Below are 72,089 nucleotides of genomic sequence, written 5' to 3'. Positions count from 1 at the left end.
TTTCCCAAAAATATTATATTTGTTAGGCGTGGTAGAACAATCAGATTTAGTTATGTTTCTTTGTTGGGGCTATCTCGTCCCATTTATATTTTCCCTTACCGAGTCATGCGTCAATATGGTTTAAGGCAGACTATCCCCTTTTCTGATACGGTACCACCTAAGGTAGCGACCTTTTCACAAACACGGGTCCTAGCGTGGGCTAAGTATTATGATGGTCTCCCGCGTTGGGCCGTAGCTACAAATGGCTTTGTGGGTCTTTCTGAAAACTACAAGTTGTGGATGAGCTCCAATTATAAAGATGTGAGGACCGAGGCTCGAAATGGGGAGCTGGCTGAGCTTTTGATACCTCGTATTCGTGTTAAGTATGAGGGTCCTGATTCTGCCAAACCTCGTACCTATAGTATTAAGACTGTGAAAGCTCGTCCTGATCGAAAGCGAAAGGAAGTTCCTCCCCGTTCCAGTTTCAGGCCTAAAAAGATGCCTAACATGAAGGGGCCTGCTGTTGTTAAAAGAAATGTAAGCTCTCGCGGAGATCGTCGCCGGAACAATGTATGGGTTAGGAAGGCTCAGCCGCCTGTAGAAACAGTGGCTAGTCTAGTTGATGATAACAATCCTTCTCCCACCATTGTTTGTGCCCTTGAGGCTGAGCGGGCTATAACTGAGAATGTTTCTGAAGCCTTGGCATCTTTGGAAGTTAGTGTCCAAGAGCCGGTTCTTATGGAGATTGACATTGGGGCAGCGCAGAAGACTGTGGGGGTGGATCCTGCGAACATTGCCCTCTACAAGACTTTATTTGATGATCCGGAAGAACTAGAGTAGTGTAGTTCTTGCTAGGGTGTAGGTGCCCTTTATTTATTTCAGTTGTGTTTGTTTTTATTCCTAGCACTTTGTTTTCCTTCTTATTATTTTTTAATAAAGACGTATTTTTATTTTTCATTTTCATTTATTTTGTTTCTCCTCTTTTTTATGTATTTTATATGTCTAACACTTTTTGCACAAAGAATATTTGTTTTTTTTATTGGACCGAATCCTTGGTAAGGATTGCCTACGTATCTTGTCAGAATCAGGTCGCGCGTAGTTCTAGATTTTGAATAAGTTCTAGGATGCCAGATTTTAATAGATATGCCCTGCGGTGGTAGCATATTACTTAACCGGTCAAATGAGTGAAGTATTATCACTATTTCCGTCTGCCGTCTTTTTTTGCCATAGGTCGCGTAAAATTCGACTAATTTGTATAGCTATATTCTTGGTAAACCTATTTGGATACGTACTGTACCCCCCAAGTGTTCGTTATTTTTCCGTTGTGTGCAGATAAAATAACGAGCACTTTCGAAAAGAAAATTTTGGCAGGCAGAGAGTTTCAACGCCCAAGCTGGGGCGTCAGAAATTTCGGCGCCCAGCCCTGGGCGCTGAAAATTACTTGGGCGGTCAATTTTTGACGCTTTGCTTCACATGTTCTTGCATTTATTTCTTTTTTTGTGCCTTGATATTTTGCTCGTATTTAAAGACAATTTTGAGGCTATTTTGGAGGTTTTTTCGACTGTTAGCGTGAAATGCGTTTTTGTCCGGATTAATTTTTTCTATTCGTGACCCGAAACAGTTTTGAAAATGGGGTTAGGGTGCGGAAGTTATGAAGATCTTTGTGTAGGCTTTTGAGGTGGGTTGAAGTGCGTGTTGATGCCGGGGGCGGCGTTTATTTTTGTGAGTTTTTTTTTTTGAGCAACATTTGTATTGTTTGAATTTTGACTTCCTTTTGATTTCTTTGGGTTGCATGGGTTAGACCCTCATGTTGTGGCAATATGATAATGTGGTTCTTTTGGGGTTTGATGAATTTCGATGTCACGATTCAAGACCGAGTGGGCCTTGTTTATTAGGCCTAGAGTGGGCCGCCTCTTTGCAAGTACGTTTGGTGCTTAGTGTTAGAAATAAAGTTTTTAGGAGGAATATTACGCCTTTATTAATTCCGAAAGTAAGGAAAACACACTAAAATAAAAGAACTACTAAAGAACTACTAGGCGCTTTTTGCTAATGGTGCTCTATATGGCTCAAGCCTGGGGTTTAGTCTCATAAAACTTCGGTCATTCACCGGTACTCAACTTGAATTCCATTCCTTTTTCATTGACCCACTGATATGTCTTCACCCATCCGTTCTCGACCTCTTCTAGTGTTGATGCAGGAGAGATTAACCGGGTTGGATCGAAACCTTCATCTTGTAAAGCTAGGGTAGTCATCACAGTCTCGTTCTCCATAGGCCTCGATTCGTTAAACAATGTCCATAGAGCCTGGTTGTCCAATATTTCAGCTGTTTTAGTCTTGGTGAGGTGGGGTGCCTCATCCAAGGTGTGGCAGTCATGGAAAATTTCAAATCCGGGTTTTAGCAAGCCATCCTGAACGAAAGGTTCAGGGAAATCACAGCATGGGTGTTTTTCTCCTTCTCGAACGAACATCCCGTTAAGGGTCCTTTGATACGGGGGAAGGAGGGTGGTTTGTTTGGCTTTGTTAAGGCGTAGCCCAGACAGGCGGTCAGCAATATCTTCCTCCGTTGGTTCATAGCCTAAGCCAAAGGGAGTAGATTTGTTGGGAAAAGGATGGAATGTGTATTCCTTCTTCCTTATACCCAATGGGGTTCCTGGGAAATAACCTTGAGCTAACAGCATTCTAGGGATGACTCGGGATGCATGCGGGTCTAGGAATGCCGGATCATAATCTTCGATGAACTGGATTGCTTCTTCCATTTGAAACCCATAAAGGTCGTCTGCAGTTTCGGCCGTTCCAACCATAGTGCAACTGACGTCGAGAGGAGGGGCGCAGATTTCTAGTATTACCCCGTTATGGTTAAGTTTAACCATTTGGTGCAAGGTAGAAGCCACACCTCCTAAGTCATGGAGCAAAGGTCGCCCCAAGAGGAGGTTGAAAGTGGGCTTGATGTCGATTATTTGAAACTCCGTGGTGCGTGCCACAGGCTCGGTTTGTATGGTAAGGTTGATTTTTCCCAATACAGGCCTTCGGGAGGTTTGGAAGTCATCGTTTCCTAGCCCCAAGCAATGGGCGGTTCGCAATGGGCAGACATTAACCGCCGAACCATTATCTACGAGCGCTAGGGGGGTGTTTTGTCCTTTACATCCAACCACTAGGTAAAGGGCTTTATTGTGAGAACCCCCCTCTTTGGGTAAGTCTTTGTAAGTGAAAACTATGGCTTTTTCTCCGGCATCTCTCGTGACATGGCTAACCAACGAGTCAGGTGTTATATCTGTAGGTACTGAGATGAGGTCAAGTGAGCGAATAAGCTTTTCGCAATGTTCCTTTGAAGTACACATGAGATCCCAGATGGTAATCTCGGCCTTGGTTCTTTTTAATTGTTTCAGGAGAGGATTTTCAATTACTTCTGCGACGGTGGCGTGCCGTCCATACTCAGGAGTTTGCCTAACCGGGATGTCGTCCATAGGAGGTGGGTGAATATCCGGTTGGTATATTCTTCCGGATCGGGTGAGGTTGTCGACCTCGGGCTCCTGAGGGGTGGTGTCAATGAGAGCATACCCGGGCCAAGTTTCAGTGAAGAGGTCCTGGCCCGACACTTGAGATAGGTAAATATCTTCAGCATCATCATTCCACACACCGCACACTTCTCTCTCGATTCGATCCATAGGGACCACAGCGAGTGGTGCACCTTGAGGCGTAATATACACCGTGGGGTCGAAATTCTCTGGTTGGTCGAGAGAGATGTGACAAGAGCCGAGTGGGCTCTTGTTGTTGTTGGGTTTGCCAACGTTAGGGAGAGGTATCACTTCATCCTCTATCATGTCCTGGATCGTATGTTTTAGATTCCAGCAGTTTTCAGTATCATGCCCATTTCCTTGACGGAATTTGCAGTAAGTACCTTCGACCCAATATTTGCTTTTGACAGGAGGGTCACGGGTGGGGCCTATAGGTCTCAACTTTCCTTGATTGGTTAGTCTTTCAAAGGCTTGTACCAAAGCCGACCCGAGTGGGGCAAACTTTCGGTCTCGGACCCATCTTTCAGGGCTTCTTCGGGCGGGAGTCTCTTCTACAACATGGACTTCTTGGGCTTGGGATGTGTTACCCCGATTATCGGTGTTGTTCTTATATGTGGGTTTGCTTTGTATGGTTTTGGCGAGGTCGTCCTCGATCTTTATTCCCACATCATAAACTCTTTTGAAAGTGTCAAGTCCTAGGTACCTAAGGTGTTGTCTGTAAGCCGGGTCCAGGTTGTCAATCAATTTTTGGACCAATTCTTTTTCGGGAGGCCTATTGAGTAGCTGGGCCGCCTGGTCCCTCCATCTAGCAAAGTAGTTCGTGAAACCATCATTTTTCTTTTGGAAGAGAACTTCCAGCTCGCGCATGGTGACTTGGAAATCTATGTTCGACGAGTATTGCTTGATGAAGACATTGACAAAGTCTTCCCAAGTGGGGAAGAGCTTAGGGTCCTGGTGATAGTACCATTTGAGCGGCACAGGTTCCAAGGACAAAGGAAAGGCAGGTAAATACATGGACTTGTCCACGCCTTTCAAGTTCATGGCATTCACAAAGCTCAGTAGATGATCACGGGGGTTGTCCGTGGCCTTGAACTTTGGTAAGTCAGATGAACTGAACTTTTCTGGTAGTTTGCCAGGAAATGGTTCAGGATCGAGGGAGAAGTATTTGCTCCCCATGGTTTGCTGTAGGACCATTTTTTCAATCCTCTTCTCGTTATCGAGGTCATTTTTGGCTTGCGCATCCGCTAAAGCTTCATTTTCCATTTTCATTTGGCCCATAAGTTGGGTCATTTGGACCATCTGGTCTCGCAAATCTTCAATGGACATGTTTGAAGGTGCGAATCGAGGTTGGGGAAGCGGAGATCCTTGAAATGAGGGACGACGGACGGAGCTTGGAGTCACTAAACCTGATGTTGGTGATGTATCTTCGAGACGCACTAACCGTTGATTCCCTGATCGGCACCAAGTGGCAGGACCAGTCCTAGGCATAAGATAAGCTAAAGTTTAGGTTCCCAAATTTTCAAGCATTACTTAGTCTAGACTTCGACTCTCTCTATTGGTTCTTCACTCTTTCTTTTTGTTGGTTACACTTTTGGTCTTTTTTTTGGTCATTCTTTGGATTTTCGAAACACTTGCCCGTGTGACATTCATAGTTGTTAGCATGTTCGGCCTTGGTGCCGAGCATTGTGGTCGTAGGAGGCCTAACAACGACACAAAGAGTTATTAATTTTTTTCGAGTCGCTTTTGAAATCGAGTGCTTTTCTTACGCCCTCGTAACAATTCTTTTTATGAACATTTTTTTTGCGCTACGTATTTTCCTTTCGCACGGGCACCGAGGCTGCTGCGCCTGACAAGAAGGCCAAGCAGCAACTTCAGCGCCCAGCGAGGGGCGTGAGAAATTATGGCGCCCAGCCAGGGGCGTTGAAAATGCGTCCCTGGCTGGTTCTCGTTTTCTGTCTTCTGTTTATGCGACTTCGATTTGCGTGCTTGCCTAATAACGTCCTTTACGCGTAGCAGCGTTTGTGGGATTCGTTACAGGCCATCCCGAGCGTCGCTTATTTTTGTGGCGATCATTCGGGTTTGCGGAACACGTGTTTCGGTATAACTCTTTGGCAAATTAGTCTATGAATGTTTGGGCAATTTTTAAGGTCGTTGGTTTTCTAGGATAGTTTGTCACACACAATCACATATTTCGCTACACATAACTACATTACAAACATGGATTCGAAAATTAAATATGTCACGTAGTTTATGATAGGCTTCTATGGGTAGTTTATTTGTGCCTGGCTTGGTACCGCTTCTATCGTAGATCCAACACATGCCCCGGTCGAGGTAGTGTCTTCAACAGACGAATTTCGCCCAAGAGGCCAACCCGCAAGTGCAAGCCAAGGGGGCATTCAAGCGAGAGGGACCTAATGAGCGAGCGATTGGGTTCGGGATAGGTGTACTACCTGCACAAGTACCGAGTGGGAAACATGCGCGGCGTATGCACCCCCCTATTGGCGGAAAAAGGTATCCTTAGTCCCAACTCCCGAGGGAGCCGAGATTCGTTATGCGGTTCTGCCCGTTCACATTAATATGCTGATTTTCAGGTCGTCCCAACTTGATGGGGAAATAAACGCGGGGTAGGATCGTTTCACCCTTCGGCTATTTTGATTACCTACAAGCACAAGTATTAACTTCACTATCCCCAGTGGAGTCGCCACTGTGAGGGGGTCGAAAAAGCGCGAGGCTAATGCGTGACCTCGTCCCTCGTGGGTGTGACGATTCTTTTTATTCAATCAAGCTAGTGTAATTGGATTTCCTGTGAGTTTACACCCTATTGACTAGTAATATAGGAGTCGCCATTCAGTTTTTAACGACAATGAGAAAAACTGACAAAACCCGGTTATCGTGACATAAAGGGAGTGCAATTATGTTTGACCACGACGGCCGTAGGTTCCCTTGTGATCCCTGGTGTGGGGATCTCTCAACATACACCCGCAAGGTAGAGATTGAGGGTTCGGGGGACTGTAACTACCGAGAGGAGTACTCGCTCTTCGATAACTCCAGAGGCAGGATATCCTTACTAGCTCAGCATAAATAATTGAAGGGACATGCGTTAACTATTAAACTAATCTGAGTTGATTTTAGCAATATGCAACATATAATACTAGATCGATCGCGATTATCTGATTTAAATAGCATTAAGGGACCTAGCATGATAATCCAATTTCCCAAAAATATTATATTTGTTAGGCGTGGTAGAACAATCAGATTTAGTTAGTTTAACAGTTCATAAAAGGGGCAAGGAAAGCAATTAAATCATCGAAAAGGGACACATTACGACGCACCCTTGAGAGGTGCGTCACGGTTCTCAGAAAACTAACCACTTTGACTTTGCTATTTCTCCTTTTTATTTAAAGAATCTCAAATTATGGGACAGGATACGTTCTGTTCGATTTATGGATCGATTGCGACAGAACGCGTGAACAGTTTCGCAGCGTGAGGCTTAGGCTAAGGGTTGGAGTCAATACTCAGAATATAATTGTGTGTTGTGTGTGTGTCCTTTTCACGTCGAATTTGGGGCTGTATTTATAGGGAAGAGTTCGTGGAAAGATAGAATTGCAGAGTTCTAATCCACAAAGAATTAGGAAAAAACACGTACCCAGGTATTTTCAGCGCCTAGAGCCAGGCGTTGAAAATAGGGTCTGGGCTGTTTTCTTAGTCAGATTCGGATTCCTGAAATCCGTAGAGTTTGAGACTTAACCGAGTCTTTTAGTGCGTATCAATCTTGTGACGGGATGTGTCTGGGCCCGTTACGAACTCTAGGCTCGTTAGGATTTTAATTAATACGTAACTCTTATTTTCGAATCATATTAGGAATAGGATTCTCGCAGTTTTCTATCTCATTTAGGTTTTATGTTGGAATGCAACACCTAATTCTGACAGGTTTCTAGCCTTTATGATTTGCCACTTTTAGAAGCTACCTTTTACGGCAGTTACTATTTTTAACAGGTTTCCATAAATAGCATTTTTCTATAAATATCAGGTTTCGGGTGAAATGAAAAGGGGAATTGAGATTCGTTTATTTTATAGGAGATGCGTTGTCAAGTGGAGATTTATGCTTTCATCATCGAACCTTTCCCTTTCGGGAATGGGGACAAAAGTAGGTGTCTACACTATGGTTCGGGGGAAAGAAGATATAGATTTGCTTCCTTCTGACATCTTTCCCAGCATGAAATGGTTGAGGTATCTGAGGGAGCAGGGGCGTGACTTCGAGCGCTTCTTACTCCTGCCTCGAGGTTTTACTTTTAGATGCCCTCGTCCTCACCATTCTGTAGACCACTCTCTCTGGGTGAGGTCGCTGTCTACACACCTGCTTTTAGATTGGGTCTTAGGTTTCCTCTGCATCCTTTTGTGATGGACGTCTTGGAGGGATATGACATTGGTCTAGCTCAGCTGACCCCTAACTCTTGGGCGAACGTCTTTCGGTTCATTTCCAAGTGTGCATTGAGCGGCGTCACTCCTTCTTTTCCTGCTTTCATTAGGCTTGTAGATATTACCCCCTCCTCTCGTTTTCCCCAGGGGTGGTTCACCCTATATAACCGGCGGGGGTATAAAACGGTGGTGGGTAAGACCTCTAGCTGGGTTTGGTGGAGGAAGAAGTGGTATGTTATCCAAATGGAGGACCACTCCCTTTCAGGGCGTTTTTCCCGGTGGAATTGCCGTCCCCGTTATTTGTCTAGAGGTGACGCTTACCCTCGTCTTTTGTCAAGGGATTGGAGGCTCATAAAGCCTTTATTTCAAGCCGAAATGTATCGGCTGTCTTCAAAGAGTCACGCGTGGGTTCCCAATACTTGGCTTCCCCATGTGGGTCAATTTACCAACATGGTTTTTCTCGCGGCCGTCGGTCTCTGTCCTTATTTGAGTAGAGGTAGTTCTTATAGACTTTTTACCAAAACCTTTTTTTCTTTTATTTCACTAACCCTCTTAGTTCTGTGTAGATTCCGCCATGGATCTTCTGTCCCCTGAAGACAAGGGTTTGGTGGACGTGCCTACCTGGTTGTCCCAGGTGTATACAAATGATATTTTCAAGGTCATGGAGGCTAAGAAGAAGGACTCCTCGAAGAAGTGCGATGAGGGTGCCTCTGGTGACGCTGCCAAGGTATGTTCTGTTTATTTTTTGATATACTTCTGTATTTCTCTAAGGCCTATGTTCGGTGGTTCACCTGTTGCATTTTATAGGAGCCCACTTCGTCGGCTACGAAGAAACTTCCTGCGTCTTCGACGGTGGCTCCTAAGCTCAAGCGCCCCTTTTTCAAGAAACTGGGCATCGCTGATGTTGCGGCGAAGCCGTCACTGGTGAAGCCGTCCACCCCATTGGCTGGGGGAGAAGGAGTCCCTCTTCCTCAGGCGTCCAGCCTTCCCCCTGAGCACAAAGAAGCATCTCCCCATGTGGCCGCTGAGGAAGATTCCGCGGTCAAAGTGGCCGTGGACGAGGTGGTCGCCGACCAGGTTGCCGCCCCTGGCGCTGCTGCGAAGGTTGGAGGGGCTTCTTCGTCCTCATCCAGAGAGGAGGAAGGCATGGAGTCTCAAGGTCCTTCTGCCGGGGACGCCCCCATTCCTCCACCAGCTCCATCGATTGGTTAGTGGTTTAGTACTTAAGGTGTCATGATTGGTAGTTTTTTGGTACTACATTTGATATTTTGATGTTTGTTTAGTTGACATGTTCAAACGGATGCGGCGTGCTGAAGTGGCGAACATTCCCCCATCAGGTGGATATAGTTCGGAGGAAAAGGACAAAATCCTTCGGACGTCTACGCTGCAATTCATGAGGAGTATGTGAGCTCGCTTCCTGGAATTGATCTGGGGTATTTTGGGGCCATGCAGTCCCTCGTTTTTGATGTAATATATACTTTATTGTTTTCTTTCTCTCTCTCTATGTTTTTTTTTGTGGGACTAAGTCCATTTTTGGCTATGGCAGCTCTTCATCCGTTGTGCCGAGAGTCGGCATTATCGCTTTGACATGCATAAAGAGATGCTAAAGCATAAAGATTAGATTGAAAATCACGAGAGATATGCTGAGAAGAAAGCTAGGCTGATCAATCTTGACACGGATAAGAAGATGAAGTCTGAGGCAGAGGATTTGAAGAAGGCTGAGGAAGACGCCCATGATTATGAGAGAAAGCTGCTGGAGCATGAGGAGAGGTTGGCTGCGCTGAGAAAGGAGTATTCCTTAGTCTCGGAGCGAGTAACTAACTTCTCTTCCAAAGTGGACGCCTTAGAGAAAAAACTCAAGGCTACCCAGGATGAGATTGAGGAGAAGGGCCTAGATCCTGGGTAGCCTTCTCAGGAAAAAACTTCTCCTGAGAAGGCCTTCTCAGGAGAAGCCCTTCTCATCCTGGGTAGCCTTCTCAGGAGAAGCCCTTCTCGTCCATTGATTGATGGCCTCAATCTCATCCTGGGTAGCCTTCTCAGGAAAAAACTTCTCGTCCATCTAGGCCACTTCTCAGGCTATCAACCGATTAGTCTCTTTGAGACGCCTTCAAAGGAGAAGGTGTCATCTTAAGTATCTGCTCTTGTTTGAGCTTTGTTTTGCGCTTTCTATGTCTTTGTTAATACAGGCCACTTTTCAGGCCGTCATTTATTTTAGCCACTAGTGATGTCGCGCCTTAGGGTTTGTTTAATGTGGGGGTGTTTCACCCTTTAGTTTTTGAGTGACTTTATTGAGCCATTAGTTCATCAGGTAGGGAAATATTATCATAGAGATTATCATTTCACTAAGTAGCAAAACTAAATTGGCTGCTTTATAGGCAGGCATTACATGCCGTTTTGTAGGCTCTGGCACGATTGTTAGGCCGTTTAGTAGGCTCGAGTTACATAAGTTATACTAATCTAATGACATTCTATTTCTAGCCACTTTTCTCTATCTTGGCTGGTATATTCTCATTGGTGGCAGGTAGTTCCTCCTCAAGTTTTCTCTTGGTTCTCGCTTCGGCCAAATCTTTCATCCATGCTGACGGGTTGAGGGTTGTGAGGTAGCAGTCTCTTGCTTGCTGTTGGTCTCCATGTATAGTTCCTATTTCCCCATCATCACATACAAACTTCAGGAGCATGAGATAAGTGACAACTACTGCTTTAATCTTGTTCAGGGTGGGACGTCCCAAGATGACATTGTATGCTGTCAAGTCCTTGACAATTAAGAAGTTTACTCCCATCTTTCATCCATCTTTTCGATCCCCGATCCGAACCGGCAAGTTGATGACGCCTACAGGATGTATAATGCTTCCTCCAAAGCCGATGATGGGATAGTGTATGCTTTCAATGGTCTTTGGATCGTGGGCTAGGCGGCTGAGGCACTACATGCTCATTATGTCGGACGAGCTCCCAGTGTCTATCAGGATACGCTTGACTCTCATATTGGAGATTTTGATTTCGACCACCAGAGGATCATCATGTGGGGTGGCTACTCGTCCGCCATCCGACTGACATATCTCTATCCGAGGGAATGGGTCTACAGGTGACTTTCCTGACAGCATCACTTGTCCCAGGTGGCGGGCATAGTCTTTCTGTCCCCTCATGGTGGGTCCTCCAGCAGCTGGCCCCCCCAGAAATGACGGCTACAAATCCTCGTTCGCTATGGTTTCCCTCTGTAGATGAGACAGGTGACTTGTTCTTCTTGTATTGGCTCTTTCCCGAGCCGTGAGCATTTCTCTGTAAGTAATTTTTGAGATGTCCTTTGGAGGCTAGGCCGTCTAGGGCTCTCTTTAAGCTTCTACAGTTCTTAGTGTCATGCCCTATATCCTCGTGGAACTGGCAATATAGCTTAGGGTCTCGACTCTCAGCAGGTGACTTCATAGGAAAAGGCCGTTCAAGATCAAACCTAGTCCCAACGTCTTTCAGTATTGTGAGGAGATCTGTGTTATACTCGAAATATTCTCTTTCTTGCGGACGCTCTCTCTTGTGCCCAGGAGATTTGGTATCATGCTCTTTTGAAAGAGCCCAAGTGCCATTTACCCGTGGAGCCTTTCGGTCTATCTTATCCTTCTTTCCTGAGGAGTCTGTTGCTTCACCCATCTTTCCATCCTTGGACGCGCTGCATATTTCCGTTGCGTGAATGAATGCTTCAGCCTCATCTAGAACTTCGGCCATAGTCCGCACACTCTTCTTGACTAAGTCAAACTTGAAGGATCCTTTCTTCAGCCCCCTGATAAAATTATCGAAAGAGACGCCGTCGGGTAGGTCTGGGATCTGCCTGGCCTCTAGATTAAAACGTTTCACATAGCTTCTTAATGATTCATCTTTCCACTGTTGAATGCGCCCCAAAATGCATGCTCGTTTTCCTTTCTTCCTTGTGTGCCATGAACCTGGTGGAGAACAGGGTTTGCAGTTCGTTGAAGGAGGCAATTGATCCTGGGGGTATTCGTTCAAACCATTTGGACGCTACTCCTTTAAGGGTGGCAGGGAAGTATTTGCACCAAGTGGCTTCATTTGTTCCTTGAACATACATGTGGTGACGGTAAGCAACTAGGTGCATATCTGGGTCAGTAGTACCATCATAGGCTTCAATGGTAGGAGTCTTAAACTTGGGTTCTTTTGGGGTGTTCATTATCTCCTCAGAAAAAGGAGTACTCATGGGCCTTAGCGTCAGATTATTAAGCCCTTGTTGGATGTGGTAAGTTGGTTCACGGCGGCTGGAGAACATGCGGGGGCGCATGCTTACTCTGTTAGGCGTCATCTGGGTCTGTCCTCGAGCAGAGGGGTACAATAGAGGGTCTTCCATCACTGGGGTGGACCCAGTGTCTGACAGTTCAGATTCATCTTCATAGTGCTCTTGACGTCTCGAGGAGGGTCGCAAGACGGCCTGTGGGTTTCCCCTAGACGGCGGTCGCGTGGTTTGTTCCCTTCGAGGAAAAAAGGTTTGGAAGCCGCGGTCAATCTCTGAGCGCTCGGCCACAGGACTGATTCCACGGCTGGCTTGCGAACGAGAGCTTTCTCCGGCTCTCCACACATTGGATCTAAGGGGCATTCTGCTTATCCGATTGACGCCTAGACTGAGGGGCCTCTGCGGGGCCGTCCTTTCAGTGCCGTAGATCAGCATGTTTTTTCGAATTTCGTCCTGCAATGTGGTACTCATCTGCTGTCGAAAGGTTTGATTCATTTGCTGTTGAAATCCTGCTAAAATCTCGCGCAGCGATCCCACTGAAACTGGCAAGTCCAAATTCTCGTCCAGCACGGCATCTCGGACGCTAGGGCTTAGGTGGCCACCCGGCGGAGATGCTTCCAGGGTTGGTTCTTCCTCTACGATTACCTCAACTTCCTGCACCCGACGTGGTGTGTTTCCGGCATTTGCGACTCGATTGGCTTCTTCTATGTGACGCTGACTCCTTTCGCGAGGCCGTCTCTCTTCCCCTCCACTACACTCTACTTCGGACTGCGGTTCGGCCATGATACTATACCTCCCCATAGATGGCGCTAAATGTTGTGGGATCTTTTACGGTGATGACGTGTCACGCGTTCCTCGGAGGTATCAAGTATGAGCTGGCACGAACTTCTGGCAACCTGCAAAACAAGAATATTCCTGTAGGAATATTCCCTCCGATGCTTAAGTAAGTATAGGCTAGAGAGAGAAGTAATTTAGAGAGAAGGCAGAGCAAAGATGGTTTAAGGTAGGTGGGAATGAATTGATTACCCTTCTACCTAGGGATCTGCACTATTTATAGTGCTAGGGTTTCTTGGGAATTGGTCCCTCATAGCTGTATGATTGGATGCTTTGCAAGATCGGGACACGTGTCCGCTATATTGGAGACTTGGTTTAGGCCTGGTGGGCCTCTTGAGCGTTTGGGCTTTTTTGGGTATAGCGGATCAGGATCTTCCTGAGCAAGTGGGTCTCATGACCTACTTGTAATCCCCCGTAATTTTATACATTTTATTAATATATTTTAACGTATAGTTAATTATATTCAAATAGAATTTACGAATTTTAGAAATAAATATTTAAGTTACGAATATTTATTTTTATACGTTCTAAATATTTCAACGATTTATGAAATTAAAATAATTTTAAAATTTTTGTTGAAAAGAAATCGAATTACGAAAACCGTTTGAATTTGGAAAACAATCCTAATTGGTTTTGGGTTCAAACACTTAAACTTAATCCTAGTTCTAGCCCAAATTGGTAAAGCCCAAAATAATAAAACCTAAGTCTCTCCTCCCTTCCTATTCTATTTCACGTGAAATCAATTAGCAAAGCAAAGCTCTCCTCTCTCCTTCCCTCCTTCACGTGTAACCCTACTGGCTGTTGTACCAGCCACCGCCGTCGACCCAGCCACCGGACCACCGTCATCCCTCGTCGGTAAACTCCTCTCCTTCTCTTCCCTCTTATTCTTCTTCCTTTCCCTCTCTTTTGGTTTCTCTCATTAATCAATGGCCCTGTTATGATGTATATGTTGCTCGACAGCCACCTCACGCAACCACCACCACCACCGAGTCGATGCTGGTGCGCCACCCTTGTCGCGCCGCCTTGCTGCACGGTAGTCTCCCCTCCATTCTTTGTCCTTTCTCTTTCTCTTTCGGTATCTTTTCCTTACTCCCAAACCGTGCCTTGCTTGTGTTCACAGCCGCACCATCTCTCTGACACCACGCACCGCTGTGTGCCGACCACCCACGCCGCTGCCGCGCTGCCATTGCCGCCGGCTAGCAGTCCTTGTCTCCACTTTTGGTTATTTCTTCCCCTTCAATTTATTTAAATTACTATTTATGTTTTAATAAATTAATTAAAGTTTTCATGATTTAAATTTGTAGTTTTGATAATTTATATTTAAAATTTAGAATTTAAATTAAATGTTGATATTATAAACTAATTTATTTTCAGATTTGTTAATCTTGTTTAAGTTAGGGCTTTAATTATGTTTATTAATTTAATTCATGTTTCTTGAATTTAAATTATAAGGTTTATTATTTGATTATGAATTTCAAGAATTATATGTTTGCATAATTAAATTATTAATTTTCAGATTATACAAATGCATTGAAATATTGATTTTTAATTATTTAAAGTATGAATTTTAAGGTTTTTAATGATTTTAAATCGTGGTAGGATGTTTAGGAATTATTAAAGTTATTGTTTTTATGATTTCAAACATGTTAATTATGTTTTGGAGTAGTTTGAAATTAGTTTATGTTGCTGGAAAGTTAAAGTATGATGCTTTGAAGAGTTTCAACGAATTTCAATCATTAATTTAATAATTATGATGCTAGAAAATCGAATACTCAAGTTTTGATATTTGAGAAGGTTCTAAATATGTTTAGGATGTATTTAGAATGCTTTATTAGGGTTGCAAATGATTAGGAATTGATTGGGAATATTTGTTGGTTTTGTTAGGCGGAGATTGGGAATATTTGTTGGTTTTTGTTAGAATTCTCCTTAGGCGACTTGTGAAAGTGTTAAAGTGGCCTATCAGTTTGTCTACACAAGGTACGTACATACCTGTGTGCTTGGAATGTGTGTTATCTGTTGAAACCAAGTTGAAATTTGTTGATGAACTTGATTATGTTGGAATTTCATTTCATGTTTGATATTGTTGGATGGACATGTTGAACATATATATTTCGTTATGAGAATTATAACATGTTAGTATGGATGATTGTGAAGGAAATATGTCCTTCACCCAGGGTGCATTAAGTCTAATACCAAGGTTCAGATTAATTGCGAACAATTAATTCAGTGAGATCAAGTGATCGGAACAGCTAGCTGGAGCAATGCTTCCGATCAATGAGTTCTAATGGATATTGAACTCACAACTTATTCTTGACTGAACCTACAAGGTCACACCAATGACACGTAACAGATCACCGGATTAAATGAATCGGAAATTCATTTAATAGCTTTTCGGGATTTATGTTGGAAACGTATTATACGATACGACCTTGCATCGGAATCGTATATCGTATCGCGAATATTCGTAAGCTAGGCGAAATGAATAAATCGTATCGTACGACGGTGATTCGTCGTATACGAAACGATAAATAATATATCGGAAATATATTAAACGCGAATACGAAGAGCGGACCACTAGCCGAGTGCACGAAGCACTCGAGGCCCATGGGCGCGCGCTAGGCTAGCAAGCAAGGGCCAAGGCAACACGGCAGCGCTGGCCCATGGCCGAGCGGAGCTGCGTGTGTGCGCTCGGGCCTATGCAGCGACACAGCCACAGCAGCGAGGCCCATGGCCCAGCGCGCTGTGCTTGTCTCACGCGTGGCTTGCTAGCCGGCCTTGCCTCCGGGCTTGGTCGGTTAGTAAGGTTATGTAAATAACCTTATGACCTAATTTCCAAGTTACTGCAATCACAATTCAGATTACTCAAAACCCTAGAGACACAGAGAACCCTAACTCTTTCTGTGCCTCCAAAGTGAGTTCTTCCCAAAAAGCAAAGTATCTTGATTAATTGTCTAAGCTACGATTATCAAGACGGATCTGATCGTGTCGGTGAACCAAGTAGAGGAACGACAATTGGAGTTCTTTGTTCGTGTTCGTTGACGGATTATTGTGGAAAACACGCTTCGAATATAAGTATGCTTAATCTGTGCTTTATACATGTTTCCTGGCTTTGGGGATTGTTCCCCACATGTTATTATGTTTAACTGTATTCCCCTACAGATTGATGCAAACATGTTTGATTGGGAACACTAGATTATTTTGTATATATTGATTCCGATCGATTAATCGTTGTTCCCTTTTAGCTTTTCACTACTTTATGAGGGCCGAGGACCTTGTTTAGTAAGTTGAAACCTTATACCCATATAGAGGGGTTGATCATTATTAAAGGAAAGGTTGAATTATTTGGAATGAGTCTTGATTGATACCTTTGTGATCACTTACTTAATTCCAAGATAAAAACAGTTGTGAATAAATGTGGATTGTATGCCTTATGTGATTGTTGAGTCATAACAGGGTTTCAATTTGTAAATCATGTAAAGTGAAACTGAGTAGCAATAGCTTTAGACTGTGCACGTCTAAAGTGACGGACAAACAGAAGTTGGGGTTCATGGTGGTAGCCCATGGCCTTTATCTCGGACCGGATTGATCACCGTGTCCTATTTTTATTCAAACGTTCCTCGATATCGCAGGTCACTGAGGTTACGGAGTCGCGCCCGTACCTCGTCTTCCTTAGTGAAGCTTCTAGCTAGAAAACTCGGTCCATTGTCTATTTCAACCAAAATAATATTATTGTTATAAGTCTAGCCTAGTCTAGTAAAGTATGGTCGTCAAATTATCATGTTTTGTCTGCCCTTATGTATGTACATTAGTATCATGTTAGGATTGTTCGTTTAATAGTATGATGTTAGGATTATTATTGTTTTAGTATGTAGTACTCAGCTTTGCTGATTACGTGCTTTGTTTGTGTGTGTTGATCATGGGTATGCCTTATTGATCCTGTGATGACCCATCTTTGGTGAGCAGTCTCTAAGGATCAATAAGCGTTGCCCATCTACAGGTTTGAAGATGATGCATCATTGGGATCGGGATTGGAGAGTTTGTAGTTAATTTGATTTTCTAAGTTGGATTTGGTTTGTTTAAGTGGACTTTAAAACTTATTGAATTAGTAACATTAACTTTGTTTTTCGTTGATTGGTTTTTGGGATTTATTCTGTAATTGATTTTTTATAAACCTAAAGTTAGATTTATGTTTTCCGCTGCAAAATTCTGAATAAGCCGTTACGTTTTCACACGGGCGATAATGCCTTGTTAATTCTCTACGTTTTATATTAAAAAGTTATTTTAGAAAAGATAGAATTGTCGGGGTGTTACAGGTCTTGGACCTGGATGTGTATGCGCGTTTATGAGACGATTCGGGGTATGCCTGCTAGTGGGCCTTTGGGCCTTCTTTCTGGGCTATCATAGTACAACCAGGTGGCGCTCTCTAGCTAAGCCACATCAATAACCAAACAACCACTTATCACCTAAAACTTTGTGCGAAGGTAAGTGTTACAACTAATCTGGGACGGAGGGAGTATCAATTATGAAAATTCAAGCCATAAATAAACCTGCTCTTGATTGAATCAAAATAAAAACGTCGCATACAATCATGATCATAAAATATTATGCAAGAGGCTAAAACTGATACCATTGTAGGATAACATTGAAGGAAATATGTCCTTCACCCAAGGTGCATTAGTCCAATACCAAGGTTCATATTAATTACAAACAATTAATTCAGTGAGATCAAGTGATCGGAATAGCTGGCTGGAGCAATGCTTCCGATCAGTGAGTTCTAATCCTAATTAGGCTCACAACTTACTCTTGACCGAACCTATAAGGTTACACCATTGGCATGTTACATATCACCGGATTAAATGAATCGAAAATTCATTTAATAGCTTTTCGGGAAATTAGATCGGAAAACATAATTATAGGATTTAACATTGGATCGTGAAATTGTATATCGTGTTGCGTATATTTGTAAGTTAGGCGAAACGAATAATCGTATCGTACGACAATGGATCGTCAAGTACAAAACGATAAATAAATTGTCGAAGGATAATTTAATCGCAAACATGAAAGAAAACCCACGAGCCAAGCAAATGAGGCGCAAGGCCCATGGTCGCAGCACACATGATTGCAGCGCTGACCCATGGCCTTGGCTGCTTGGATGCGCGTACAAGAAGGCAGCAGCTGCTGCGTTGTGGCCCGCGGCCCATCAGCAAGCCAACTGTGTTTGCTCGCACTCCTCGTGGGCCTTGCTGGCCGGTTGAGCCTTGTCCTTGGATGGTTAGCTTGGTCCATTGGAAAGGTTATTTTAGTAACCTATTCTACATGTTTTCCTAACTAATGCAAACATAATATTCTCACCTAAGGCAAGAGAAACCCTAATTCCCTCTGTGCCTCCATCAGAGTGTTCATCCCAAAATCTAAACAATCTTGAGTGAGGTTTAAGCAATCAATCTCAACACGGATCTGAACGTGTCCCTGAACCAAGTAGAGGAACGACATTTGGAGTTCTTGTTCGTGTTCGTGATCCGTTGAACTAGGGAAAACACGCTACACACGTAAGTAATCCTTGATATGTACTTTATACATGCTTCTTGGCATTAGGGTTATTCCGCTATCATGTTATGTATTTAACTGTAAACCCCTACAGTGGTATCAGAGCTACATTTATTCAAAGTACTTATTAGCAAGTTATTATGTTTGTGATTATGTCGAAATTTTTAGAATTAATTCGTAACTTTTCCAATGTTTTTCTTAATAATTGGATGAATCGTTGAAAAGCTGTTGTATTCTTAAAGTGTCAAAATTTTGACTTTCCTGACCCTAATTTGATTGAAAACGGCGTTTTAAGATCAATCTTGTGAACAGAATCTCAAAAATCTGATTGAAAACAGGCCCCGAAGTGTGAGATTTTGGGTGATTTTGTTAATTAACGAATTAAAACATTAATTTCGGAAACTTTTTCAGTTATTTGCCCGACCTAATGAAATCAGAATTATTTGAATTTTTTCCATACTGTTGTTTTGTATATTATGAACATATGGTTATTTTTTGGTTCATAAATATTGAATATAATTCCTAATTTCATCTTTACCTAAATTAATGAATTTTAGATCGAACATTAATTTTATTAATTGTTTAGATCTGAAAATTTATTTCGGTGAGAAGGGGAATATGATTTCATGTTTAAATGGCATGTTTAAAAATTCACGGATTAAAATTTTGGTTGGATTCATTAATTTTAATCATTCACCTAAACCAAATTTGATAAAATCTGAAATTTAAATGTTTAGAACGATTTAAAGTTTTGGATGGGATTATCAAAATCATTCAAATTTTTGTTGATGTTCATCGTTCGTCAAATTTGAATATTTGTTAGCCAAGATTTATAAATTTCACGAATTGGATTGTTTGAAATTTAATAAAATCACCCACATTATTATTTTTCGTAATTAAAACGATTGGTTTTGTTAATATTATGAAAAATAATTTTCGTGCAATTTTCGTTTCGGATATAAAAAATTTAATTTTTTTTTAATACCGGACGAGCAAGCCACTTGCACGAAGCGAAGGCGCGCACACGAAGGCAGCAATGGGCGTCGGCCTTGTGTGCGGTGCCTGCTTGGTGCGAGATAGGGCGTGGTTGTGCGCAAGAGTTGGGCGAAGCCTTCGGGCGAGCTCGCGGTATGCCACACGCCAAGGCCAGCGACGCTGCACAAGCAAGCAAGGTCGCGTGCCAGCGCGCGCTGGACCAAGTGCACCAAGCAAGCGACGACAGCAGCAACAACAAGGGTGCGAGTGCATGTGCGCTGCAGGGCCTTCGTGCCTGCGCGTTGGGCCTTGTGCCTTCTCGTGGGTGAGTTGGTGCGTTGCACTACGCGTCCATGAGTTGGGTGCTTGCCTAGCCCACGATGCATCCGCTTGTGCAATTTTGCTTCGTTTTATTTCAAGGCCTAATTTTTGGGCTTTGGGCTTAATTTTGCACGAAGGGGCTAACGGTGGACTTTTTTATTATTTTATTTTGTTTGACTTGGGCCGGGCCGCGAGTTTAAATATTTAAAATTACAAGGTCCAAATTAAATATTGGTTTAAGTTGGAGTCGTTTAAATGAAATTATTTAAAATAATTAATTTTAATTATTTTCCTAAGCCACCTTTATTTTAATTAAATTAATTTTTTATTAGAATAATTCTAAGGACTAATAATTCGGAATTGATTAATCTTTTAGGACGCATTTACGTGAACATGATTTTTTATTAAATCATGTAAATACTTGAATATTTTACTTGGGCCATTCGTTTTAGGCCACGAATGAATGAATGCATAGATATTATTATTATGATTATGTACCGCAGGTATTGAAGGTGACTAGTATGGCCAATATAGGATAGTTAAATGCGGTTTGCGTACCGTTTTATCTTTGAATGTAACGTTTTAAATACGATCTGCGTACCAATGAATTTTTTATGTAATAATTAAATTATTAGGTTCAAGTACTTCTAGAATATTGAAAATTTTAAGTTAGTTAGCTTTTGAATGGAGTTCAAGACGATGCCAAGCTAACAAGGTGAAGGGAAGATTAGATGCTTCAAGACCAAGTTTTTGGGCCATCCTAGTTAACCAAATTATTTATGCTTTTATATATTGGTATATGTGTATTATGCATGAATGCGCTGTTTGTATTTTTGTTTAAGATTTAGTTCACTAAATAATCAAACCAACATAGAAACAACTAGGTCCAAAGTAATATTGAGTTTATAATTGCCTTCCGAATCAAGCACTTACAAAAGTCTAAGGACCTAAGATAGTAGGTTTCCGCCAAAGCGATGTGCTATTTTAGTATACTTAGATCGTAAGGTATCCCAAAGGAACACGTTGATTGTGGTTTCAACTCAAACAATATTGGTATATGTTGTGGGAATAGAATAAATTATGGCATTAGTTTATTAATCAAGAGTAATGTGGAATTACTAGCATAGGTTTTCTTACCTAAAATCTTAAAAGACTTAAGACAAGCCAAAGCATGCTTAAGGATTTAAGACTTTTAGGGTCTTGGATTCGTTTCATTCATTATGGACCTTGTTTTATTGCATGAATGAAATGTTTAATAGCTTTAATGATTGCATGAATGCTTTATTCAAGTTATTAAAGTATGATAAATATTTTCTTTGCTATTTCATTTTGTAAAAATAAATGCATATAATTGTAAATCTTCAACTTTATTGCGTTCGGATAATAGAACAACGATATTTCCTTGATCGATTGGTAACTAATTTTGAGAGAAATTCTCAAAGGAAAGGAGACTGAGAGCGTATCTTGGATGATATTTTTCTTATAGTGAACTTCATGGTTGTTTTCAAGCTAAAACTTGAATGGTAGACTAATTGGACCTCATATATTCAAAATACTGGGTAGTTTTGGAATAAGAAGTATTGAGCTAAAGGCTCATGTATCACCAATGGTTAACAACCAATTTTCTTTTGATTCAATAATGAACTAGACTCATCGGACGTGGTAATTCAAAGTGAATAAAAGAAAAGGGACTTTGTAGGCGCAACAAAGTAAGAAGATCAAGCAAAGAGTAAAATATTTAGGACTATAAGAAAATGTGCTAGAAAGGATAATAAACGGGAACAAAAGAAATGAATTCAAGATTCAATTTCTACCTAAAAGTTTGCGTTAAAGAGAAACGACTTAGCAAGTAAACTCCTATGGTATTGGATTACCGCTTGAGGTTCTAACTTTTGTTAAGAACTCAAATTCCGGGAGCTAAGTCTAGTTATTGACCTACAAGTGAGAAATGAAGCAAAGTTGTGCTACATTAATTGTAGGGTCATCTGTTTGTTTTAAAGTCCTTCTAAAGGTTGGAACTTAATGGCATTTTGTTCCATTAATCATCATAATCAATTTCTGTTTGGACAACAGAAAGACTCACATTCAAGGTAAACAAGAACATTCGTTGAGTGTTTATTTGAATGAAATGGTCATTTAAGGGTTGATTCATATGATTGATTAATAAACAAACAAATCTCTTAACATTGAAACTTCAGAAGGTTGAAATCAAATATTTTGATTTTTGTTCCACATATCTTTGGCAATGTCAAATGACCATATCAACAAGACAACATTCTAAGATTCCATTGCTTGGATTTTTGAAAGTTGACAAATTTAAGACACATGGGTCTTACTTGTTGAACAAGACATAGAAATGGACTATTGTTAAAAGGTTCTAGATAATTACGTTCATGGGCCTAAGATGGATTTTATGACTCACCTATTTCACAAGAATTTGAGAAAATATGGCTATATTTACTCAAAGTGAAATATGTGAAATGCTTCAATGCGATTCACATAAAAGGTATAAAATTAACTTGGCAAAATTTTTGGAAAATCTAGACTGGTTCAAGGTGATGTTTGCATGAGCCAAAAATGATTATCAAGATTGTTTATATGGCATTATAATAATCAAAGCTCCATAAGAATATAATATGTCAAAATGGGGAAATCGAATTTTATTCGATCAATGATAATCACGACTACTTTCCTATATAGTTTCTAAATGATACTCTCAAGTGACTATCACACTAAACAAAGTGTTAGGTTATGACAAATATAAAGCATATATATTTCATGCGGAAAAACCATTAAGCCAGGAATCCAAATTAATTGCCACATAACAATTAGCATAATTTAGGATACATACTTATGTAGCGTGCCCTCCCTAGCTGCTCCCGAACCGAACAAGAACAAGTTTAGGTCTACAAGTGTCGTCCCTCCGTAGATAGTCCGCAGCACGTTCGGATCCTCCTTATATTTAATTAACTAGAATTCAACCTAAGGTTTTAAGTTATTCGAATATAATTTGTGGCAAATTAACTTTAGTTTTAATCCTTAAAACTATATGAATACTTGAATTGATGTGTTTATAAATTGTGAATGCCATCACCTATTTATAGGGTAGGATTATCGGAACTAGAAGCCTACTAGGTTTCAATTAATCTAATCTTATTAGAATTAGATATTAATTAAAACTATTAAGTTAATGTTTAATTCAACAACTAACTCTAGTAGCTTTAGGAAATTAATCTTTAATCTAATCTTAATCGCTGAAGGATTCGATGCATGCACGAACTCAACGCACACACGCACGCATAACCCACAAGGGGCACTGGGCGCATGCGCGCGCTGAGCCCATGCTTTGGCGCGCCAGCCTGCTCGCCTCGCTGGGCCTGGCCTTGCGCTTTTCTTGGCTGGGCCTTGCGGTGCTTGCGGGCTGCTTGCTGCCACGCTGCGTGCGAGCTTTGCTAGGCGCAGGCCTGGCTGCGTGCTGGGCCTTGCGTCTAGCAAGCTCGTCCGATGTTTATTTCGTACGACGCGCTTCCGATTAATTTTCCGATTCCGGAATTCATTTCCGATTCGAACAACATTTAATATTTCCGATTCCGGAATTAATTTCCGTTTCGAACGAATATTTAATATTTCCGATTCCGGAATTATTTTCCGATTCCGATTATATTTCCGATTCCGGCAATATTTCCGATTCCGGCAATATTTCCGATTCCGGCAATATTTCCTTTTCCGATAATATTTTCCGATACGTACCATGTTTCCGTTTCCGGCAACATCTACGATTTGGATAATATTTATATTTCCGATACGATGCATATTTCCATATCCGGCAATATCATTGTTTCCGGAGTATTCATAATTTGCCTTTTTGACGATTTCAGCTCCCACTGGAACCGAGATCCGTCGATTCCGAATATCCATAAATGGAGTATGTAATTCACTTAAATACTTGATCCGTTTACGTACTATTTGTGTGACCCTACGGGTTCAGTCAAGAGTAACCTGTGGATTAATATTATTAATTCCACTTGAACTGAAGCGGTCTCTCGCTAGGCATACAGTTCACTTGATCTCACTGAATTATTAATTAATACTGAACCGCATTTATTAGACTTAGAATTGAATGCATACTTGGACCAAGGGCATTATTTCCTTCAGTCTCCCACTTGTCCTTAGGGACAAGTATGCATTTCCCAATTCCTTTGTCTCTTGATGCTTGCTCATGAACATAAGGTAAGAGTTGTCATCCTTATTATGTCCAGAGGTATTTCTCGGTTTTAGAGTTCAACTGATCAAATAAACAGATAATCATAGCCTATGATTCATCTGAGCACGGCCATGCATTTTACAATTTCTAGCTCTCCGAGTGGCCTTGTACAACTTTCAGCATCTCATCCCGATTTATTGGAGGACAATCCCAATCTTGTGATCTTGATATTAGACTTCGTTTGATAGGTGATTACCCGAGCGTTGCCGTTATAGCCTCCTTTTATGGTGCGACGGTTGACAACGTTAGAGTAACCAGTTCTCAAACAAGTAATATCAAATCACTCAGGTATTGAGGATTAGTGTCTAATAATTTCAATGAAATTTACTTATGATAGATTTTCATCTCTTACAGTAAAGTTTCATAGGTCTGTCCGATACTAGTCTTCCCAAAGTAAGTATCTATGCAAATGATTGCGACATTGCCATGTCCACATAGTTCAAGAAACAGAACTACTAGTCATCTTGCATTCTAGTTGTCTAGCGTTTTCTATGCGTCCATCTTTATAGAAAACTCTAACCAGGGACCATTTTCAACTTTTGACATTCAAGTTCACTTGATAGACATTTCTTAGTCACAGGACTGGTCTTGATAGTCTATCTTGAATATATCGTCAAATTGAAGGGACTCATCATTTAATAAACCACAAATTAAATGGAAAAATGAATTCCATTCATTTATATGAATGGTTAACCAATAATGTTTTACAAAGTATTAAACTCTAAAAAATTTAAAACATTAAATAAGGACATCAAAGCCATTCTCCAATATGCTTGATTCCCATAGCTGCAGTGTGCGAGTTGTGCTTTGCTTGCGGCAGAGGTTTAGTTAATGGATCTGAGATGTTGTCGTTAGTTCCAATCTTGATTATCTCGACTTCTTTTCATTCAACGAACTCTCATAGAAGGTGAAATCTACGAAGTACATGCTTGACTCTCTGGTGGTGTCTAGGCTCCTTTGCCTGTGCAATAGCTCCGTTATTATCACAATATAGAGCTATTGGTCCTTTAATGGAGGGGACTACACCAAGTTCACCTATGAACTTCCTTAGCCAAATAGCTTCCTTTGCTGCTTCATGTGCAGTAATGTACTCCGCTTCAGTTTTAGAATCCGCAATGGTGCTTTGCTTAGCACTTTTCCAGCTTACTGCACCTCCGTTGAGGCAGAAGACAAACCCAGACTGTGATCTGAAATCATCTTTGTCGGTTTGGAAACTTGCGTCCGTATAGCCTTTAACAATTAATTCATCATCTCCACCATAGATCAGGAAATCATCTTTGTGCCTTTTCAAGTACTTCAGAATATTCTTGGCAACAGTTCAATGTGTCTCTCCTGGATCTGACTGGTATCTGCTCGTAGCACTGAGTGCGTACGCAACATCCGGGCGTGTACATATCATAGTATACATTATTGAACCAATCAATGATGCATATGGAATCCCACTCATTCGTCTACGCTCATCTAGTGTTTTTGGGCACTGAGTCTTGCTTAGAGTCATTCCATGAGTCATGGGTAGATAGCCTCGCTTGGAGTCTGCCATCTTGAACCTTTCAAGCACCTTATTGATATAAGTGCTTTGACTGAGTCCAATCATCCTTTTAGATCTATCTCTGTAAATCTTGATGCCCAGTATGTACTGTGCTTCTCCTAGATCCTTCATCGAAAAACATTTCCCAAGCCAAATCTTGACAGAGTTCAACATAGGAATATCATTTCCGATAAGTAATATGTCGTCGACATATAATACTAGAAAAGAAATTTTGCTCCCACTGACTTTCTTTTATATACAAGATTCGTCTGCGTTCTTGATGAAACCAAAGTCACTGACTGCTTCATCAAAACGTATATTCCAGCTCCTAGATGCTTGCTTGAATCCGTAGATTGATTTCTTAAGCTTGCATACTTTCTTAGCATTATTTGGATCCTCAAAACCCTCAGGTTGTGTCATAAACACAGTTTCTGTTAAAACGCCGTTTAAGAAAGCGGTTTTGACATCCATCTTCCATATTTCGTAATCGTAATATGCAGCAATTGCTATCATTATCCGAATAGACTTTAGCATTGCAACTGGTGAAAAGGTTTCATCGTAATCTACACCGTGGACTTGCCTGTAACCTTTTTCAACCAATCTAGGTTTGAAAACTTCTAGTTTCCCATCCTTGTCCTTTTTCAGTTTGAAAACCCATTTTCTTCCTATGGCTTGGTAGCCATCTGGCAAATCGACCAAATCCCAAACTAGGTTTTCAGACATGGAGTCTAATTCAGATAGCATGGCTTCTTGCCATTGCTTGGAGCTGGGGCTCGTCATCATAGCTTGTTTTTAAGTCGCAGGTTCATTACTTTTAAGTAATAGAACTTCATAGCTCTCGTTCGTCAAAATACCTAAGTACCTTTCCCGTTGAGATCTATATCTTAGTGATCTACGCGGGGTTACATTTCTAGATGGTCCTTGATTCTCACCAGATACTTCTAAAGATCCTTGAGTTTCATCCTGAATGTCATCTTGAGAATTCTCTAGAGTTTGTTGTTTGACTCGAATTTCTTCGAGGTCTACTTTTCTCCCACTTGTCATTTTGGAAATGTGATCTCTTTCCAAAAAGATACCATCTCGAGCAACAAACACCTTGTTCTCAAATGTATTGTAGAAGTAATACCCCTTTGTTTCCTTTGGATAGCCGACAAGGACACATTTGTCAGATCTTGGTTGAAGTTTATCTGAAATTAATCGTTTGACATATACTTCACAACCCTAAATCTTAAGAAAATACACATTTGGAGGCTTTCCAAACCATAACTCATATGGACTCTTTGCGACAGCTTTAGACGGAGCTCTATTTATAGTGAGTGCAGCTATGTTTAGTGCATGTCCCCAAAATTCTATTGGAAGTTCGTCCTGACCCATCATTGATATAACCATGTCTAGCAAGGTTTTATTCCTCCGTTCTGATACACCATTCCATTGAGGTGTTCCAGGAAGAGTCAATTCTGATAGAATTCCACATTCTTTCAGATGGTCATCAAATTCATAAATCAGATATTCACCGCCTCTATCAGTCCGCAGTGCCTTAATCTTCTTGCCTAACTGATTCTCTACTTCACTCTTAAATTCCTTGAATTTTTCAAAGGATTCAGACTTATGCTTCATTAGGTAGACATAACCATATCTACTGAAGTCATCCGTGAAAGTGATAAAGTAGCTGAAACCACCTCTAGAATTTGTACTCATTGGTCCACATACATCTGTAAGGATTAAACCCAATAGTTAATTTTCTCTTTCTCCAACTTTAGAGAAACGTTGTTTTGTCATTTTGTCAAGTAAACATGATTCGCACTTACCATAATCCTCTAAGTCAAATGGTTCTAGAATTCCTTCTTTTTAAAGTCTTTCTATGCGTTTTATGTGTATATGGCCTAATCGACAATTCCACAGATAGGTGAGATCTGAATCATTCTTTTTGGCCTTTTTGGTATTTATGTTATAAACTTGTTTATCGTGATCTAATAAATAAAGTCCATTGACTAATCTAGCAGATCCATAAAACATCTCTTTAAAATAAAACGAGCAACTATTGTATTTTATTAAAAAGGAAAATCCCTTAGCATCTAAGCAAGAAACGGAAATGATGTTTTTAGTAATACTTGGAACATGGAAACATTCTTCCAGTTCCAAAACAAGGCCAGAGGACAACGACAAATAATAAGTTCTTACAGCTAATGCAGCAATCTGTGCTCCATTTCCCACTCGTAGGTCGACTTCACCCTTGCTTAACTTTCTACTTCTTCTTAGTCCCTGTGAATTGGAACATAAGTGTGAGACACAACCAGTATCTAATACCCAAGAAGTTGAATTAGCAAGTATACAGCCTATAACGAAAATACCTGAAGATGGAACGACTGTTCCATTCTTCTGATCTTCCTTAAGCTTCAAGCAATCCCTCTTCCAATTCCCCTTCTTCTTGCAGTAGAAGCATTCGGATTCAGAAGTGGGTTGGCTCATCTTCTTCTTTTCAGACTTGGTGCCGCCAGCTTGCTTAGTTGGGCTGGCCTTCTTGCCACCTTTCTTAGCATTCCTCTTCTTGCCAGATTTTTTGAACTTGCCCCCACGCACCATAAGCACATCTTGCTTATCACTTTTGAACTTCTTTTCAGCGGTCTTCAGCATACCGTGAAGCTCAGTGAGCATTTTGTCCAGACTATTCATACCATAGTTCTGCTTGAACTGATCATACCCGCTATGAAGAGAATGGAGGATGGTGTCTATAGCCATTTCCTGAGAGAATTGCTGATCCAACCGACTCATATTATCAATGAATCCAATCATTTTGAGAACATGTGGACTTACGGGCTCGCCTTTCTTAAGCTTGGTCTCAAGAATTTGCCTATGAGTCTCGAATCTTTCGACTCGAGCCAGATCTTGGAACATGTTTTTTTAATTCACTGATGATCGTGAAAGCTTCTGAGTTGACAAACGTTTTCTGTAGATCTGCACTCATGGTTGCAAGCATTAGACACTTTACATCCTTGTTGGAATCAATCCAACGATTGAGGGCTACCTGAGTGGCCCGGTCGCCTGCGGCTTCGGGCATCGCCTCTTCCAGGACATACTCCTTTTCTCCCTGCATAAGAACTATTTGCAAGTTCCTTTGCCAGTTAAGGAAGTTTTTCGCGTCCAACTTCTCCTTTTCGAGAATTGAGCGGATGTTGAATGAATTGTTGTTTGCCATAGTTAAAACTACAATTGTAAAAGAATAAACAAATAAATAACCATTCATTGTTCTCTTAATAAACTTAAATTCTAGCATACATGCATAATTTATCATTTATTAAGCATTTTATCCAAGTTATGTGTTCCGACAGGTGTGAATAAAATGATTCCAAGACCCTTAAATCATTGAAGAATTAAGCACATTATGTATTTAGAGTCAATTCTAAAATATTTTAGGTAAGCAAAGCCTTTGCTAATAGTCTAGAAACTACTCTTGGTTGATAGGTACGTCTAAGGATTTATTAGGTAAACCTATCTCATTTGCCACGACATAAAAAGACTCCTTACTTATATCGTTGAGTTTCACCAAAACTAACATGTACTAACAATTATTTGTGTACCTTACCCCTTTAGGATCAATAAGTAACACCTCGCTAAGGCGGGAAACTATTACTAAGATTGATGTAAAGGTTATCCAAGTAAGTGTTATTTTGGTATGGCACCTTTTAACTCAATTTTTATAGTCTGGAACTTAAGGCTCTTACTATGTTGGTTAGATTTTAAGTGAACTAAAATCCTTAATCATGCAACATAATCAAGCCATAATCTCATGCATATTTAAGACATATTTAAAAGCAATAACTTAAAATATGCATGAGATATAAATGTGATCTAGTATGGCCCGACTTCATCTTGAAGCTTCAACTTCAAACTCCGTCTTGAAAATGGATTGGAAACTCCGTCTTGAATTTCATCATGGGAGGCGCCATTTTCTTCAAATAGGATAAGCTATAATTTAAACTAATTACAACTATTTGATGGTACGAAGACCATATTTAAATTAAAAACTTTGGTGCATAAGACCAATTACATTCAAATTAATGGTACGCAAACCATATGCCCGAAGCCGCAGGCGACGGGGTCACTCAGGCAGCCCTCAATCGTTGGATTGATGCCAACAAGGATGTCAAATGTCTAATGCTTGCAACCATGAGTGCAGATCTACAGAAAACGTTCATCAACTCAGATGCTTTCACGATCATCAGTGAGTTAAAGAACATGTTCCAAGATCTAGCTCGAGTCGAAAGATTCGAGACTCGTAGGAAAATTCTAGAGACTAAGCTTAAGAAAGGCGAGCCCGTAAGTCCACATTGAGAATATGAGTCGGCTGGATCAGAAATTCTCTCAGGAAATGGCTGTAGACACCATCCTCCATTCTCTTCATAGCGGGTATGATCAGTTCAAGCTGAACTACAATATGAATAGTCTGGAAAAAACACTCACTGAGCTTCACGGTATGCTGAAGACCGCTGAAAAGACGCTCAAAAGTGATAAGCAAGATGTGCTTATGGTGCGTGGGGGCAAGTTCAAGAAATCTGGCAAGAAGAGGAATGCTAAGAAAGGTGGCAACAAGGCCAGCCATACTAAGCAACCTGGCGGCACCAAATCTGAAAAGAAGAAGGTGAGCCAACCCACTTCTGAATCTGAATGCTTCTACTGCAAGAAGAAGGGGCATTGGAATAGAGATTGCTTGAAGCTTAAGGAAGATCAGAAGAATGGAACAGTCGTTCCATCTTCAGGTATTTTCGTTATAGACTGTATACTTGCTAATTGAACTTCTTGGGTATTAGATACTACTTGTGGCTCACACTTATGTTCCAATTCACAGGGACTAAGAAGAAGTAGAAGGTTAAGCAAGGGTGAAGTCGACCTACGAGTGGGAAATGGAGCACGGATTGCTGCATTAGCTGTAGAAACTTATTATTTGGCGTTTCCCTCTGGGCTAGTTTTGGAACTGGAAGATTGTTTCCATGTTCCAAGTCTTATTAAAAACATCATTTCTGTTTCTTGCTTATATGCTAAGGGATTTTCCTTTTCAATTAAAGACAATAGTTGTTTGTTTTATTTTAAAGAGATGTTTTATGGATCTGCTAAATTAGTCAATGGACTTTATTTATTAGATCGCGACAAACAAGTTTATAAAATAAATACCAAAAAGGCCAAAAAGGACAAAAAGAATGATTCAGATCTCACCTATCTGTGGCATTGTCGATTAGGCCATATTAACTTGAAACGCATAGAAAGACTTAAAAAGGAAGGAATACTAGAACCATTTGACTTAGAGGATTATGGTAAGTGCGAATCATGTTTACTTGGCAAAATGACAAAGCAACCTTTCTCTAAAGTTGGAGAAAGAGCAAATTAACTATTGGGTTTAATTCATACAGATGCATGTGGAACAATCATGTTTACTTGGAAAAATGACAAAGCAACCTTTCACTGATGACTTCAGTAGATATGGTTATGTGTACCTAATAAAGCATAAGTCTGAATCCTTTGACAAATTCAAGGAATTTCAGAGTGAAGTAGAGAATCAATTAGGCAAGAAGATTAAGGCACTGCGGTCTGACAGAGGCGGTGAATATCTGAGCTATGAATTTGATGACCATCTGAAAGAATGTGGAATTCTATAAGAATGGACTCCTCCTGGAACAGCTTAATGGAACGGTGTGTCGGAACGGAGGAATAGAACTTTGCTAGACATGGTTAGATTAATGATGGGTCAGGACGAACTTTCAATAGAATTTTGGGGATATGCACTAAATACAGCTGCACTCACTATAAATAGAGCTCCGTCTAAAGCTGTTGAAAAGACTCCATATGAGTTATGATTTGGAAAGCCTCCAAAAGTGTCTTTTCTTAAGATTTGGGGATGTGAAGTATACGTCAAACGATTAATTTCAGACAAACTTCATCCAAAATCTGACAAATGTATCCTTGTGGGCTATCCAAAGGAAACAAAGGGGTATTACTTCTACAATACATCTGAGAACAAGGTGTTTGTTGCTCGAGATGGTATCTTTTTGGAAAGAGATCACATTTCCAAAATGACAAGTGGGAGAAAAGTAGACCTCGAAGAAATTCGAGTCGAACAACAAACTCTATAGAATGCTGATGAGGAAATTCAGGATGAAACTCAGAGATTTTTAGAAGTATCTGGTGAGAATCAAGGACCATCTAGAAATGTAACCACACGTAGATCGCAGAGATATAGATCTCAACCGGAAAGGTACTTAGGTATTTTGACGAACGAGAGCTATGAAGTTCTATTATCGGAAATGGAAATATTATCGGAATCGGAAAATAATTCCGGAAACGGAAATATTAAATATTCTTTCGAAACGGAAATTAATTCCGGAATCGGAAATATTAAATATTGTTCGTATTAGAAATGAATTCCGGAATCGGGATATTAATCGGAAGCGCGTAGTACGAATTAGCATCAGACGAGCTTGCTAGACGAAGGCCAAGCACGAAGCCAGGCCCACGTCCAGCAAGCATGGCGCACCGCACAAATAGCCTAAGGCCACGCCAGGCCCAACGCAAGGCAGGCCCAGCGCACGCCTTGGCTGCGGTAGCTTCGTGGGCTTCGTCGTTGCGTGGGCTCAGCGCGCGTGCGCATGGCGCTCCTCGTGGGCTGCTGTGAGTGCGTGTGTGTTTGTGCTCGCGTACGAAACCTAAATCTTGTAGGATTCGTTTAATGATTAAATTCCTATTCCTCAATGGATAAATTAATTAATAGAGTTTTAATTAAATTCCAGTTAACTAATTCGTTTCCTAATAGGATTCCAATACCTTTTCCATACCCCTATAAATAAGTGATTAATGCTCACAATTTATAACGAGTTTTCAAGTATTCAAAAAGAGAGAATTTTAAGCAAAAATTCAGTCACTTACTTGCCTCATATCAGCCGAAAATTATAGTACCTTACGGGTGATTCTAGTTAATCAAACTTAAGGAGGATCCGGACGTGCTGTGGACTTTCTACGGAGGGAAGACACTTGGAGTCCTAAAGACTTGTTCTTGTTCGGTTCGGGCACAGCTAGGGAGGGCACGCTACAAAGAGTATGCATCCTAAATTGTGCTAATTGTTATGTGGCAATTAATTTAAATTCCTGGCTTTAATGGTTTTTCCACATGATTTATATTCAGTTATATGGTTTTTCCGCAAGCATCGAGTGAAAAAGGAATTAGGAAATGCAAACTTGTCCCTAAGGACAAGTGGGAGACTGAAGGAAATAATGCCCTTGGTCCAAGTATGCATTTAATGGTAAGTCTAATAAATGTGGTTCAGTATTAATTATACAAGTTAATAATTCAGTGAGATCAAGTGAACTGTATGCCTAGCTAGAGGCCGCTTCAGTTCAAGTGGATTAATGATATTAATCCACAGCTTACTCTTGACTGAACCCGTAGGGTCACACAAATAATACGTAAACGGATCAAGTATTTAATGGCATTAAATACTCCATCTATGGATATTCCGAATCGACGGATCTTGGTTTCAGTGGGAGCTGAGATCGTCAAAGGCCAATAAATGAATACTCCGGAAACGATGATATTGCCGGAAACGGAAATATGAATCGTATCGGAAATATATATATTATCCAAGTCGTAGATGTTGCCGGAAACGGAAACATGGTACGTGACGGAAAATATTATCGAAAATGGAAATATTACCAGAATCTGAAATATTGCCGGAAACGGAAATATTGTCGGAATCGGAAATATTATCGGAATCGGAAAACAATTCCGGAAACGGAAATATTAAATATTCGTTCGAAACGAAAATTAATTCCGGAATCGGAAATGTTAAATATTGTTCGTATCGGAAATAAATTCCGGAATCGGGAAATTCATCGGAAGCGCGTCGTACGAATTAGCATTCGACGAGCTTGCTAGACGAAGGCCCAACGCGAAGCCAGGCCCACGTCCAGCAAGTATGGCGCGCCACACAAACAGCCCAAGGCCACGCCAGGCCCCGCGCGCGCCTTGGCTGCGGCAGCTTCGTGGGCTTCGTCGATGCGTGGGCTCACCGCGCGCGCGCATGGCGCCCCTCGTGGGCTGTTGTGCGTACGTGTGTGTTTGTGCTCGCGTACGAAACCTAAATCGTGTAGGATTCGTTTAATGATTAAATTCCTATTCCTAAATGGATAAATTAATTAATAGAGTTTTAATTAAATTCTAGTTAACTAATTCGTTTCCTAATAGGATCCCAATACCTTTTCCATACCCTATAAATAAGTGATTGATGCTCAAAATTTATAAGGAGTTTCAAGTATTCAAAAAGAGAGAATTTTAAGAAAAAATTCAGTCACTTACTTGCCTCATATCAGCCGAAAATTATAGTACCTTAAGGGCTATTCTAGTTAGTCAAACTTAAGGCGGATCCGGACGTGCTGTGGACTTTCTACGGAGGGAAGATACTTGGAGTCCTAAAGACTTGTTCTTGTTCAGTTCGGGCGCAACTAGGGAGGGCACGCTCCAAAGAGTATGCATCCTAAATTGTGCTAATTGTTATGTGGCAATTAATTTGAGTTCATGCCTTTAATGGTTTTTCCGCATGATTTATATTCAGTTATATGTATCATAACCTAACATTTTACAAGGCCGGATGTTTCGTTCGCACTCAAAGCAACGAGCAGGTATCAGTCAGAACCAGGTGAGGTGCATTAGACTGCTGCCAAGAATATCCTAAAGTACCAGAAAAGGACTAAGGATCAGTTTTGGGTCTATGGTGGTACAGGTGAGTTGGTTTTTAGAGGCTATACGGACGCATATATTGTGAATGAATGTATATTATGCATGAATGTTGTTTGTATTCTCGATTAGATTTAGTTCACTAAATAATCGAACCAACATAGAAATAACTAGGTCCAAAGTAATATTGACTTTAAAATTGTCTTCCAAATCAAGCACTTAGAAAAATCTAGGGATCTAAGGTAGTAGGTTTCCGCCAAAGCGAGGTGCTATTTTAGTTGACGTAGATGGTAAAGTATCCCAAAGGAACACATTGATTGTGGTTTTATTAACTCAAACAACAATGGCATATGTTGTGGCAAAGGGATAAATTATGGTATTAATTTATTAACCAAGAGTAATTTGGAGATTACTATCAATAGGTTTTGCTTATCTACAATCTTAAAAGACTTAATACATGCCAAAGCTACTTAAGGATTTAGGACTTTTAGGGTCATGGAATCGTTTCATTCATTTTGGACCATGTTTTTCTTTTGCATGAATGAAATGTTTAATAGCTTTAATGATTGCATGTTCGCATTTATCTCAAAGTTATTAAAGGTGATGAATGGTTATTTATTGTGAATTCTTTTCAAATGTAGAATGTCTAAAACAACAATCAAATCATCGGAAATTCTGGATGTCGAGTTAAACATGACTAACTTTCTTGAATGGGAAAGGAAACTTATCAAAGTTTTAAATGTTAACGACATGCGCTATGGCATCGAACAACCTTTTCCTAGCTATTATGCGTGGGGTATGACTTCAGAAAGGTACAGAAATTGGGCACATCACAAGTACCTTGTCTCGGAGTTTATCCTAATGTCTATTCCCAGAAAATTGGAGAGGGAGGTTCATTACCTATGAGCCTCATGCACTCCTAAGTCAACTAAGGGATAGATGTCGTGTGAGGTATCAACCCAAGGTCCAAACTGTTGCCAACAGGGTTGATACATTGGCTAATTCAATGAGCAATCTCAAACTCATTACCCCACATAGACCGTGCCTGGAGGTCGAGCTCCTAGAGGCACAAAAGCGCATTTACAAGGCTAAGATGGATAGAAACACACCAATTTGGTCTCATGTGAATATGATGACTAGATTATTCTTCACAATTGAGAGACTTGGTGGTTCCATCAAAGAGCCAATAGCTATTGCACTTGTGCTAAATTCTGTTCATAGGGATTATGAGGGGTTTAAGATGCACTATCTCTTTAATCAGAAAGAGAACACATTCAGTGAACTTGCGGAATTGCACGAGGAATTCGAGAGAATCCTTAAGTTCAAGCAAGACCCTTTGAATTTGAAGTGCACTAAATTCAAGAAAGTGTGCAAGGGGAAGAAAAGCAAGGCTGCATCTTCATCCACTCCCGGAGGGCAATTGGCGCCTTCCAAGAGAAAGATGAGGAAGAACACTTTTCCTTCTACATTGCAATGCTTCAATTGTAATGAAATTGATCATTATAAAAGAGATTGCCCCAAACTAAAGGAAGGAAAGAAGGACGGAAACGTTGCTTCACCTTCAGGTATGTATTTTATACATTGTATTAGATACTGGTTGTGGCTCACACTTATGTTCCAATTCGCAGGGACTAAGGAGAAGTAGAAAGCTTGATAAAGGCGAGATGGATCTACGCGTGGGAAATAGAGCATGCATTGCTGCATTAGCCGTAGGATCTTATTTTATATCTTTGCCTAGTGGTTTTGTTTTGGAACTAGAAAACTGTTACTATGTTCCTAGTATCACCAGAAACATTATTTCCGTTTCAAATTTGGATTCTAAAGGTTTTAGTTTTCAAACACAATAGTTGTTCTTTTTCTTTGAATGGAATGTTTTATGGTTCAGCACAACAAGAAAATACGAGCAAACACATTTATAACATAAATACCAAAAAGGCTAAAACTGGTGAGTCTGATCTCACATATCTGTGGCATTGTCGTTTGGGTCATATAAACACAAAACGGATGGAAAGACTTTAAATGAAGGGAATTCTAGAATCATTCGAGTTAGAGAAGATTGATCAATGCAAATCTTGTTTACTTGGCAAAATGACAAAGCGACCTTTCTCAAAGGTGGGAGAAAGAGCAAGAGAACTACTAGGGCTAATACATACAGACGTATGTGGGCCTATGAGTACGAAAACTAGAGGTGATTTCAGCTATTTCATAACGTTTACGGACGATTTCAGTAAATATGGCTATATTTACTTAATGAAACACAAGTCTGAATCGTTTGAGAAATTCTGAGAATTTCAAAACGAAGTAGAGAATCAACATGGCAAGAAAATCAAAGCTCTAAGATCAGATTAAAGAGGTGAATGTCTTACCCACGAGTTTGATGACCATCTAAAAGAATGCGGTATTCTTTCTGAATTGATTGCTCTGGGGCCACCTCAATGGAATGGAGTGTCGGAACGGAGAAACAGGACCTTACTCGATATGGTCAGGTCAATGATGGGTCAAGCCAAACTTCCTTTACAATTTGGGGACATGCGTTGCAAACAGAAGTACTCACACTGAATCGTGCTCCGTCAAAATTTGTTGAAAAGACTCCATACGAATTATGGACTGGGAAACTTCCAAAGTTCTCTTTTCTGAAGATTTGGGGTTGCGAAGCATATGTCAAGCCATTATTTCGGACAAGCTCGAACCAAAATCTGACAAATGTTTCTTTGTTGGGTATCCAAAAGAAACAAAGGAGTATTACTTCTACAACAAGTCAGAGAACAAGGTACTCGTTGCTCGTGACAGTGTCTTTTTGAAAAGAAATCACATTTCTAAAATGACAAGTGGGAGAATAATAGACCTCGAAGAGATTCGAGACGAACAACGAACCAAGAACTCTTTAGAAGCAGTTCAAGGTGAAGAACCTTCAAGGCCTTTAGAAGAGCCAGTGGGAGTAGTTCCTCAAGACGTTGTTGCCCCTCGTAGGTCACATAAAACTATGGTTCAGCCGGACAGATGGACAGGCGTCCTCTTGACTGAAAACTTAGATGTTCTCATATTAGATAGTGATGAACCTATGATCTACAAGCAATTTATGACGAGCCCAAGCTCCACTAAATGGTTAGAGGCCATGAAATCAGAGATAGACTCCATGTCTGAAAATCAAGTCTGGGATTTGGTAGATTTGTCGGATGGTTTTACACTATCGGATGCAAATGGGTCTTCAAATTGAAGAAAGACAAGGATGGAATTGTATACATATACAAGGCTAGATTGGTAGCAAAAGGTTACAGGCAAGTTCACAGCGTTGACTACGATGAAACCTTTTCTCCAGTCGCTATGCTTAAGTCTATTCGGACAATCCTTGCGATTGCCGCGTTTCATGACTATGAAATATGGCAAATGGATGTAAAAACTGCCTTCTTAAATGGTGTTCTTGAAGAGAGTGTGTTTATGACACAGTCGGAGGGTTTTATCGATCAAAAGAATCAAGAAAAGGTATGCAAGCTTAAGAAATCCATCAATGGATTAAAGCAGGCTTCAAGGAGCTGGAATAAACGATTTGATGAAGCAGTCAATAAGTTTGGCTTCATCAAGAATCAGGACGAATCTTGTGTATACCAGAAAGTCAGTGGGAGTAAAATTGTATTCCTAGTCTTGTATGTAGACGACATACTGCTTATTGGAAACGACATTCCTATGCTGGAGTCTGTAAAGACTTGGCTTGGAAAGTATTTCTCAATGAAAGAATTAGGAGAGGCACAGTACATATTGGGGATCAAGATTTATAGGGATAGATCTAAGAGGATGATTGGACTAAGCCAAAGCACTTACATTGACAAAGTTCTAGCTAGGTTCAATATGATGGGAGCCAAAATAGGCCATCTACCCAAGTCACATGGCACATATCTAAGCAAGACTCAGTGTCCCAAGACATGTGATGAGCGTTGAAAGATGAGTGAGACTCCATACGCTTCAGCTATTGGATCCATCATGTATGCTATGATTTGTACAAGGCCGAATGTTTCGTTCGCACTCAGTGCAACGAGCAGGTACCAGTCAGACCCAGGTGGGCATTGGACTGCTGCCAAGAATATCCTAAAGTACCTGAAAAGGACAAAGGATCAGTTTCTGGTCTATGGTGGTACAGATGAGTTGATTGTTAAAGGCTATACAGACGCAAGCTTTCAAACCGATATAGATGATTTCAGATCACAATCTGGTTTTGTGTTCTGCCACAATGGCGGAGCAGTAACCTGGAAAAGTGCTAAGCAAAGCACTATTGCAGATTTTACAACTGAAACCGAGTACATTGCTGCCTCAGAAGCAGCAAAGGAAGTTGTTTGGATTCGGAAGTTCATCAAAGAACTTGGGGTTGTCCCCTCTATTGAAGGACGAATGGATTTGTATTGCGACAATAGTGGAGCCATTTCCCAGGCAAAGGAGCCTAGGAGCCACCAGAAGTCCAAGCACGTACTGCAGAGATTTCACATACTTCGAGAAATCGTTGAAAGAAAAGAAATCGTGATTTGCAAGGTTGGAACTGATGACAACGTCGCGGATCCATTGATTAAACCGTTTCCACAAGTGAAGCACAACTCACATGTAGCAACCATGGGAATCAAGCATGTTGGAGAATGGCTTTGATTTTCTAAGTTTTGTTTTAGAACATCTGTTAGATCTGTGTTTAAAATAGTTGGTTTAACCATTTAGTATTTATGAAATTCTTTATTTCATATTCATTTAATTTGGTTTAGTATTAAATGAAAAGTCCAAGTGATTCAAAACATTAAAATGGGATGTCAAGATGGATTCTTCGACAAAGAAACACCCATAAGTGAACTTGAATATTGAAGTCACAAAGGATCCCTAATCCAGGTCATTTAAAGGTGCACAACCAATGACTAATGAAGATTAGATTACAAGTAGATTTGTAGTTCGGTTTCTTGAACAAAATTGACTGAATGTCAAAATCTTTTGCATAGATACTTATTGGATCTTATATCGGATTGACCATAAGAACAATTCAAGAGATTAAAGTCATGTCATAAGGAGTTCTCATTAATGGTGATTAGAAACATTAATGGTAATTATGATTGCTCGTTTGAAGATTAGTTCACTCTAACGCTCGCAAAACGTCGCACCGTAAAAGGAGGCTATAAAAGCAGTTATTGGGCGTACTATGAATCAAAGTGAGTGTTCATAGATTGCATGAATGAATTGTCCTCCTATCTTGATAGGATATGGTGTTGTTGTGTAACAAGGCCTCTTGGAGAGTTAGATACTGTGAAAATGCATGGCCATGCTCAGAATGGTTAAGGCTTAACCTTCTGAAAATATTTAACAGTTGAACTCAGTAATCCGAGAAATACTTCTGGACCTAATAAGGATGGCTTAGATCTTACCTTATGTTGAGCAAGTAACACTAAGCGACAAAGGAATGCGAATGCACACTTGTTTGAATGACAAGTTGGAGACGAAAGGAAATGTGTCCTTCACCCAAGATTTATTAGTCTAATACCAAGGTTTAATTACGAAAAATTAATTTAGGAAGATCAAGTGATCGGAACAACTAGCTGGAGCAATGCTTTCGATCAGTGAGTTCTAATCTATATTAGGATCACATCTTACTCTTGACTGAACCTATAAGGTCACACCAATGGCATGTAACAGATTACCGGATTAAATGAATAGGAAATTCATTTAATATCTTTTCGAGAATTAGTTCAGAAAAACATAAATATACGATATGAAGTTGGATCGGAATCGTATATCGTATCGCGAATATTCGTAAGCTAGGAGAAACGAATAACCGTATCATACGACGGTGATTCGTCAAGTACCATACGATAAACAATAGCCGTAAGGCGTTGGTCGCGAATACGAGCGAGATGAGGCTACCGGTCAATCGAGCCAAGCGCGCAAGCGCCCAAAGGCCCAACGAGCCAGCAGCTTGCCAGCAGCGAGAGCAAGCCCACAAGACCGGATGGGCGCGCACGGATAGCAGTGATGGCAGCAAGCAAAGCAGCGAGGCCCAAGGCCCATGGCTGCGTTCCCTTGTGCGAGCTGCTCGTGGGCTTGGTGCGTGTGTTGGCCGGTTGAGGCTTCATGCCTTGGCTGGTCATGTTATAACCTTAGGGTTATAACACACCACCATTCATTATGTTTTTCTCTAACAACACAACAATTCTAATTCTACGTACATTCAGTAAAACCTAATCAAAGAGAAACCCTAATTCTCTCTTTGCCTCCGTTAGTATTGTTCTTCCCTAAAAGCTAGAAACTCTTTAGTGACGTCTAAGATACGAATCTCAAGACGAATTTGAACGTGTCGGTGAACCAAGTAGATGAACGACTATTGGAGTTCTTTGTTCGTGTTCGTGAATCGTTGAACTAGGGAAAACATGCTTCGAATGTAAGTTTGCTTAATCTGTACTTTATGCCGCCTCCACATTTAGACGGGGGCAAACCCCCAAACTGGAAGGAAATATGTCCTTCACCCAAGGTGCATTAAGTCTAATATCAAGGTTCAGATTAATTGCGAACAATTAATTCAGTGAGATCAAGTGATCGGAACAGCTAGCTGGAGCAATGCTTCCGATAAGTGAGTTCTAATGGATATTGATCTCACAGCTTACTCTTGACTGAACCTACAAGGTCACACCAATGACACGTAACAGATCAACGGATTAAATGAATCGGAAATTCATTTAATAGCTTTTCGGGAATTAGTTGGAAAACGTATTATACGATACGACCTTGCATCGGAATCGTATATCGTATCGCGAATATTCGTAAGTTGGGCAACACGAATAAATCGTATCGTACGACGGTGATTCGTCGAATACAAAACGATAAATAATATATCGGAAATATATTAAATCACGAATACGAAGGGCATCGGAGTTGCTCGCCCGTCGAGCCAAGCACGTAAGTGTGCAAGGCCCAACGAGCCAGCAAGCTCGCGAGCAAAGGCGAGCAAGGCCAGCCCATTGGGCGCGAGCACGCAACAGCGCAAGCAACGCAGCGACGAGCGAGCAGGCCCAAGGCCCAGCTGCTCGGCGCGCGCGCTGTGCGCTTCGGCCTGCAGTGTGTCGCTGGGCGCGGGCTGTGTGGTCCGTGTGCTTATGCGATGTGGCCGGTCAAGGCTCTTTAGTCTTGGCCGGTTACATCTTTAATACAATAGGTTAATTGTATTATTCCAACACACAATTCATACTACTCAAACCCTAGACACAGAGAATTCTAATTCTCTATGTGCCTCCAAAGTGAGTTCTTCCCAAAAGCAAAGTATCTTGATCGATTGTCTAAGCTACGATAATCAAGACGGATCTGATCTTGTCGGTGAACCAAGTAAAGGAACGACAAGTGGATTTCTTTGTTCGTGTTCGTTGACAGATTATTGTTGAAAACACGCTTCGAATGTAAGTTTGCTTAATCTGTGCTTTATACATGTTTCCTGGCTTTGGGGATTGTTTCCGCACATGTTATTATGTTTAACTGTATTCCCCTACAGTGGTATCAGAGCCTTATGTATTCAAAGCTTGAATTAGCATGATTATTATTGTTTTTGCATCCGTCGAAAATTTGGGATTTTTGTTGATTTTTCGGAATTTTTACGAATTATTGGATGAATTGCGTAATAATCAGGTCCGAAATCAAAAATGTTCGTTTTTCGAGTTTTAAAACCCTAATTTGATTGAAAACGATTTTCTAAGATCAACTCATGTGAACGGAATTGCAAAAACAGGCCTCGAAGTGTCATGTTTTGGGCGTTTTTGTTAATTTTTCATTAAAAATTAAAAGTGTCGAACAGTAATTCAATGAAAAGGTCGACCTATACTACTCGGATTTTTCCGATAAGTATAAACCCTAATTTTTCCTTTCCCCAATTCGTCAAAATTTGAAACCCTAATTGAATTTTAATTAATTTTGGTTTAATAATTCGGTTAATTGGGAAAGGGGATATAATTTCATGGGTCAGTGCCTAATTTTAAAAATTATTGGATTAAAATTTTGAATGGTTTCGTTAATTTTAATCGCACTTAAACCAAATTATTAAAAATCTGAAAATTAATTATTTATGAACGATTTAAAGCTTCGGATTTTATTAATTAAATGTCCAAACTTTAAAGGTTGATTCGTTCGTTCTTAAAAGTTTGAATATTGTTAGCCCCTTATTTAATAATTTTACGAAATTGGATTGTCGTTGGAATTTATTAAATCGTTTTTTTTCGAAAATAAAAATCGTAACTTTTTGAAAAATAAATTAATGAAATTCGTGAAATTAAATTTAATTTTAATTAAGTTGGTCTGTATCACGAACCAAAGGCACGAACATGAGCATGGTGGACGTATGACTCGTCGAGCCATGCGTTGCTATTGTGCTTAGGCCGAGCCGCATGCGACAAGGGCAGCAACAGATACGCTGCGTGCCTCATGCGCGCTGGGCGAGGAAGGGGCAGGCGGCATTTCTTGCGGGGCTGCGACGAAGCAAGGCGCGAGCCATGCGACGTCCAGCATACACACGAAGCACAACACGCACGCAGGGGCAGCATAGCTGCGGGGACGCGATGCGCGCGCGCGGGGCTGGGGTGTGCGAGTCTTGCTCGTGCGCTCTTGGGCCTCACGCAAGGCATGGGGCTGAGCGCAAGCCTAGCCCGACTACGTAATTTGACTTTTTCGTTGAAAATTGTTTATTTCGTTGGGCTTCGTATATTTGCATTAATTTGGGCTAACGGGATATTTAATTTTAATATTTTATTTGCTTGGGCCGGGCCGCGAGTTTTAATATAATTAATTATCCGGAATAATTATTGGTTTGAGTGGGAGCCACTAAATGAAATTAAAATGAAATAATTATTTTTAATTATTTTCGTAGGTCGCATTATTTTAATTAAATTCAATTTTAATTAGAATAAAGTCTAAGGATTAATAATTTGGAAATTGATTAATCTTTTAGGACGCGTTTATGTGAACGTGAATTTTAATTAATTCACGTAAATACTTGCATATTTACATGGGCCATTCGTTTTAGCATACGAATGGGTGAATGCATAGAATGTATATTTTATGTAATGCAGGTAGTCCAAAGTGACTAGTATGGCCAATTTAGGATAGCTAAATACGGTCTGCGTACCGTTCTATCTTTGAATGTAAAGTTTTAAATATGGTCTGCGTACCATGGAAATTTTGATGTAATTTATTATTTTCAAGTATTTCTAAGTTTAGAACTTTAAGTTAGCATTTGAACGAAGATTCAAGACGATGCCAAGCTAACAAGGAGGTGATGAAGATTGGATGCTTCAAGACAAGATGTTTTGGGCCATACTAGATCACCATTTCTTTATGCAATTTCATATATATATATATATTATGCGTGAATGTATAATTGTATGTATGCTTTGCATGAACAGGTTGTTTCATATGAATCGATTAGATTAGGTTCACTAAATAATCGAACCAACATAGAAACAACTAGGTCCAAGTAATATTGAGTTTAAAAAAAAATTGCCTTCCAAATCAAGCACTTAAAAAAATCTAGAGATCTAAGATAGTAGTTTTACGCTAAAGCGAGGTGCTATTTTAGTTGACTTAGGTGGTAAGGTATCCTAAAGGAGCACGTTGATTGTGGTTACAACTCAAACAACAACGGCATTTTGTTGTGGCAATGGGATAAATTATGGCATTAATTTATTAACCAAGAGTAATTTGGAGATTACTAGCAATAGGTTTTGCTTACCTAAAATCTTAAACTACTTAAGACATGCTAAAGCTGCTTAAGGATTTAGGACTTTTGGGGTCTTGGAATCGTTTCATTCATTTTGGACCATGTTTTTGCTTTTTGCATGAATGAAATGTTTAATAGCTTTGATGATTGCGTGAATGCTTTTATTTCAAGTTATTAAAGTATGATAAATGGTTTTCTTTGCTAGTTAATTTTGTAGAATAGTAAATCTTCAACCTTATTGCGTTCGGACAATAGAACTGCGATATTTCCTCGATCGATTGGTAACTATTTTGAGAGCGATTCTCAAAGAAAAGGAGAGTGAGAGCGTATCTTGAATGCTATTTTCTTATAGTGATCTTCATGGTTGTTTTCAAACTAGAATTTGAATGGTAGACCAATTGGACCTCATATATTCAGAATACTGGGTAGTTTTGAAATAATGAAGTATTGAGTTAAAGACTCATGTATAACCAATGGTTAACTACCAATTTTCTTTTGATTCGATGATGAATTAGACTCATTGGATGTTGTCATTCAAAGTGAACAAAAGAAAGGGACTTTGTAAGCATAACAAAGTAAGAAGATCAAGCAAAGAGTAAAATCTTTAGAACTATAAGAAAACGTGCTAGAAAGGATAGGAAAGGGGAACAAAAGAAATGAATTCAATATTGAATTTCTACCTAAAAGTTTGTGTTAAAGAGAAACGACATAGCAAATAAACTCCTATGGTATTAGATTACCGCTTGAGGTTCTAAACTCTTGTTAAGAACTCAAATTCCGGGAGCTAAGCCTGGTAATTGACCTACAAGTAGGTAATGAAGTAAAGTTGTGCTACATTAATTGTAGGGTCATCATGTTTGTTTTAAAGTCCTTCTAAAGGCTGGAACTTAATGGTATTATGTTCCATTAATCATCATAATCAATTTCTGTTTGGACAACAGAAAGACTCACATTCAAGGTAAACAAGAACATTCGTTGAGTGTTTATTTGAATGAAATGGTCATTTAAGGGTTGAGTCATATGATTGATTAATAAACAAACGAATCTATTCACACTTAAACTGCAGAAGGTTCAAATCAAACATTTGGATTTGTGTTCCACATATCTTTGGCCATGTCATACGACCATATTAACAAGTCAACATTCTAAGATTCCATGGCATGGATTTCTGAAAGTTGGTTAATTTAAGACACGTGGGTCTTGCTTGTTGAACATGACATAGAAATGGACTATTGTTAGAAGTTTCTAGACAATGAAGTTCATGGGCCAAAGATGGATTTTATGACTTACCTATTTCACAAGAATTTGAGAAAATATGGCTATATTTACTCAACGTGAAATATGTGAAATGCTTCAATGCGATTCACAAAAGGGTATAAAATCAACTTGGCGAGAATTTTGGAACATCTAAGCTGGGTCAAGGTGATGTTTGCATGAGCCAAGAAAGATTATCTAGATTGTTTATATGGCATTATAACAATCGAAGCTCCATAAGAATATGGTATGTCCAAATGAAGATATCGGAATCTATTTCGATTAACGATAATCACGAATATTTTCTTATATAGTTTCTAAATGATACTCTCAAGTGACTATCACACTAAACAAAGTTGTCAAAGCTAAGGATAAGATGTCATAAGGATTGAACTTCGGCTCAGTACATCTTTTCAGTACATAAATATCTAGGGTTGTCGAACCCAGTGGGAGTTAATGTTTACATCAAACAATAACTCAAGGATAGATATATGTTTCTTTATAAGCGACTCATAGAAACAAAAGGTATTGATTCTACCACAAATCTTAGAACATATGGTTGTTGCTTAAGATAATGTCTTTTATGAAACCATCATATTTCCAAAAAGGCAAGTGGGAGAAAAATGACCTCGAATGGACTTCGAGCCAAGCAACAAACAAATGTAGGATACTTAGGAGTCTTTGGAAAAGCTCCGTACTTAGAAGCCTTTGGAAGAGCTTCATGAAGACTTTAGAAGTGCTTCAAGAGAATCCTAATACTCAAAGGACTTGAGTAATGTCTTTATAGACACTAACGTTTGATGTTCAATACCTAGCTTAATCGTATAAGGAATAGAATTCAACCAAGATAGATATCTTGAGGAATGAAAACTATGAAGACTTTGGAAAGTGCTTCAAAAACATACGACTTACAGGTTAGCTACGACGAATTAAAAATTCCCAAGTATGGTTTGAGGCCATCAGAAACATAAGTATGGTTCGAGGCCATACAAAATGGTTTGAGGCCATTTCATCCAAAGTACCTTCATCTTGAAGAATCAAATCTATGATTTGGTTGATTTGCATAAAGGGTTCACTCCTATTGGTTGCAAATATGTTTTCTAAACATACAACGTTGATTTGCATAAAGGGTTTACTCCCATTGGTTGCAAACATGTTTTCAAAACATACAGAGATGATATTGTATACACATACAAAAGAGAAGATAGATTGGTGGTTAAAGATTGTAAACAACTTCACGGCGTTGATAATGTTGAAATCTTTTTCACCAAGTCGGAATGCTTGAACTATTTTGGATAAATCTAGCAATCATTGCATATGGCAATATGGCAATTGGAAAACGAAACACCTTACTCAATTGGACTTGTAGAAAGGAATTGTGTACATCACACAATGTAAAAGTTTTGGATGCTAGATAAAAGAGCAAGCTTAAGAAATCTATTCGTAGATTAAAGCATGCAAGTGGGAATTGGACCATATTTGTCTAAAAGGCTATTGAGCAATCATAGCTTTATGAAAATATGGATCATCTTATAGATGAGGAGTTTAGTGGGAGCTAGGTCAAGTTTATTGATTCTATATATGAGATACATATCTCTCTATTGAAAAATGACATTCAAATGGTTAGATTTGAAAGTATTTGTCAATATTAGAACCATGGCGAAACTTAGAACATACAAAGATCTATTGGATAGGATCTAAAGCGTTGTTTGGATTTCGTAAAAGTGATTACTAAATCAAACACAATGGAGAGACTCAAAAGAGACTCTCAACCCATATGAGTAAGTCTAAGTTATGAATGCTTTAACTAAGTATAAAGCTAGGCTGTTATCACTAAAGTTAAGCATGAAGGACCTTGAAGAGGTGCCTTCACCTTATATCACATGGCAATGCCAAGATTTTAGCAAGATTTAGTGTCTCTTGAAACAGAATGAAGCTAAAAGTTACATGGATGGATTTTAAAATGCGAATGGTTTTTGCATTACAATCAATCATGTATAATGTGATATATAAATCGCCAAGATAACTCGTGAACATTGGATCGTGACGAGTTTATACCAATCTCTATTGATCTGGATCAAAGATCATTGGAACAGTATCAAGAATATCCAATACATTTGGAGATGTAGGATGAGAACTTGATAAGAGGAAGTGAAGATAACTAAAGTTTTGATGCTACATGCATTTGCCTAAGCAAAAGTTGATTCTGGTTGTTAAGCAAACCACAAACATACACGGGCAATTAGGCGTCGTGATTAAAAGGTGGTAACATGGGTTCTAAACCATATGTGATGCATGGGAAACTGAATCAATGATTAGTTTCCAAGTTCTCAGTTGAAAGATGTATCTCCCACATCTATGTGAACTGGTTGGAGCATTCCAAAAGGGAAGCATCATTTGAAATTCTACATAATTGAAATGAATTAATTATTGCCTAAGAAGCAATAAAAGGGAATTGTTTTTAGTGGGAGATCTTCAATGAACTCAGGTTGATCACAAGTCTGCTACCTGGATGATTTTCTATTTTAGATATGATTATCATTCACTACTACAAATCCCGCGTTTTAGCGACGCCTTTTAGGCCTTTTTTCGACAGCCAAAGGCGTCGAGAAATTTACCCTCGACGCCTACCCAAGTGCGTCGTTAAAATGTTAGTCGATATTTCTCGACGCCTTTTGTGTCAATAGAGTAGACGCTTTTTATCGTCCCTCTTCAGTTAAGGCGTCGATATTCTCGACGCTTTAAGGCGTCTAGAAATTTTGTTTTCGCATCGAGAATGTCAACTGACCCGCCTCATCCAAATTCACCTATGTAATATTCTTGACGCTTAAAGGCGTCGAGAAATTTGTGTTTCCTGGAAATTTTAATTTAATTCAGCCTAATTTTTTGTATAATTTTTTTTCCACCTATATAAATGCAAAAATAAATATATAAATAAACTTTATTCATCAATGAAACCTGGGTTCTGAATAATTGGTATCCAATCAATTATGTAACATTGAAATTGCCTTATACAAATGTAGAAGTACATAATTAAAATCCATCGTACACGATAATGTTACTAATTAACCAAAATCCATAGTACATGATAATGTTACTAACCAAATTCCATCGTATATAAATGTTACTAACTAAATATTCCAAAAGATCATCAAAGATACAAATTGTATCTACTAAACAGAATAACTAAAACCTAGAAAAACTAGGATCTATAATAGTGGTAGTAGTAGCTTATATGAAACTCAAGTGGGTCTTTTCCTTCATTCTCATCTTGCTCCTTATCACGTTGGACGATCTGAAAAGAAAAAAACAAAATGAAGTATAGAGAGAAAGGAAGAGAGAGATGTAGATAGAGTTACATACCAATAGGAAAATGGAAGTAGACATGGTCAAACAGAGAAGCGGTTTCCTTCCATACTCATCCAAAAGTTCACACAAGAGCGGAAGTACATGAATAATTTGAAGCCAGGAAACCTGCAAAGTAAAATGTTATATCAAAATAACATAATTCCATTCCCAACACTGCTTATAGAAACAACTTATTCAGCCAAGAACATGCTGGAAATGGATAAACCCTCAATTTATTCAGTCAAAACCACAAAATCAGTACACCAAACCCCGAAAATCAAATCTGCAGCCAACGGAATTTAATTCAAAAGCAAAGAATCCATATCAAGCATCATTTTAAGAGGGAAATGGGGGAGAGAAATCTGTGCAAGTATAATAGAATATAATTTTAATCAAATTAAACTATATCTTGCTAAAACATAATCCATGTTAATATCTGCACCAGGTCCCCACCAAAGTTTGTCTTTAGAACTAATAAAGGAGCATGGATGTGGCCCAACCAAAATCTATTGAATTCTTTAGGTATAAACTACTTGAGGTAAAATTTACCACAACCTGAAACCTAACAGCTATTGTCTACTGCTGGTTGAAAGTTAGACTATTTTCATATATTGTACAACATGCAACTAAGATGCATCAAAAACTCCAGCATCCAATAACAGATAAAAACCAGTTACTTTGTTAAATAAAAGTTAGAATCATAACACCAGTATGAAAACTTATTTGGCATAGGAAATGAGAAATTCAAACTTTTCCTTCTTCTAAAAGAAGTCATGTTAACAACTTCTTCGGCAAATTTCTTGAAGGAATAATAAACCTCATGCTGCACTTTTTGTGAATTAGAAACTCCGGAAAACTAACTTTTTGTCAGAGTTAATTGGGCTTAAGAGAACACCTGAAAATTGCAAAATGAAATACAATATCAACTCAAATTCTGTAATAAGTATGTAAATTTTAGAACCTAAATCACACATGATTGAATGGCATGAGAATTCTCAAAGAGGTCAAACAACACATGGTACTCAAAGAAGAGAAAAATGAAAGAAAACATGTAAAACTCAACAGGACTGAAGTTGCTAATACTCAACCAAGACTGAAGAAGGTGCAACAAACCTAAATAAAAGTAATTTGTAGGTGATAAATCACTAAAGCTTATACTAATAGCATCTAAAATAACAAATGAGTTGCTTTTGTGCAGCTTGAGTCATAACAGGATGCGAGGCTCTCTCAAGTCTGCGAAGAACAGAGGTAAAGAAGGGAAAAGATATAGAAAACGGGAAATTAGAAAGACTAAAAATTTACAGGCTATAATTTCATCCCAAATTAAGTAAACCAAGCTATTGACTACCTCTTACAAGCAACGCGACTGCTCAAAGACGGTACCAGGCCCTAGACAAGCAATTAAGGCCAATAGTTTGAAGTCCCCTTGGGGTAGAGGCACCTTCATTCGAGAAACATAAAGGTACAATAACACCTAACTAAGTTCTTGACAGAAAGCAATTCGAAAAGGTTGAAAAGTGAACTTATAAGTTGTAGTTTGGCATACCCGCCCTCTTAAATCACCTAATTGAATATGCTCTTGTAAACACCTAATACAAGCACTTTTTAGCAAATCAGTCATTCTTTCTAGGAATTCAAAAAGATTCAAGTTTTATATAGAAATATCAAATGCTTGACCAGAGGGGTGAAGTAATGGTATTAAGATAACACACACACACTTATGAAACGGCACCCCCAATAATTTACTATTACTACTACTGGAATCTTCTTTAACCCCTTTTGATTCCATTATAACATTCAATTAGATAGTTAATGATAAAAGGCCAAATATAAATATGAAGGCCTAGATAAATTACCAATACCAATCTAGATAGTTAATGATAATAAGTCCTACATAAATTAGATACTCAAAATTTTCAAAAAGAGTGCAACTTTGTGAGATTTATATAACTCAGGAATGGTGTTTTATTATATGGAATAGACTATCTCTTCCCAGACATTGTTTCATAAAATGGTTGAGTAGTTCAAACAGACTGCAAAGAACTCTTATGGTCGGTAATGTTTGTTTACTGATGGTCTAATGATTTAAGAAGTTTGACAGAAATATGGACTAGTAACAGGCTAACACAAAGTAGTAAGAAAATCACCTTTCCGGCAGCACCAGACACACAGAGACAAATACCTAATATCCTTTATGAGGAGATCCAACCTCATAGAAACCAGTATTTTGATCATCTTCTAAAAAAATAGGGACATGGATTGCAACATTATTAGCCTTTAAGGGAAACATGGTTATCGGATCAAACTAGAAGAGGGCAAAGTTGCTTAGTAGTAATATGTTTTATAACCAATGAAGTATTAGCGATAGTTTTTTTTTTGGTAAATAAGATATATTTATTACCAAAAGGTAGAAACCACACAATATTCAACCAACGAAACAAGAAGCAAAGGGCGCACAAACCCGCAACCCAAGCTAAAACGCAAAGCAAAAAACAACAGTCAAAACTACAAACAAGCCATCCGCAGCTACAACAAAGACGCAGCAGCAGCAGCAGCAAGAGTAGCAGCAGAACCTAGCAAAGAAAGCAGCAGTGCAACCAGAAAAGAAGCAAAGCACCAGAACCACGCTTCAGCAAAGAGGACAGCAACAACAATAGAGAAGCACAGACCAGAACTTGCAACAGAGTGAGGCTGAAGTATTAGCGATAGTTGATGACAAGGATACTTCATATTATTATGTATTTCCGGATATTAGGCTTATGATACTTCTACCATTATATATAAGATAATACCTACATTTTTAACAAAACAAAAATTAAAGAAACAAGAGGAAGAGATAATGTACCTAATTGCCACACAATAGCAAATCTCGCCAAAAAAGTCTCAAATGTTGCAAAGTACTGGTCATTTACACGCATTTTCACACACTAATGAAAGATATGCAATTCTAAAAACTCAAAAGTATCGTCTAAAAGAGGGCATGAAGCTAAATACCCTTGATAAGATGGTTAAAGCATATATCTCCAGCTATACCTGAAATTTGCAAAATAAAAATGACAAATAACAGGTCTGCCTGTATATATCTACAATAAGCACGTAAACATGACCACTTGAATCCTATATAAAGGGCTTAAGAGATACAATTGAGAAAGGCAGACATGTAATAATTCTATTCAAGCAGGAATCTGAAATTTAGCTAACTAGTAAAACAAAGAATGTGATCCCAGAAAAAAAATGAAGGATCAAGCCACAAAAGATTTTGTAGCATAACATGTAAAACCCAAACGAAAAATATTAAAATTCAAGTATACAATGAAAATACTCCATGTAACATCTGCATTTTATTATTTTTATGTACTCAAAAGTCAGAATGATCCCTGAGAAGTATATTTTTATGACCTAACTTATTTCATAACTTCATATCAACCCCACACAGCCACACATATATGCTAAAATACATGAAAAATTATCATTAAGTTTGTATCCAGCAAAAACAAGTCAAAAAAGCTAAGAGAAAGGATGCCATCAATTCCCATGATACCCTTAAAATGGATTCACTACATTAGATATTACACCAAAAACCTAAATCAGATGTCCAATGCTCAAATCATCTAACGAATTAAATATGTTACATTCGACCAAAAACAAAATAAAATTCCATTATGAAAACCCTGAATCAAAATCTAAGTTATAGACCAAAAATTCCTAATTGACATATAGTTAGGGGTGTTCAAAATCTGAAACTATGCTCAATTAAACGTAGATGCCACACAGGTACAGAAGTAAAGAAAATTGACAAAGTATAGAAGATTTATCATTTCAGCAATTGACATAAGAGAGAATATAGAAACTAACGCATAAAACCAAAGAATTCTGAACTGGATAGAAATTTCATACCTTAAAATCGAGATGGAATTTTCGGCAAAGAATTTTGTTTTGTTAGATAGATCTGGAACAAAAATTCATTAACTAGAACAAGATATGGAACAAAAATTATAACTTGAGGAAATAACCTAACATCTCAACAAATTCAGAACATGGGAGACAATTAATACCTCAAAATGTTTGAATTTTGTTTACAGCTTGTTGTAATTCTTATAATTGCGGCAAATTCTTCGAGCGCGGAGTAGATCGAGAACTTTTGAGGCTGAGAAGGGAGAGAGTTGTTGGGGGTTAGGGTTGAGAGAAAAGTAGAAGATGATTAAGAAAGAGAAAGAGGAATGGGGCGGGTTTCTTTTCCTTGGCCATGTGCAGAGCAGGTGGTATTTGGCTGAATTGTCGACGCCAGAAGTAGACGACAATTAGGTGGACATCAAATGGCGTCGACAAAACACGGATACTGCAATCTTAGCCTAACGCTATACGGCAGGTGTCGAGGCCTAGGCGTCGAGATAACACACATTTTGTAGTAGTGATTCTAAACAGCAACGAAACACTAGATCATTTTAGAAAGATATTCAAAGATCTTTTCATCTTACATCGAAAGGCTTTCGATAGAAAAGATGCTAAGGACAACAAAGTATGATAAACTAAACCTCTGCATTGAATGATACACAACATTCATATGCAGATGTGGAATCAAGTTTGAGTTACATGAATGTTTTAAGTATTGGGTGAAAGGCCTATATCTGTAAAACATTAAATGCTTAATTTTGGGTTTGAGGCCCACAAATTGGTAAGCATTTGGTTTAAACATTTATCATTTATGAAATTATATTTCATAGTTCATTTAATCTTGATTTAGTATTAAATGTTAAGTCCATGTGATTCAAATCATTCAAATGGGATGTCAAGATGGATTCTTCGACAAAGAAATACCCATAAGTGAACTTGAAAATTGAAGTCACAAAGGCTCCCTAATCCATGTCATTTAAAAGTGGACGACCAATGACTAATGAAGATTAGATTGCAAGTAGATTACTTAGTTCTGTTTCTTGAACTAGAGTGACTGGATGTCAGAATCTTTTGCATAGATACTTATTGGATCTTGTATCGGATTTACCATAAGAACACTTTAAGAGATTAAATTCATGTCATAGGTAGTTCTCATTAATGGTGATTAGAAACCGTTCCTCAGAACATGAGCGATTATGTCTGCTCGTTTGAGAATTAGTTCGCTTTGATACTAGCTAAACGTCGCACCGTAAAAGGAGGCTATAAAAGCAGTTATTGGGCGTACTATGAATCAAAGTGAGTGTTCAGAGATTGCAAGAATGGATTGTCCTCCTATCTTTGATAGGATATGGTGTTGTTGTGTAACAAGGCCTCTCGGAGAGTTAGATACTGTAAAATGCATGGCCGTGCTCAAAATTGTTAGGCTTAACCTTCTGCAAAAGTTCGACAGTTGAACTCCGAGAAACACTTCTGGACCTAATAAGGATGGCTTAGATCTTACCTTATGTTCAGTAAGTAACACTAAGTGACAAAGGAATGTGGATGCACACTTGTCTGAATGAAAGTGGGAGATTGAAGGAAATATGTCCTTCACCCAAGGTGCATTAAGTCTAATACCAAGGTTCAGATTAATTGCGAACAATTAATTCAGTGAGATCAAGTGATCGGATCAGCTAGCTGGAGCAATGCTTCCGATCAGTGAGTTCTAATGGATATTGAACTCACAGCTTACTCTTGACTGAACCTACAAGGTCACACCAATAACACGTAACAGATCAACGGATTAAATGAATCGGAAATTCATTTAATAGCTTTTCGGGAATTAGTTGGAAAACGTATTATACGATACGACCTTGCATCGGAATCGTATATCGTATCGCGAATATTAGTAAGCTGGGCGACACGAATTAATCGCATCGTACGACGGTGATTCGTCGAATACGAAACGATAAATAATATATCAGAAATATATTAAATCGCGAATACGAAGGGCATCGGAGTTGCCGGCCCGTCGAGCCAAGCACGTAAGCGTGCAAGGCCCAACAAGCCAGCAAGCTCGCGAGCAAAGGCGAGTAAGTCCAACCCATTGGGCGCGAGAACGCAACAGCATGCAACAGCACACGCAACGCAACGACGAGCGAGCAGGCCCACGGCCCAGCTGTTCGGCGCTCGCGCTGTGGGCTTCGGCCTGCTGTGTGTCGCTGGGCGCGGGATGTGTGGTCCGTGTGCTTATGCGATGTGGCCGGTCAAGGCTCTTCAGTCTTGGTTGGTTACATCACTAACACAATAGGTCAATTGTATTATTCCAACACACAATTCATACTACTCAAACCCTAGACACAGAGAACCCTAATTGTCTCTATGCCTCCAAAGTGAGTTCTTCCCAAAAGCAAAGTATCTTGATCGATTGTCTAAGCTACGATAATCAAGACGGATCTGATCGTGTCGGTGAACCAAGTAGAGGAACGACAAGTGGAGTTCTTTGTTCGTGTTCGTTGACAGATTATTGTGGAAAACACGCTTCGAATGTAAGTTTGCTTAATTTGTGCTTTATACATGTTTCCTGGATTTGGGGATTATTTCCGCACATGTTATTATGTTTAACTATATTCCCCTACAAAACTATCCGTTCATCTAAAACGAACGTCTTTTTAAACGCACTTAGGATAACAATCCATTGTGCTACGACATGAATGTTCCACCTCCACATTTAGACGGGGGCAAACCCCCAAACTATCCGTTCGTCTAAAACGAACGTCTTTTTAAATACACCTAATATAACAATCCTTCGTGCTGCGGCATGAATATCACACTAAACACACAGGAATGCGAATGCACACTTGTTTGAATGACAAGTTGGAGACGAAAGGAAATGTGTCCTTCACCCAAGATGTATTAGTCTAATACCAAGGTTTAATTACGAAAAATTAATTCAGGAAGATCAAGTGATCGGAACAACTAGCTGGAGCAATGCTTTCGATCAGTGAGTTCTAATCGATATTAGGATCACATCTTACTCTTGACTGAACCTATAAGGTCACACCAATGGCATGTAACAGATCACCGGATTAAATGAATAGGAAATTCATTTAATATCTTTTCGAGAATTAGTTCAGAAAAACATAAATATACGATATGACGTTGGATCGGAATCGTATATCGTATCGCGAATATTCGTAATCTAGGAGAAACGAATAACCGTATCATACGACGGTGATTCGTCAAGTACTATACGATAAACAATAGCGGTAAGGCGTTGGTCGTGAATACGAGCGAGACGAGGCTACCGGTCAATCGAGCCAAGCGCGCAAAGGCCCAACGAGCCAGCAGCTTGCCAGCAGCGAGAGCAAGCCCACAAGACCGGATGGGCGCGCGCGGACAGCAGCGATGGCAGCAAGCAAAGCAGCGAGGCCCAAGGCCCATGGTTGCGTTCCCTTGTGCGAGCTGCTCATGGGCTTGGTGCGTGTGTTGGCCGGTTGAGGCTTCATGCCTTGGCTGGTCATGTTATAACCTTAGGGTTATAACACACCACCATTCATTATGTTTTTCTCTAACAACACAACAATCCTAATTCTACGTACGTTCAGCAAATCCTAATCAAAGAGAAACCCTAATTCTCTCTTTGCCTCCGTTTGTACTGTTCTTCCCTAAAAGCTAAAAACTCTTTAGTGACGTCTAAGATACGAATCTCAAGACGAATCTGAACGTGTCGGTGAACCAAGTAGATGAACGACTATTGGAGTTCTTTGTTCGTGTTCGTGAATCGTTGAACTAGGGAAAACATGCTTCGAATGTAAGTTTGCTTAATTTTTACTTTATGCCGCCTCCACATTTAGACGGGGGCAAACCCCCAAACTTAAAGGAAATATGTCCTTCACCCAAGGTGCATTAAGTCTAATACCAAGGTTCAGATTAATTGTGAACAATTAATTCAGTGAGATCAAGTGATCGGAACAGCTAGCTGGAGCAATGCTTCCGATAAGTGAGTTCTAATGGATATTGAACTCACAGCTTACTCTTGACTGAACCTACAAGGTCACACCAATGACACGTAACAGATCAACGGATTAAATGAAACGGAAATTCATTTAATAGCTTTTCGGGAATTAGTTGGAAAACATATTATACGATACGACCTTGCATCGGAATCGTATATCGTATCGCGAATATTCGTAAGCTGGGCAACACGAATAAATCGTATCGTACGACGGTGATTCGTCGAATACGAAACGATAAATAATATATCGGAAAGATATTAAATCGCGAATACGAAGGGCATCGGAGTTGCCGGCCCGTCGAGCCAAGCACGTAAGCGTGCAAGGCCCAACGAGCCAGCAAGCTCGCGAGCAAAGGCGAGCAAGGCCAGCCCATTGGGCGCGAGCACGCAACAGCACGCAACAGCGCAAGCAACGCAGTGACGAGCGAGCAGGCCCACGGCCCCGCTGCTCGGCGCGCGCGCTGTGGGCTTCGGCCTGCAGTGTGTCGCTGGGCGCGGGCTGTGTGGTCCGTGAGCTTATGCGATGTGGCCGGTCAAGGCTCTTTAGTCTTGGCCGGTTACATCATTAATACAATAGGTTAATTGTATTATTCCAACACACAATTCATACTACTCAAACCCTAGACACAAAGAACCCTAATTCTCTTTATGCCTCCAAAGTGAGTTCTTCTTAAAAGCAAAGTATCTTGATCGATTATCTAAGCTACGTTAATCAAGACGGATCTGTCGTATCGGTGAACCAAGTAGAGGAACGACAAGTGGAGTTCTTTGTTCGTGTTCGTTGACAGATTATTGTTGAAAACACGCTTCGAATGTAAGTTTGCTTAATTTGTGCTTTATACATGTTTCCTGGCTTTGGGGATTGTTTCCGCACATGTTATTATGTTTAACTGTATTCCCCTACGGTGGTATCAGAGCCTTATGTATTCAAAGCATGAATTAGCATGATTATTATTGTTTTTGCATCCGTCGAAAATTTGGGATTTTTTTTGATTTTTCGGAATTTTTACGAATTATTGGATGAATTGCGTAATAATCAGGTCCGAAATAAAAAATGTTCGTTTTTCGAGTTTTAAAACCCTAATTTGATTGAAAACGATTTTCTAAGATCAACTCATGCGAACGGAATTGCAAAAACAGGCCTCGAAGTGTCGTGTTTTGGGCGTTTTTGTTAATTTTTCATTAAAAATTAAAAGTGTCGAACAATAATTCAATGAATAGGTCGACCTATACTACTCGGAATTGATTGAAATTTTGACACAATCTTTCTGGGTATATTCTTGATCTATGGTAAAAAGTTCGGATTTTTCCGATAAGTATAAACCCTAATTTTTCCTTTCCCCAATTCGTCAAAATTTGAAACCCTAATTGAATTTTAATTAATTTTGGTTTAATAATTCGGTTAATTGGGAAAGGGGATATAATTTCATGGGTCAGTGCCTAATTTTAAAAATTATTGGATTAAAATTTTGAATGGTTTCGTTAATTTTAATCGCACTTAAACCAAATTATTAAAAATCTGAAAATTAATTGTTTATGAACGATTTAAAGCTTCGGATTTTATAAATTAAATGTTCAAACTTTAAATGTTGATTCGTTCGTTCTTAAAAGTTTGAATATTGTTAGCCCCTTATTTAATAATTTTACGAAATTGGATCGTCGTTGGAATTTATTAAATCGTTGTTTTTCGAAAATAAAAATCGTAACTTTTTGAAAAATAAAATTAATGCAAATTCGTGAAATTAAATTTAATTTTAATTAAGTTGGTCCGTATCACGAACCAAAGGCACGAACATGAGCATGGTGGACGTATGACTCGTCGAGCCATGCGGGGCTATTCTGCTTAAGCCGAGCCGCATGCGACAAGGGCAGCAGCAGATACGTTGCGTGCCTCGTGCGCGCTGGGCGAGGAAGGGGCAGGCGGCATTTCTTGCGGGGCTGCGACGAAGCAAGGCGCGAGTCATGCGACGTCCAGCACACACACGACGCACAACACGCATGCAGGGGCAGCATAGCTGCGGGGACGCGATGCGCGCGCGCGGGGCTGCGGTGTGCGAGCCTTGCTCGTGCGCTCTTGGGCCTCACGCAAGGCATGGGGCTGGGCGCAAGCCTAGCCCGACTACGTAATTTGACTTTTTCGTTGGGCTTCGTATATTTGCATTAATTTGGGCTAACGGGATATTTAATTTTAATATTTTATTTGCTTGGGCCGGGCCGCGAGTTTTAATTTAATATTTCATAATTAATTATCCGGAATAATTATTGGTTTGAGTGGGAGCCACTAAATGAAATTAAAATGAAATAATTATTTTTAATTATTTTCTTAGGTCGCATTATTTTAATTAAATTCAATTTTAATTAGAATAAAGTCTAAGGATTAATAATTTGGAAATTGATTAATCTTTTAGGACGCGTTTATGTGAACGTGAATTTTAATTAATTCACGTAAATACTTGCATATTTACATGGGCCATTCGTTTTAGCATACGAATGGGTGAATGCATAGAATGTATATTTTATGTAATGCAGGTACTCCAAAGTGACTAGTATGGCCAATTTAGGATAGCTAAATACGGTCTGCGTACCGTTCTATCTTTGAATGTAAAGTTTTAAATATGGTCTGCGTACCATGGAAATTTTGATGTAATTTATTATTTTCAAGTATTTCTAAGTTTAGAACTTTAAGTTAGCATTTGAACGAAGATTCAAGACGATGCCAAGCTAACAAGGAGGTCATGAAGATTGGATGCTTCAAGACAAGATGTTTTGGACCATACTAGATCACCATTTCTTTATGCAATTTCATATATATATATATATATATATATATATATATATATATATATATATATATATATATATATATATATATATATATATATATATATATATATATATATATATATTATGCGTGAATGTATAATTGTATGTATGCTTTGCATGAACAGGTTGATTCATATGAATCGATTAGATTAAGTTCACTAAATAATCGAACCAACATAGAAACAACTAGGTCTAAGTAATATTGAGTTTAAAAAAAAAATTGCCTTCCAAATCAAGCACTTAAAAAAATCTAGGGATCTAAGATAGTAGGTTTATGCTAAAGCGAGGTGCTATTTTAGTTGACTTAGGTGGTAAGGTATCCTAAAGGAGCACGTTGATTGTGGTTACAACTCAAACAACAATGGCATTATGTTGTGGCAATGGGATAAATTATGGCATTAATTTATTAACCAAGAGTAATTTGGAGATTACTAGCAATAGGTTTTGCTTACCTAAAATCTTAAACTACTTAAGACATGCTAAAGCTGCTTAAGGATTTAGGACTTTTGGGGTCTTGGAATCGTTTCATTCATTTTGGACCATGTTTTTGCTTTTGCATGAATGAAATGTTTAATAGCTTTGATGATTGTGTGAATGCTTTTATTTCAAGTTATTAAAGTATGATAAATGTTTTTCTTTGCTAGTTCATTTTGTAGAATAGTAAATCTTCAACCTTATTGCGTTCGGACAATAGAACTGCGATATTTCCTCGATCAATTGGTAACTATTTTGAGAGCGATTCTCAAAGAAAAGGAGAGTGAGAGCTTATCTTGAATGCTATTTTCTTATAGTAATCTTCATGGTTGTTTTCAAACTAGAATTTGAATGGTAGACCAATTGGACCTCATATATTCAGAATACTGGGTAGTTTTGAAATGATGAAGTATTGAGTTAAAGACTCATGTATAACCAATGGTTAACAACCAATTTTCTTTTGATTCGATGATGAATTAGACTCATTGGATGTTGTCATTCAAAGTGAACAAAAGGAAGGGACTTTGTAAGCATAACAAAGTAAGAAGATCAAGCAAAGAGTAAAATCTTTAGAACTATAAGAAAACGTGCTAGAAAGGATAGGAAAGGGGAACAAAAGAAATGAATTAAATATTGAATTTCTACCTAAAAGTTTGTGTTAAAGAGAAACGACTTAACAAATAAACTCCTATGGTATTAGATTACCGCTTGAGGTTCTAAACTCTTGTTAAGAACTCAAATTCCGGGAGCTAAGCCTGGTAATTGACCTACAAGTAGGTAATGAAGTAAAGTTGTGCTACATTAATTGTAGGGTAATCATGTTTGTTTTAAAGTCCTTCTAAAGGCTGGAACTTAATGGTATTATGTTCCATTAATCATCATAATCAATTTCTGTTTGGACAACAGAAAGACTCACATTCAAGGTAAACAAGAACATTCGTTGAGTGTTTATTTGAATGAAATGGTCATTTAAGGAATGAGTCATATGATTGATTAATAAACAAACGAATCTATTCACACTCAAACTTCAGAAGGTTCAAATCAAACATTTTGATTTGTGTTCCACATATCTTTGGCCATGTCATACGACCATATCAACAAGTCAACATTCTAAGATTCCATGGCATGGATTTCTGAAAGTTGGTTAATTTAAGACACGTGGGTCTTGCTTGTTGAACATGACATAGAAATGGACTATTGTTAGAAGTTTCTAGACAATGAAGTTCATGGGCCAAAGATGGATTTTATGACTTACCTATTTCACAAGAATTTGAGAAAATATGGCTATATTTACTCAACGTGAAATATGTGAAATGCTTCAATGCGATTCACAAAAGGGTATAAAATCAACTTGACGAGAATTTTGGAACATCTAAGCTGGGTCAAGGTGATGTTTGCATGAGCCAAGAAAGATTATCTAGATTGTTTATATGGCATTATAACAATCGAAGCTCCATAAGAATATGGTATGTCCAAATGAAGATATCGGAATCTATTTCGATTAACGATAATCACGAATATTTTCTTATATAGTTTCTAAATGATACTCTCAAGTGACTATCACACTAAACAAAGTTGTCAAAGCTAAGGATAAGATGTCATAAGGATTGAACTTCGGTTCAGTACATCTTTTCAGTACATAAATATCTAGGGTTGTCGAACCCAGTGGGAGTTAATGTTTACATCAAACAATAACTCAAGTATAGATATATGTTTCTTTATAAGCGACTCATAGAAACAAAAGGTATTGATTCTACCACAAATCTTAGAACATATGGTTGTTGCTTAAGATAATGTCTTTTAGGAAACCATCATATTTCCAAAAAGGCAAGTGGGAGAAAAATGACCTCGGATGGACTTCGAGCCAAGCAACAAACAAATGTAGGATACTTAGGAGTCTTTGGAAAAGCTCCGTACTTAGAAGCCTTTGGAAGAGCTTCATGAAGACTTTATAAGTGATTCAAGAGAATTCTAATACTCAAAGGACTTGAGTAATGTCTTTATAGACACTAACGTTTGATGTTCAATAACTAGGTTAATCGTATAAGGAATAGAATTCAACCAAGATAGATATCTTGAGGAATGAAAACTACTAAGAATTTGGAAAGTGCTTCAAAAACATACGACTTACAGGTTAGCTACGACGAATTAAAAATTCCCAAGTATGGTTTGAGGCCATCAGAAACATAAGTATGGTTCGAGGCCATACAAAATGGTTTGAGGCCATTTCATCCAAAGTACCTTCATCTTGAAGAATCAAATCTATGATTTGGTTGATTTGCATAAAGGGTTCACTCCTATTGGTTGCAAATATGTTTTATAAACATACAACGTTGATTTGCATAAAGGGTTTACTCCCATTGGTTGCAAACATGTTTTCAAAACATACAGAGATGATATTGTATACACATACAAAAGAGAAGATAGATTGGTGGTTAAAGATTGTAAAAAACTTCACGGCGTTGATAATGTTGAAATCTTTTTCACCAACTCGCAATGCTTGAACTATTTTGGATAAATCTAGCAATCATTGCATATGGCAATATGGCAATTGGAAAAAGAAACACCTTACTCAATTGGACTTGTAGAAAGGAATTGTGTACATCACACAATGTAAAAGTTTTGGATGCTAGATAAAAGAGCAAGCTTAAGAAATCTATTCGTAGATTAAAGCATGCAAGTGGGAATTGGACCATATTTGTCTAAAAGGCTATTGAGAAATCATAGCTTTATGAAAATATGGATCATCTTATAGATGAGGAGTTTAGTGGGAGCTAGGTCAAGTTTATTGGTTCTATATATTAGATACATATCTCTCTATTGAAAAATGACATTCAAATGGTTAGATTTGAAAGTATTTGTCAATATTAGAACCATGGCGAAACTTAGAACATACTGGGTAAAAGATCTATTGGATAGGATCTAAAGCGTTGTTTTGATTTTGTAAAAGTGATTACTAAATCAAACACAATGGAGAGACTCAAAAGAGACTCTCAACCCATATGAGTAAGTCTAAGTTATGAATGTTTTAACTAAGTATAAAGCTAGGCTGTTATCACTAAAGTTAAGCATGAAGGACCTTGAAGAGGTGCCTTCACCTTATATCACATGGCAATGCCAAGATTTTAGCAAGATTCAGTGTGTCTTGAAATAGAATGAAGCTAAAAGTTACATGGATGGATTTTAAAATGCGAATGGTTTTTGCATTACAATAAATCATGTATAATGTGATATATAAATCGCCAAGATAACTCTTGAACATTGGATCGTGACGAGTTTATACCAATCTCTATTGATCTGGATCAAAGATCATTGGAACAGTATCAAGAACATCCAATACATTTGGAGATGTAGGATGAGCACTTGATAAGAGGAAGTGAAGATAACTAAAGTTTTGATGCTACATGCATTTGCCTAAGCAAAAGTTGATTCTTGTTGTTAGGCAAACCACAAACATACACGGGCAATTAGGCGTCGTGATTAAAAGGTGGTAACATAGGTTCTAAACCATATGTGATGCATGGGAAACTGAATCAATGATTAATTTCCAAGTTCTCAGTTGAAAGATGTATCTCCCACATCTATGTGAACTGGTTGGAGCATTCCAAAAGGGAAGCATCATTTGAAATTCTACATAATTGAAATGAATTAATTATTTCCTAAGAAGCAATAAAAGGGAATTGTTTTTAGTGGGAGATCTTCAATGAACTCAGGTTGATCACAAGTCTGCTACCTGGATGATTTTCTATTTTAGATATGATTATCATTCTAAACAGCAACGAAACACTAGATCATTCTAGAAAGATATTCAAAGATCTTTTCATCTTACATCGAAAGGCTTTCGATAGAAAATATGCTAAGGACAGCAAAGTATGATAAACTAAACCTCTGCATTGAATGATACACAACATTCATATGCAGATGTGGAATCAAGTTTGAGTTCCATGAATGTTTTAAGTATTGGGTGAAAGGCCTATATCTGTAAAACATTAAATGCTTGATTTTGGGTTTGAGGCCCACAAATTGGTAAGCAATTGGTTTAAACATTTATCATTTATGAAATTATATTTCATAGTTAATTTAATCTTGGTTTAGTATTAAATGATAAGTCCATGTGATTCAAATCATTCAAATGGGATGTCAAGATGGATTCTTCGACAAAGAAACACCCATAAGTGAACTTGAAAATTGAAGTCACAAAGGATCCCTAATCCAGGTCATTTAAAGGTGGACGAACAATGACTAATGAAGATTAGATTGCAAGTAGATTACTTAGTTCTGTTTCTTGAACTAGAGTGACTGGATGTCAGAATCTTTTGCATAGATACTTATTGGATCTTGTATCGGATTGACCATAAGAACACTTTAAGAGATTAAAGTCATGTCATAGGTAGTTCTCACTAATGGTGATTAGAAACCGTTCCTCAGAACATGAGCGATTATGTCTGCTCGTTTGAGAATTAGTTCGCTTAGATACTAGCTAAACTTCGCACCGTAAAAGGATGCTATAAAAGCAGTTATTGGGCGTACTATGAATCAAAGTGAGTGTTCAGAGATTGCAAGAATGGATTGTCCTCCTATCTTTGATAGGATATGGTGTTGTTGTGTAACAAGGCCTCTCGGAGAGTTAGATACTGTAAAATGCATGGCCGTGCTCCTTCTGCAAAAGTTTGACAGTTGAACTCTGTAATCCGAGAAACACTTCTGGACCTAATAAGGATGGCTTAGATCTTACCTTATGTTCAGTAAGTAACACTAAGTGACAAAGGAATGTGGATGCACACTTGTCTGAATGACAAGTGGGAGATTGAAGGAAATATGTCCTTCACCCAAGGTGCATTAAGTCTAATACCAAGGTTCAGATTAATTGCGAACAATTAATTCAGTGAGATCAAGTGATCGGAACAGCTAGCTGGAGCAATGCTTCCGATCAGTGAGTTCTAATGGATATTGAACTCACAGCTTACTCTTGACTGAACCTACAAGGTCACACCAATAACACGTAACAGATCAACGGATTTAATGAATCGGAAATTCATTTAATAGCTTTTCAGGAATTAGTTGGAAAACGTATTATACGATATGACCTTGCATCGGAATCGTATATCGTGTCGCGAATATTAATAAGCTGGGCGACACGAATAAATCGCATCGTACGACGGTGATTCGTCGAATACGAAACGATAAATAATGAATCAGAAATATATTAAATCGCGAATACGAAGGGCATCGGAGTTGCCGGCCCGTCGAGCCAAGCACGTAAGCGTGCAAGGCCCAACGAGCCAGCAAGCTCGCGAGCAAAGGCGAGCAAGTCCAACCCATTGGGCGCGAGAGCGCAACAGCACACAACAGCACACGCAACGCAGCGACGAGCGAGCAGGCCCACGGCCCAGCTGCTCGGCGCGCGCGCTGTGGGCTTCGCCTGCAGTGTGTCGTCGGGCGCGGGATGTGTGGTCCGTGTGCTTATGCGATGTGGCCGGTCAAGGCTTTTTAGTCTTGGTCAGTTACATCATTAATACAATAGATCAATTGTATTATTCCAACACACAATTCATACTACTCAAACCCTAGACACAGAGATCCCTGATTCTCTCTGTGCCTCCAAAGTGAGTTTTTCCCAAAAGCAAAGTATCTTGATCGATTGTCTAAGCTACGATAATCAAGACGGATCTGATCGTGTCGGTGAACCAAGTAGAGGAACGACAAGTGGAGTTCTTTGTTCGTGTTCGTTGACAGATTATTGTGGAAAACACGCTTCGAATGTAAGTTTGCTTAATCTGTGCTTTATACATGTTTCCTGGATTTGGGGATTGTTTCCGCACATGGTATTATGTTTAACTGTATTCCCTTACAAAACTATCCGTTCATCTAAAACGAACGTCTTTTTAAACGCACTTAGGATAACAATCCATTGTGCTGCGACATGAATGTTCCACCTCCACATTTAGACGGGGGCAAACCCCCAAACTATCCGTTCGTCTAAAACGAACGTCTTTTTAAATGCACCTAATATAACAATCCTTCGTGCTGCGGCATGAATATGCCGCCTCCATAATAGGACAGGGAAAAACCCCAAGAATATCCATTCCTCATCACGAATGTGTTCGAAAAGCAATTAGGAAAATACTCCTACGTTATGCGGCATGAATATGCAGCGTCCCACTTTCTATAGGTAAGAATTACAACTAAGAGGGGTAACTACGCTGATTAATTGACGGATAACCATTAATCCTCAAACCTGCACAAGCCAGTCTGCCCCATGCCTAAGTTCAGCGGCAATCATATTGATTGATTGACTCGCGTCAATCAATCACCAAAAATAAACTTAGGCATGGGAGTCACCCTTAAACAACTCAAAATTCCTTGTTTGGGGCAACAGGCTCAATAGCCGTCAACAACAATAGCATGCAAACATAGAAAAGGCATTCAGAGTCACAAATTGAAGCAAGCAAAATGCATGAAAACGCTAACATAAAAAGAAAAGTTAACGATGTCGAAGCATCAGTTGTACACCTAAACGGCGAATAATCCAAAAGAAATAAAAATAAATTATCTGTTACAAACGCCCTTGGCGTTAAAAACTGTCAAGCACACAACGGCGCAAAATATAACGAATTCATTACAAGCGCACAACGGCGTTACAAAAACTTGTCTTGAGCAGAAATGGAGTTGGCAGAAGCCGGCACGTCTACACCATCTGGACCAGTACCGTCGGCAGGAGGAGGCAAAGGCTAAGAAGACGTTTCCCCATCTTGGACTGGCGAGTTAACTTCCTCGCTTTCACCATCAAAGTCCTCAAAGACTGGGGGGAGGCAGACCCAATTTCTCAGCAGTCAAAATAGCACCTTGTTTTTCCATTCGCCGCTCAAATCATTCAAAGGAAAACTCGTCCACGCAGGCGTCCCAAGCACGGCGAGCTTTCTCCCTAGTCTCGGCCTTGGCTTCTTTAGCCTCCGCCTTGACCTTGGCTACTTCTGATTGAGCGGCGGAATATTGCTCCTCCAACTGGGCCACCCGCTGCCTCAAAGACACCGTCTCCTGGATCTTGGCCTCGGCTTCCTGAAGATAGGACTGGCCAGAAAGAGCTTCAGCCTTAAGAGTATCAATAACGAGTATTTGCTCATTCATTTTGATCATATACTTCTTATTTTCACTCCGCATGACGGCGATCTCCTTAATTAGAGCCTTTATCGTCTCTTGCATCTCCAGCCAAACTTTCTCCACCGTCACCATGGAATAGTCTCCGGCTTTGGTGGCTCTGTTCACCTGCCTGTTGAGCTGACTTGTGACGTCGGCCTTCCAGCGCTTGAGACGTTCATCTCTAACCATCAACTATGAAATAAAAAAAACAAAAATTGGAACCCAGGTTTAAATCCAAAACAAATATCAAATGGCTAACTTACGTCCTAGAGATATGACTGTATAGCCCCGATATGGCCGTCAGAAGACGAGGAAAATGACTCTACATGGTCCTTGGGCACGGCCTTAATCCCCACAGAGATGATCTTGGCCTTGTCCTTCGAAGAAAAATACTTCGAAGGAGGAATTTGATGCACCTCCTCCACAGCCGCAGCTTGCCGGTTAGGCACTGAACCAAGTCAAAGTGAACCGTCATACAATTGTTATCATATTCAAAAAATAACTCTAGGAACTAAAAACAATAGCTTACCGTCATCCCCCCCAGCCAATTTTGACAAGGCGTCTCAGGGTTGCCAGCCTTGGAAGGTTCACCCTTCCCATCAAGAATCTTGACGGAGGAAGGAGAAGTAACCCCCTTCTGAGCGGTCTCCCGCCTAGCGTCATCCCGCGTCGCCGTACTCTTCGGGGAGGATGTTACCTCAAAGGCGTCATAGCCATAGGGATCACCTCCACCGGGGAATCTGCCGACCCCTCAGCGACGTCCTCCTTCTTGGGATGCTTGATTCCCGCCTTCACTTTTGGACGCTTCCCAGCCGAAGCCCCTATGTCCTAAAGAAAAGTAAATAGCTAACCTTCGTCAGTGGCCCGCTGACGATTCCCTTCATATTTTGCTCAACCATCTGAGTGAACCACTCCTTAGTGAAAATTTGGCCTTTCTCGACGGAAGGAAGTTTTGACATGGCAAAGGTTGCACAAGAAAGTATAGTTAGTATAATTAAAACAATGTTGTACTGATTATATCAAAACTATCCCAGATACCTTGGTCCAGCCCATGGTCTAGACCTGCGGCGGCCAGAAATACGGGCTCTTTAAATTGGAAACAAGACGGAAGCCAAGACTTAGGAATATTAAGATTTTTTTCCTTGAACAGCAAAGGTTTCCACTTGAAAGTGGACGGCTATCTGGTCCCACTCCTGCTTAGTCAAAGTCGGCATCTCCTCACTTCCCCCAGCAAAGCGAGGCTCTAACTGCCAACGACTACACTTCAGCTCCATTTCCTGATCCGTCGTCCACATTACAACCCACCTTAACCAACAAAGATGATGTTTGGACGGTTTGTCAAAAGTAGTTGCATAATCACCCTTGTTGGCCAGTTGGAACCATCCCTAGGCTCCTTTTACCTTTTAAAGACGAACTAACCTCAAGAAAGCATTGACGGACGGCTTCAAACCTAAGAACTCGCACTTGGCCACATACCCAAGGACGCTCGTCGAAGAGTTAGGGGTGAACTGGCACATGCCAAGACAAAATCCGTCCAAAACCTCCTCCACGAATGGATGGACGGGAAATCGCAGGCCACTTTTAAGCGCCCTGTTATAAATAGGAAACTCACCTGGGCCCACGTTATAAATAGTGGAGACCTCACTAGCTGGCAGCCTCATCTCATATCCAAGGCCTATGTTCAAACAATCGGCATAATCCTTCCCATTCTTCTCCAGGCACTTCATCTATTTAGGATCCACACAGATTCTGCTCGCGGGGATGTCACCATTCTGTTAGGTTATGATTCATATGACAATTCATAAATCATGCGGAAAAACCATTTAGCCAGGAATACATATTATTTACACATAATCATATAGCATAGTTTAGATGCATACTCTTTGTTGCGTGCCTTCCCTAGCTGCGCCCGAACCGAACAAGAACAAGTCTTTAGGACTCCAAGTGTCGTCCCTCCGTAGATAGTCCACAGCACGTCCGGATCCGCCTTAAGATTGACCAACTAGAATCGCCCTTAAGGTACTAAAAATTTTGGCACTTTTAGGCAAGGAATGTGTCTGAATTTTTCTCTCAAAAACTCACTTTGAATACTTGAAAACTCGTTATAAATTGTGAACCCAGGCCACATATTTATAGGGGTATGGAAAGAGAATTGGAATCCTATTAGGATACGAATTAATTAAATTAGAATCCTAATGAAACTCTTATTTAATTAATTTATCAAATAGAATTAGGAATTTAATCATTAAACGAATCCTGTACGTTTTAGGTTTCGTATGTGAACACAAACACACACGCACGCACAGCAGCCCACGAGGGGCCCCATGCGCGCGCACGCACAGCCTGAGCAGCGCAGCCCACGACTGCCGCAGCCTTGGGCGCGCGCTGGGCCTGCCTTGCGGTGGGCCTGGCGCAGCCTTGGGCTGGCGTGTTGTGGCGCGCGTTTCCCTTGCTGGACGTGGGCCTGGCTTCGTGCTGGGCCTTCGTCTAGCAAGCTCGTCCGATGCTAATTCGTACGACGCGCTTCCGATTAATTTTCCGATTCCGGAATTCATTTCCGATACGAACAATATTTAACATTTCCGATTCCGGAATTAATTTCCGTTTCGAATAAATATTTAATATTTCCGTTTCCGGAATTATTTTCCGATTCCGATAATATTTCCGATTCAGACAATATTTCCGTTTCCGGTAATATTTCCGATTCCGGCAATATTTCTATTTCCGATAATATTTTCCGATACGTACCATGTTTCCGTTTCCGGCAACATCTACGACTTGGATAATATTTATATTTCCGATACGATCCATATTTCCGTTTCCGGCAATATCATCGTTTCCGGAGTATTCATTTCTTGCCTGTGACGATCTCAGCTCCCACTGAAACCAAGATCCGTCTATTCCGAATATCCATAGTTGGAGTATTTAATGCCATTAAATACTTGATCCATTTACGTACTATTTGTGTGACCCTACGGGTTCAGTCAAGAGTAAGCTGTGGATTAATATCATTAATTCCACTTGACCTGAAGCGGCCTCTAGCTAGGCATTCAGCTCACTTGATCTCACTGAATTATTAACTTGTTAATTAATACTGAACCGCATTTATTAGACTTATCATTGAATGCATACTTGGACCAAGGGCATTATTTCCTTCACATTCTCCCCTCTCACCACAACAGCAACTCGAGGCCTTTCAGCTGCCTTCTCCTCTACCCCGCCGTCACTCTCATCTCGCTCTGACTCCTCGAGTGTGTCGGCAGGGTGATTAGACAGACCAACATCCTCCGTCTCCTCCATCCAAAATTCATCAAAGTATGTAGGTTCATGACAAGAGCCCTTGGCCTCGCCTGGAGGAGTCCGGCTCAATTCTCCAGCCGGCACTCTGATTGATCTCCCTCTTGAGAAATAAGGGTCCATCTGTTGTCCCCTCATCCGAAGGTCAACTAAGTTTACCGTATTTTTCGTCCTTGCCATCGTATCCTGCATAAGAGGCATAATGGGAGGCCGAATTTAACGACGGGCTAAAAATGAGGGATATTGGTGCGGCGCAATCAGACCACCATATCCAGAAGTTCCAACCCAACGGCTTGAGAACCGAGGTACCGTCAGCGTAACTGACGGAACAGAGTTGAATAAAAACAAAGTAACGACGAAAAACTTATAAGAAAGGAACAAATCGAAATGAACTTGAAAACCTAAGGCATGAAGGTTTACTTGGTAAAAATGACGGAGCAGGTGACCACGAAGCCGAGCGATGATAAAAAAGAGACTGAACGACAGCAGGAAGGTTTTTCGTCCTCCTTGATTGACTGCAAACTTGACGGGAGCAAACTGGAAGCAAATTCTCTCTAAAAACGCAGGAGAGTGAAAAAATATAAAAAGTTAAAAACTATTACCCCCCCCCCTCCATATATAGGAGAGGGGCAACAATGGGAAGATGGACACGTGGCCACCATCCATAGCCTAAAAAACTAGGCATGGAAAATCCAATAGTCAAACATGGCACTAAAAAAATTATTTTACGTTATTACCCTCCTTGAAGGGCAAATGTTGTGGGTAAATCTACCCGGTCTACGTGGACCAACCCGTAGGTGCCACGTAGCACTTCTTAGATGTGTCAGCCAGCCACTTGGCTCACTTTCCCCTCCTTAAGGGACAAACATTAGGCAATATGCCCAACAAATTCCTTTGGCCCATGGCCCAAAAAAGCGATAGGCTGATAGAGACACTTGTCCTCTCTACATTAATTAGCCAATCAAGATTCACCTATTTAGGGTAAAACCAATAAAGGCACCCAGTATAAATACCCCTATTTCCCAAGAAAGGGGGGCACAAGTTTCAACACAAAGAATATCTCATCACTAATTACAGCACCTCTCTCTCTCTCTCTCTTAATTTAATACTATCTTATTCTTCTAAAATCCCCCAATCTTACTTAAGCATCGGAGGGAATATTCCTACAGGAATATTCTTGTTTTGCAAGAAATTCGACTGGACGTGACGTGGACCGAGCTCTACCTGTACCGCATACCTCCTCGTCAGCAACATAAGGAAAAACTCCCACAACAAAACCTATGCAACGAGTGAGATGCAACACTCACATTGTGGAACTGAAAATCAAATATAGTTTTGAATTCCATTAGTTGTTTTAAAGATGGGTTAGAGGCCCATGGTTATAAAACATTGGGGTTGAACATTTATCATATATAACATTTATTTTCATATTCCATTTAATCTTGGTTTAATATTAAATGATGAGTCCTTTCAATTTGAAAAATATTCAAGATAGACTGTCAGGACCAGTCCTGTGACTAAGAAATATCTATCAAGTGAACTTGAATGTCAAAAGGTTAAAATGGTCCCTGATCGGAAGTTTTCTATAAAGGTGGACTCATAGAAAATACTAGGCGACTAGAATGCAAGATGACTAGTAGTTCTGTTTCTTAAACTGTGTGGGCATGGCATTGTCTAAATCATTTGCATATATACTTACTTGATAAGATTAGTATCAGGCAGACCTATGAAACTTTACTGCAAGGGATGAAAATCTTTCATAAGTATATTTAATTATATTATTATACACTATTCCTAAATACCTGAGTGATTTGAGAT

The sequence above is a fragment of the Spinacia oleracea genome, chromosome 1 (genome assembly GCF_020520425.1).
Source record: "Spinacia oleracea cultivar Varoflay chromosome 1, BTI_SOV_V1, whole genome shotgun sequence".
Taxonomy (NCBI): Eukaryota; Viridiplantae; Streptophyta; class Magnoliopsida; order Caryophyllales; family Amaranthaceae; genus Spinacia; species Spinacia oleracea.
Note: the sequence above shows the minus strand (reverse complement) of the source record.